General features: G+C 43.2%; 2 protein-coding genes across 2 annotated transcripts in view; one reads left to right on the plus strand and one right to left on the minus strand.

Annotated features, from left to right (window-relative positions):
- Positions 1–3,793: 3,793 nt before the first annotated feature.
- Positions 3,794–22,489, minus strand: LOC115416468 (cell division cycle protein 27 homolog). Its single transcript, XM_030130243.1, is given in 22 exon segments — positions 3,794–4,031; positions 4,566–4,695; positions 4,777–4,851; positions 5,904–6,032; positions 6,435–6,552; positions 6,637–6,764; positions 6,871–6,951; positions 8,748–8,900; positions 9,160–9,332; positions 9,706–9,883; positions 10,488–10,531; positions 10,534–10,557; positions 10,560–10,585; positions 14,040–14,149; positions 14,661–14,757; positions 15,531–15,751; positions 16,939–17,084; positions 17,176–17,273; positions 17,412–17,537; positions 17,981–18,128; positions 20,695–20,771; positions 22,482–22,489. Coding segments are annotated over 22 exon segments (2,379 nt in total). The 3' UTR covers positions 3,794–3,942.
- Positions 22,490–39,619: 17,130 nt separating this feature from the next.
- Positions 39,620–72,089, plus strand: part of LOC115416469 (sodium channel protein type 4 subunit alpha B-like) — an 88,115-nt gene continuing 55,645 nt past the window's right edge. The window contains 4 exon segments of the mRNA XM_030130244.1: positions 39,620–39,680; positions 66,723–66,882; positions 68,179–68,316; positions 68,732–68,850. Of these exon segments, the coding sequence (XP_029986104.1) occupies positions 66,751–66,882; positions 68,179–68,316; positions 68,732–68,850 (389 nt within the window). The 5' untranslated portion in view covers positions 39,620–39,680; positions 66,723–66,750.

Consider the following 72,089-nt stretch of genomic DNA (forward strand, 5'->3'; position numbering starts at 1 on the left):
AACATGTGAACCCGATTGGAGTGGATCTACTGGATCCTGTTGGATCGGTGTGGACCTACTGCTGGTGTTTAGGATCCCGTTGAACTGCTCGGGGCAGGGTCTGGACACCAGTTCTCCTGCGGCGCTTCGTGGCCAACAGGTTCCGATGCCGTCCACGGACAGGTCGCAGAACACGCCTACAAACGTCACAGACAGATCTGTCAGCGGACGGTGGAGCGGGCGGTTCGGTTTTCACCAGGTGGGTCCGGGTCGACGTTACGCACCTGAGGTGTTCCCCACGGTCAGCGTTTGGTTCAGGAAGGCCAATGTCCTCACTGGGAACAGGAAATCAGGAACACTGGTTACTTCACAATAAACAAACAGAACCCAGAACAAATGACAAAAAAAAAGAATAAAAAGTAAAGGTGAAAAAATATTTGGTTCAATGAAACAAAATGTGATAAAACACAGAAACAGTCCATAAAAGCACAAACGAACGCCGACAGAAAAGAACCAGTTTGGGTTCTGCGGTGTTCAGGGTTCATGAGGAACCAGAGCTGGTTCTGTTCTTAGCTGGTTTTACTCTTTCAGATGGTTCTCCTCTTTGACACTGACTGGCTTCCTGGGTTCCACAGGGGACTGTCCTGGCTCCACTTCTGTTCACGCTGTACCTGGGACCTCCAGTCCAGTCTGGGTCCTGCCACTTGTAGAAGTTCTCTGATGACTCTGCAGTGGGACCGGGTACCCAGATCTATCTGTACTCTATCTAACCCTACCCTGGACCAGTGGATGGAACAGTGGAGCGGGAGGAGTCTGATGGAAAAACGTTAGGGACAGGGACAGGGACAGGGTTCGGGTGAACTCAGATCCTCATACCTGTCAGGTTGGTCGAAAGCAAAATCAGCGTTTCACAGGTGAACTGGACTGAAGAAACTCTACTGAGGAACATCCACACCCACAGAACCTGAGAACAGAAGGAACCCATGAGGAACATCCACACCCACAGAACCTGAGAACAGAAGGAACCCATGAGGAACATCCACACCCACAGAACCTGAGAACCGCCCACACACACAGTCCACCCACACAAATGAACAGGTTCAGATTGATCAGCTGTTCAGTCTGTGACGATTCTGTTAATTATTCAGTAATGACTGAGTCATGTTTCACTGCTGTCATTCACACACACACACACACACACACACACACACACTCAGTTCTTTCCTGTTGTGAAACTGTTTCTATAATTAGACACAGCCCAGTGCACCACAGACTGAAACGGTCTAATTCCTGCTGGTGTGGTTTCTGTGTGTGGGTTCTACATCTGCATCCACAGGTGTTTCCTGTCAGACTGCAGTGAAGCTCTTCTCCTAAATGACTCCCATTAAATGCTCAAATCTGTTCAGTTGTTTTCATTTCATTGACTCCAAATGTGTTGGAACACGTTCATCTCTCAGACCAGTTGGTTCAGAATCAGTTTGATCCCAGATCAGTGGACTGGATGTTGTTCACTTCTCCTCCATTCCCGTGTCTGTGTTTGTTCATTCCATCTCTGCTCAGTGCATTTGTCCGTAGACGCTCAGCGTCCATGCACTTCAATGGGACTGAGTGGAACTGCTGGAAAAACCACTACAAACTGGACCAGCACTGGACACATGACACCTGTTGTCCCGCCCCCGGACGCTCGGCGTCTCTGGGGATGAACAGAGCTGTGGGCGGAGCTCGGCCGGGCCGGACGCCGAGCTTCCGCGCGCCGATCGGAGGACGGGTCCAAAGGCTGAATGTGGTTTGATTGACAGCTGTTTTCAGATCTGCTCCTTCACTGACACAGTTCAGTTTAATACGTCACACATTCTGCTGGGAAATCACAGAAACCAAATGAACTGTTCATTTACTGACCTGGAAGAAAACACAAGCACTGGACGAACTGGTACACTGGACTGGACTAACTGGTACGCTGGACTGGACTAACTTTTGCACTGGACTGGACTAACTGGTACACTGGACTGAAGGGACACGTTTACCTGTTTACTGTGGACGATAAGAACACTGAGCATTTACTGAAAAAGGAACAGAGGACGAGTTTATGTTAAAGAACTGGACTGGGTTTACGTACGAGACACTGAGCTTCAACTGTCTGAACCAGAACCAGAACCAGAACCAGAACAGATGACACTGGACTAGAACTGACAGAAACAAAACACCTACTGAACCCACAGGTTCTACTGGGGTTCCACCAGGTTCCATCAGGTCCACGTGGCCTGAAATGTTTCATTCAAACCAAATAAACCAGGTCCAGTATCTTGGACCCGTGTTCTCCGGCAGACCGGATCCACATGGTCTGGATGACGTCACACTTGAATGTGACATTTGAACCGGATCAGTACATGTGAACCGATCCGGTTCCATCTGATCCGGTTCCATCTGATCACATATGTACTGGTCTGGACCCGCCTACCTGACTCTGGACCCGCCTACCTGACTCAGTCGTTTCCGGTCCATCTCTGTCATTCATCCATTCACTCATGGGGACGCGCGCGCCCTCGCACGCGGCCGTTCGTCTTTTCACAGTCCGGTCCCGGTGCAGACTCTGGTCCGGTTCTAGTCCCGCGTAATGTCACTCCTCTGCAGATCCGATCCGTGCCGTGCCGTGCCGGCTAACATCCACCCGCAGCCGGTAAAAGAGAGCTCCGGGTCCGTGTCGGTCTGAGGAGGACTGACTGCGGGACCGAGATGATGACAAACCTGAGGAGCGCGCGCTGCCGGTGAGGGGGCTGTTGCAGAGCGCCAACCAATCACAGCAGAGAGAGGAGGGAAGGGGAGGGGCTAAAATATTCTGTTGATGTATTTTTAGAACCAATGGGATGAATGTGAACCTGATCAATAAGACAAGGATCAAACAGCCATATGTGATCAATGAACTTCTAAAAGGAAGGGTTTAAGCACATCATCAGTTAATAAACGAAAAGAAACATGTTTATTCATAAAATCCTCTGTAAAACGTCCTGATGTTGAACATAAACATCCTAGAAAAAAAAAGAATCAACTCAGATGAGAATCCAAAAGTTGAACGGATTGAATTTAATGTTGAAATTCAAAATGTGTACGTTCAATATGTTTGTATGTATGCATAAAATATAATATTGATATTTGTTCTCTTTCAGGATTTTCAGATGGCTGCACAGAAGGTCAAAGGTCATGTGATATGAACTATTCAGATTCACATTCAAACCTGATACTGATGTGTTTTTATTCTTCCAACATTGCAGTGTTCAGTGTCACAACAAAACAAGTCGTGTGTAAAAAAACAAAACAAAAAAAACCTCACATACTGAACCTGAAATGGTTTAGATGCAGCTTGTTTTCTGGACAGTCATTGAACACAGTCATTACAGCTCCATCTGTGGTCAAACACAGACCTTTGTTCACTTCACATGAGGTTTGAAAAGTTTGTTTAATGAATGTTTTAGATGAAATTCAACTACAGACTCAGTTCAACTATGGTTTTTTAAACTACAGACTCAGTTCAACTGTGGTTTTTAAACTACAGACTCAGTTCAACTGTGGTTTTTAAACTACAGACTCAGTTCAACTGTGGTTTTCGAACTACAGACCTGGTCCAAGTTCAGTTCATCCACTTTGCTCAATGATTTGTTCACATTCTCTGGATTTTTTTCGTTTTTCTTGGGCCACACCAACTTCTTATTAGACGTGATGATATCCTCAGTTATGGATCAATGACAGTTGGCAGTGGGTGGGTTTACATGTTTTATTGGTTGTTTGTAACGATGATAAAAAGAACATAAAAACAGTTGGAGGAAGAGGGCGGGGCTGTGACATCAGCAGCAGCAGTCTGGAAGGACAAGGACCTGTCTGTCACAATGTTGCCTAGCAACAGTACTCCTCTGGGAAATCAGGGCAGGGTCAAATAGAATGGGGGCGGGGCTTCAGATGGAGGCGTTGCTAGAGTACGTCATCGCTCTCAGCCGTGTGCAGTTGGGTGTCATCTGCGTCCGTCATGCTGCTCTCCTGACTGTCGTCCACCTCTGCACCTGCAACGGCCAATCACAGGTCAGAACCGGCCAATCAGGGAGACCCACCCCATGTGGCTCCGCCTCCTGGTCAGAATGAACCAATCAGGTTGACCCACCCTATGTGGCTCCGCCTCCTGACCCGAGTCAACAGCGCACTGGTCGTTAACGCAGACAAACGACAACCCAGACCACCAAGACCCAAACCCAGACCACCCAGACCCCCCAGACCCAAACCCAGACCACCCAAACCCAAACCCAGACAAAAAAGACCCAAACCCAGACCACCCAGACCCAAACCCAGACAAAAAGACCCAAACCCAGACCGGAAGTAGGAAACACAAAATCCAAGGCCCCGTCAGCAGGACCGTCCCATTGTTTGTAGGCGGTCCCGCCGACAGTTGGCCGACCGTCCGGTTGCCCATCTGCGGGACCGTCCGGTCACTGGTCCGGTCACCGGTCCAGTCACCCGTCTGCGGGACAGTCCGGTCACCCGTCCAGTGTCCGGTGGGAGTGGTCACCTGTGGGAGTGGTCACCTGTGGGGCGGTCCTCACCTTCGTCCTCTGGCAGGTATCTCTTGTCGATGGCTTCTTTGATCTGGTTGTTGGCTCCCTTAGGGTCCAGGTCCATGGCCCAGCTGAAGTTCATCAGAGCCAGGTGAGTCTGACCCAGCTTTTTATACACCTGCTCACACACAGGTCAAAGGTCAAACTGGGGTCAGCAGGTTAGGCATGAGGGAGGAAAGGTCAGAGGTCACACACTTACTTTTCCTATGAGGAAGTAAACCAGAGACTCTTTGGGAACGATTTGTTTCAACTCCTCCAACTCCTGAAGTGCAGCCTGGAGTAAACAACAGGTCAACAACAGGTAAACAACAGTTAACCAACAGGTCAACAACAGGTAAACAGGTCAACAACAGGTAAACAACAAGTAAACAACAGTTAACCAACAGGTCAACAACAGGTAAACAGGTCAACAACAGGTAAACAACAGGTAAACAACAGTTAACCAACAGGTCAACAACAGGTAAACAGGTCAACAACAGGTAAACAACAGGTAAACAACAGTTAACCAACAGGTAAACAGGTCAACAACAGGTAAACAACAGGTAAACAACAGGTCAACAACAGTTAACCAACAGTTAACCAACAGGTAAACAGGTCAACAACAGGTAAACAACAGGTAAACAGGTCAACAACAGGTAAACAACAGGTAAACAACAGTTAACCAACAGGTAAACAGGTCAACAACAGGTAAACAACAGGTCAACAACAGGTAAACAACAGTTAACCAACAGGTAAACAGGTCAACAACAGGTAAACAACAGTTAAACAACAGATCAACAACAGGTAAACAGGTCAACAACAGGTCAACAACAGGTCAACAACAGGTCAACAACAGTTAACCAACAGTTAACCAACAGGTAAACAACAATTAAACAACAGGTCAACAACAGGTAAACAGGTCAACAACAGGTAAACAACAGTTAAACAACAGGTAAACAAGTCAACAACAGGTAAACAGGTCAACAACAGGTCAAAAACAGATAAACAGGTAAACAACAGGTCAACAACAGGTAAACAGGTAAACAACAGGTCAACAACAGGTAAACGGGTTAAACAGGTAAACATGTTTAACAGGTTAAACATGAGCAGGACCAGTACTGTTAAAGATGTTTTGATCCAGACTGTGCTTACTTGAGATGTGTGAGAGTTCTGTCTATGGATCCATATAAATGTGTATTGATCATATTGTATTGACCAGTATTGTATTGATCGGTATTATACTGATTTGTATTGATGGATATTGTCTTGATGGGTACTGTATTGATCAGTATTGTATTGAACGGTACTGTATTGATCAGTACTGTATTGCCGAGTGTGTCCGTGTACCTTGTACTTGTCGTTGGCGAAAAGGATGGAGGCTCGGTGGAATTTGCACAGAGGGTTTTTGGGGTCGATGCCGATCGCTCGGTTCAGAGTCTCCAGCGCCGCATCAGACTTCTTCAACGCATGTTGGACCTGGACACGTGTGAATGTGCATTAATGCTAACAGGTAAGCGCTGAATAATGCTAACAGGTAAGCACTGAATAATGCTAACAGGTAAGTGTCGAATAATGCTAACAGGTAAGTGCCGAAAATTGCTAACAGGTAAGCGCCGAATAATGCTAACAGGTAAGTGCCAAATAATGCTAACACGTAAGTGTCAAATAGTGCTAAGAGGTAAGTGCCAAAAAATGCTAACAGGTAAGTGCCGAATAATGCTAACAGGTAAATGTCGAATAATGCTAACAGGTACGTGTCGAATAATGCTAATGCTAGCAGGTAAGTGTTGAATAATGTTAATGCTAGCAGGTAAGTGTTGAATAATGCTAATGCTAACAGGTCAGTGTCAGTTTTGGCACATGCTAATGCTAACATACCACTCCAATGTGACACAGCAGCACAGAGCTCTGGGGGTTGATGCTCAGAGCTTTCTTAAAGTGAATTTCTGCCAGGTTGAACTTTTCCTGTTTGTAGTAAATCATCCCCAGACCATACCTGGCACACACAGAAAGGGGAGTGGTTACCGTGGTGACAGGTCTGCATTACAACCAATACCAAATGTGCGGTTGCCATGGTTACCATGCATTGTAATGCCTGTTGTTGACTCTGATGGCGTTGCGGAAGCAGGCGAGCGCTCGGTCCAGCTCCTCGGTCAGAACAAACTCGTGTCCCAGCAGAGTGTAGGCGTAGGCGAAACCGGGGTCCACCTGAGGGAAAACACCGGGGTCAGCGCACCGCAAACAGGTCTCTATGGCAACCGGCTCTCTATGGCAACCGGCACCGGCCGTAACCACGGGAACAGCAGGTCTGTACCTGGATGGCTCTCTGGAAGAACTTGATTGCGATGTCGTGCTCCCTCTGCAGGCTGAAGCAGTTTCCTGCGACACACCACGCCTACGAGACCAAGAACAGCGCACCTTTAAGTGGACCAAGAATAAGTGCACCTTTAAGTGGACCACGAACAAGTGCACCTTTAAGTGGACCACGAACAAGCGCACCTTTAAGTGGACCTGGTGTGTTTATTGGGTTCATTTCTGTCATTTTGCATTTTGCATTTTATTTTATAATACTACTACTACTACTACTAATAATAATAATCTTTATTTATATAGCACTTTTCATACATTAAAACTGTAGCACAAAGTGCTTTACATATCAGTTTAAAAATCAGTGTGATGTGTATGAGTATCAGTGTATGAGTGTGGATGTTTCACTGTAACTTCAAGACAGGAGTTGAGTTCAACCAATGACAGTCAATAATATGATCACTAAGTACGAGAGGCTGTGTGGGACAGTATTCACACACACAATGAAATGCATTCACACATGTGAAAACGCACACACACTTATGTAATGCATTCACACACGTGAAAACGCACACACTTATGTAATGCATTCACACAAGTGAAAACGCACACACACATATGAAATGCATTCACACGTGAAAACGCACACACACTTATGTATGCATTCACACACAAATGAAATGCATTCACACCCGTGAAAACACACACATACACATATGAAATGCATTCACACCCGTGAAAACGCACACACACTTATGTAATGCATTCACACCCGTGAAAACGCACACACACATATGAAATGCATTCACACACGTGAAACGCACAAACACATATGAATGCATTCACACACGTGAAAATGCACACACACAAATGGAATGCATTCACACACGTGAAAACGCACACACACTTATGTAATGTATTCACACACGTGAAAACGCACACACACTTATGTAATGCATTCACACACGTGAAAACGCACACACACATATGAAATGCATTCACACACACGTGAAAACGCACACACACTTATGTAATGCATTCACACACGTGAAAACGCACACACACTTATGTAATGCATTCACACACGTGAAAACGCACACACACATATGAAATGCATTCACACAGTGAAAACGCACACACACTTATGTAATGCATTCACACGTGAAAATGCACACACACAATGAAATGCATTCACACACGTGAAAACACACACATACACATATGAAATGCATTCACAACGTGAAAACACAACACACATATGAAATGCCGCTTTCCTCTGACGAATAGAGGAGTAGATGACTGAAGTTGATACAATAAGTTGAATCTCAAATAATGAATACAGCTTAGTGTGCAAGCGTCAGTAGCTAACGTTAGCTACCGTAATAGTACTAGCTTATTGTTAGCTTATATAACGTTACCTGTCTGCGAGGGCTGTTCAATAAGTTCATGGCCTCACCCAGAAATACTGGTTGTTATAATACAGGATGTTACATTCTTTCGTGATGGGATAGTGATGCTTGAACATCGATGGACCAAGTGCATTGCTGTAAATGGAGATTATGTTAAAAATAAAATATAACTTATCAGTCTGTGTTGTTCTGTTCTGGGTGAGGCCATGAACTTATTGAACGGCCCTCGTATATGTAACTTTAAAGCAAAATTGTGTGTGGATGTGCGTGCATGTGTCTGTGTGTCTACATGTGTGTATGTGTGTGTGTGTCTCTGTGTGTGTATGTCTGTGCATGTGTGTGTATGTGTGTGTCTGCGTGCATGTATGTGTGCGTGTCTGTGTGTGTATCTGTGTGGGTGTGTGTATGCGTGTGTGTGTCTGTGCATGTATGTGTGTGTATGTGTGCGTGAATGCGTGTGTGTGTGTGTCCTCACCTCAGGGCAGTTCTTGTCCATGTCTGTCAGGTCTTTAGACAGAGCAGACAGAGCCACGTCCTTCTGTAGATGCCACAGTGTGGTGGAGTAGATCTCCATCCCCTCCACTCTGTACGACTCAATCCTCCGAACTTCACTGAACAGACGCTCCGCCTGCGAACCCCACGGATGAGAACACCACAAATGAGAACATTACGTATGAGACCACCACATGAGAACACCACATGAGAATACCATAAATGAGAACTTCATGTATGAGAACACCACGTATGAGAACCCCACATGAGAACACCATGAAAGAGAACACCACACGGGAACACCGCGTATGAAGACACCACGAATGAGAACATCACGTATGAGAACACAAAGCTCCGTAGTGCAGGTCAGCATGGGCGTGTCAGGTGTGCGTTACCTGGGCGTATTCTGCCAGCTCGAAGTAGGCCCGTCCGATGTGGGTCAGGACCCAGCCGGTGTTGTAGTGCTGAGGAGGGAGCGCCGTCAGGATGTGGATGGCCTCTCTGCAGTTATAGGAACACAGCGCCTGGTAGCCCCGCCCCAACTCCCGCAGCAGCGCCATCACACTGTCTGTAAACACACATGGATACACACACCAACACACAATGACACACAACCACCTGACCATGAGTCCAGGATGAATCCAACCATCAAACATGTCCCCTGGAAAACCTCTGGTACTAGTGGATGTGTATGTGGGTCAGGGTCTACCTGTGGTACTAGTGGATGTGTATGTGGGTCAGGGTCTACCTGTGGTACTAGTGGATGTGTATGTGCGTCAGGGTCTACCTGTGGTACTAGGATGTGTATGTGGGTCAGGGTCTACCTGTGGTACTAGTGGATGTGTATGTGGGTCAGGGTCTACCTGTGGTACTAGTGGATGCGTATGTGGGTCAGGGTCTACCTCTGGTACTAGTGGATGCGTATGTGGGTCAGGGTGTACCTGCTGCGGCCCTCTGGTACTGGCTCTTAGGGTCCGGCAGACCCAGTCCTGGTTCCAGTCTCAGGATGTCCAGACTCTCGTTCAGGTTGCTGCTGTTGGAAGTCTTTGCTGTTTTACATTTGGTTTTCCTGTTGGGAATCTTTGTAGGGAACTTCATTTTTAACTTCTTACTGTTCTCCTGCACAAGGGGAGGGGTCAAAGGTCAGAGGTCAGTCAGAGGTCTGGTACTGTACTGGTACTGTACTGATACTATACTGATACTGTACTGGTACTATACTAATACTACACTGATACTGTACTGGTTCTGTACTGATACTGTACTGACACTGTGCTGGTTCTTTACTGATACTGTACTGGTTCTGTACTGGTACTATACTAATACTACACTGATACTGTACTGGTTCTGTACTGATACTGTACTGATACTGTACTGGTACTATACTGATACTGTACTGATACTGCACTGATACTGTACTGATACTGCACTGATACTGTACTGGTACTGTACTGATACTGTACTGACACTAGACTGGTACTGTACTGGTTCTTTACTGGTTCTGTACTGGCACTATACTATACTGCACTGATACTGTACTGATACTGCACTGATACTGTACTGATACTGTACTGATACTGTACCGATACTGCACTGATACTGTACTGATACTGTACTGATACTGCACTGATACTGTACTGATACTGTACTTTCTTTACTGGTACCGTACTGGATCTGTACTGGTTCTATACTGGTTCTGCAGTAGTAGATGGTACCACACATGTACCTTGGCAGTAGAACTGGCACTAGTGAACAGTCTGGAGCTTCTTCTGGCTGAACATTTGGAGGACCAGACTACTGGGACTGAGGACCTGAGGAGAACCACTGACAGACAGACAGGCATATACAGACAGACAGGCAGGCAGATATAGACACACAGAGAGACAGACAGACAGGCAGATACAGACAGACAGGCAGGCAGGCAGATATAGACAGGCAGAAAGACAGGCAAGCAGGCAGATACAGACACACAGACAGACAGGCAGATACAGACACACAGACAGACAGACAGGGAGGCAGATACAGACACACAGACAGACAGGCAGATACAGACACACAGACAGACAGACACACAGACAGGCAGGCAGATACAGACACACAGAGAGACAGACAGGCAGGCAGATACAGACACACAGACAGACAGACAGGCAGGCAGATACAGACACACAGACAGACAGACAGGCAGGCAGATACAGACACACAGAGAGACAGACAGGCAGGCAGATACAGACACAGAGAGACAGGCAGATACGGACACACAGAGAGACAGACAAGCAGGCAGATACAGACACACAGACAGGCAGATACAGACACAGACGAACAGACAGGCAGGCAGATACAGACACACAGACAGGCAGATACAGACACACAGAGAGACAGACAGGCAGGCAGATACAGACACACAGACACATAGACAGGCAGGCAGGAAGACAGGCAGACAGACAGGAAGACAGACACACAGACAGACAGGTCAAGTGTCTGCATACAGGCTCTGACTTCAGTATACAGAGGAGTCAGGGTTACACTATGATCCTGTTCTTTTGGTTTTTTTAATAACCTTTATGATCCTGTTCTTTTGGTTTTTTTAATAACCTTTATGATCCTGTTTTTTTGGTTTTTTAATAACCTTTATGATCCTGTTCTTTTGGGTTTTTATAACCTTTATGATCCTGTTCTTTTGGGTTTTTTAATAACCTTTATGATCCTGTTCTTTTTTTTTTAATAACCTTTATGATCCTGTTCTTTTTTTTTAATAACCTTTATGATCCTGTTCTTTTAGTTTTTAAAATAACCTTTCTGATCCTGTTTTTTTTTTTTATAACCTTTCTGATCCTGTTCTTTTTTTTATAACCTTTATGATCTTGTTCTTTGTTTTTTAGTAACCTTTATGATCCTGTTCTTTGTTTTTTTCCCAATAACCTTTATGATCTGTTTTGTTGTTTTAGTAACCTTTATGATCCTATTCTTTTGTTTTTTTAATAACCTTTATTTTCCTATTCTTTTGTTTTTTTAATAACCTTTATTTTCCTGTTCTTTTGTTTTTTAAATAACCTTTATTTTCCTGTTCTTTAGTTTTTTTTAATAACCTTTCTGATCCTGTTCTTTTTTTTTTATAACCTTTCTGAACCTGTTCTTTTTTTTTTTATAACCTTTATGATCTTGTTGTTTTGTTTTTTAGTAACCTTTATGATCCTGTTCTTTGTTTTTTTTCCAATAACCGTTATGATCCTGTTTTTGTTGTTTTAGTAACCTTTATGATCCTATTCTTTTGTTTTTTAATAACCTTTATTTTCCTGTTCTTTTGTTTTTTAATAACCTTTATGATCCTGTTCTTTTGTTGTTTTAATAACCTTTATGATCCTGTTCTTTTGTTTTTTTATAACCTTTATTTTCCTGTTTTTGTTTTTTAATAACCTTTATGATCCTGTTCTTTTGTTTTAATAACCTTTATGATCCTGTTCTTTTGTTTTTTAAATAACCTTTATTTCTGTTCTTTTGTTTTTTTAATAACCTTTATGATCCTGTTCTTTTGTTGTTTTAATAACCTTTCTGATCCTGTTCTTTTTTTTTATAACCTTTCGATCCTGTTCTTTTTTTTTATAACCTTTATGATCTTGTTCTTTTGTTTTTTAGTAACCTTTATGATCCTGTTCTTTGTTTTTTTTCCAATAACCGTTATGATCCTGTTCTTTTGTTGTTTTAGTAACCTTTATGATATTCTTTTGTTTTTTTAATAACCTTTATTTTCCTGTTCTTTTGTTTTTTTAATAACCTTTATTTTCCTGTTCTTTTGTTTTTTTAATAACCTTTATTTTCCTGTTCTTTTGTTTTTTTAATAACCTTTATGATCCTGTTCTTTTGTTTTTTTAATAACTTTTATGATCCTGTTCTTTTGTTTTTTTAAAAACCTTTATGATCCTGCTCCACTCCATATCATCATCACTTGGCTCTGATAGCAGCTGATGATAGCATCACACTTAGGGATGGGAATCCAGAACCGGTTCTTTTTGAGAACCGGATCCCAGTAGCTCGATTCCTTGGGATCGTTTGCCTGCTTAAAGGTGCTGGAGGCTTTCGTTGACCAGTGTTTCCTTGTCTCTGTCCATCCTCAGTCATCTCCTCAGTTTCATTCGTCTGTTCGTCTATCTGTCATTACTCACCTGAATCTCTTGCATTATGGTGAACTGCATTGTGGGAAACGGAGGCTCCCGCTACGTGAACCTCCCTGCTGCCTGCAGCAGCAGCACGAGCCTCCGTTTCCCACATGCACGTCGTGACAAAAAATTCCGAAGATGCCCGAGGTCCCTCCTAGTCTGAATGTCAACACATGGGGTTTGTTTACGGTGGACTGAACTAAGGAACTGTTCACTGTAATGGAAGAGATTCAGCTGAGGAATGACAGACAGACAAACAGATGAATGAAACTGAGGATATGACTGAGGATGGACAGAACTGAGGAAAAACTGGTCAGCGAAAGTCTGCAGCACCTTTAACGATTCTGCTCATCAATTCCACCTTCGTTGCACATGCGTGATGATGCCACGCGTACGCTGCTTTGTTTGGTCAGAACATACAACATGGTGTTGAGGCAGAAATGATCTAAACAGACCACACCAGGTCCAAACAGACTGCAACAGGTCTAAACAGACCATATCAGGTCCAGTTGAACTCTGTCAAAGCTTCCATTTCCACTAAAGAGTGGAATCCCTCCAATCTGTTCAAACATTTGTCCACATGTGATTCATTTACAGGAGTATCACATATTTGATTCTCTACTTAGCGACGCTAGTGAATCTAGCGGCAGAGTGAATACCAGGCCGTCATCCGGGCCCAGTTCTGGTTCCGGTGAGGTCAACAAACGTTGTACCCCCTCAAATACAAGTTTCTGAAGGTAGGGGAAAGGAAATGAGGTGCACAACAACGGGAGACGAGCAGAGTCGAACTGGTTCCACGTAGTAGAAATGCAGCAATAGAGGAATTAGTAAAGAGTCTGTAGTTTCACTTCCACTGTTCGCCCCCCCCCCCCCCCCCCCCAAACCAGGCCCGGTGTCATCTGTTCTTATTATTTGTACCTACTGTATATGTTCTAAAAGACAGTTAATGCGAACACACCCGTTTGTACTCTTTATTCCCTCACCCAATGAGAATCGATAAGGAATCGGATTAATCAGCAAAATCGATAACGGAATCGCTAAATTCTTATCGATTCCCATCCCTAACCACACTGTTCAGGAATCACTGACTTTGTGAAGGAGCTGGTTGTCATGGTAACAGTTACCTGGTGTGAGGGGCGGAGCTCTGCGTCTGGTTGAATGGGATTGGTAGAACCTCTCGACTGTTTCCGCTCTGACTAAAGACAGATTTGGACTGACTGATTCTGGACACAGACTGAAACACAGAAACGGTGAGCAGTGTTCAAAGTGGACTACCCAGAAGCCTCAGTGGCGGTCACCAGGGTCAGGGTCAGGGTTAGGGTCAGGGTTAGAGTCAGTCAACACAACATCAAACGGGAATATTACAGCACTGTTGAAGGATCTAGTGGAGAAGAAACACTGTCACTTCAGCTTCAAACTTCTATCATGACTTCAAAAAACTGCATTAATACGTCATCTTCATCATCCTCATCCAGCAGAGTGACTTACTACTCCCTCTAGTGGTCACATGCATCCACTGGAACACTGTATCAGTTTGTGTCTGAATACTTTCACTACACATCGGTGTAAAACCATAAATCAACATCTTCAACATAATTTCCCATCTGTCTAATGACTCTAAATGAACTGTGGAGAACATCTGAGGTCATTTTGAATATTTCAAAGTACAAATACAACATATAGCTCCTTTAAACTGAGCTAGAGGATGTATTTGATAAAAAACATGTGACAGTGTGTCTTTGTACCTTCTTGTTGGATGCTGTGGACTGCGTCTCCATGGTAGCGGTGTAGTTCTGTAGATGTGGGGTCTCAGGGCTGGGATCCAAGGGCAGGATACCAAAACTACACACAAACATGGTCATTAAGGTCAACAAAAGTTAACAATTAGTCATGAAATGAGCTAATGAGTAGAAAAATCTGTGAGAAATGGTCAGAAACCCCCAAATGAAATGAAAATCCCGTTGAACGAACAGACAGTCCAACAGGAACACAGCTGCAGCTAAGGCTTTGCTTTCCTCCCTAACCCTAACCCTCACTCTAACCCTCCCATGTTTAAGCTCCATGTTGAACCAAAAGAAAACCTCTTTTCGCAACATGGCACTGTTCAAAAAACTAGGGTTTCCCAAGTTCTTCCATCAATCTGCACCTTAGTCTGATTTATGGAATAAGGGTCAATAGTCCACACTGGATCCTCTCAGTCTGTCTGCTTTCTGTGGAAATTCTAAGTGAAGATTGAAGCCCTGAAAGCAACCAGGCTCTAACCCCCCTAACCCTAACCCTCCTAACCAAACCCTAATCCCCTAACCAAACCCTGACCCCCCTAACCTAACCTGTAAAACGACCAGGCTTCACCAAAACACATCTATCCATAACCCCCCCCTTAACCCTCTAACCCCGCCCCTTAACTCTCTGACCCTAACCTTCTAACCCTCCAACCCTAACCCAAACACAGTAGTATTCACAGGGTCATTTCAGTACCATAACCCTAACCCTAACCCTCTAATCCCAACCTTCTAACTCTAACCCTAAACTAAAGGTTGTGGTCAATACTTTGTTGGCTGGAGGATACCTTTCCCTCACTCACCTGGGTTAGGGTTAGACTTTCCCTGACTCACCTGGGCGTCAGAGGACTGAGTGCAGACGGTCCTCCCAGTAAACTTCGGCCACTCTTGGGTTTATTCTGTTTGGCCAATAGGCTGCCGGCTGACGCCATGGAAACTGTACTGCCCAATAGGGAGCCGGTCTCTGGGGTGATGAGGGAGGAGTCAATATATGAAACTGACAAATCTGGCGTCAGTTTACCATTAGAAGATTCTAGATTCAAACGATTCAACTCCTGCAAAAAAACACAAAAAACAGACACATTTAATGCTGATCAATAATCAGAGCCAGTACTTCGAATCAATCAATCAAATTGTCCTTAGGTAGAAAAAAACAGAACCACAGTTATGCCATAACACTGGACATATAGAGCTGGTTAGGGATGCACTGTCCTTTCTATGTGATGTCCTTCTACAACAGTTTCAGATTCACTGTTGGTTCACTCATACATTCAAGTAGTGACTGGTTCTAAACAATGCTTTTGCACTGAATATAGAGTAATAACTTGTGTCTCTGTGTGTGCATGTGTGTCTGTGCTTTTATGTGTCTCTGTGTGTGTGTGTAACCCATCTAACCCTAACCCTAATATTCTACTATATCATTAAAAAAGCTAAACTCAGTGTTGTCTTGTATAAATGTGAGATGGGGGGTGGATTTATTCAGTTTTCTTCTTCCCACTCCTTTTTGAGCAGTACATATTGAATTTATTTCGTCATTATTAGTGTACATGGCAATTGTTATTTTGTCTTGATCATCTTTATTATTGTATTTGCTCTGATATTAATTCCTTGTATACAAAAAATGTTTAAATTTTTCTTCTGCTCAAAACAAATAAATGAATGTGTTATGCCCAGCTCGTATGACATCGTATCACAAATGAATGAAAAAAAGCCTGTTTTGTTAAAAATCATGGCTTCCTGGGGCTTTTCTAGGCTAAAAACTCAAAAAAGACTGTTCTAGGTAATTTGCAAATGCCCATGTTCCTGTGACTTTAATAAAAGAAGCCTCAAATCATCACAACTTTCAACGCAATTTTTTGGAAAAGCTGCCACAAAATCAGGCATTTTAGGCTGCAACAATAAAAAAAAAAATCCCGCGAAATCCTGGAGGGACTGTTAAACTGTAACTGACTGAAAAGACCCAGCCGTTACAGACTGACAGGGATCAGACTTTGTTGATCCCAGCACTGGAAAATTTCACACTTGACAGGGGCAAATAAAAAACCAAGTACAGGAGGACAGAAACTAGAGCCAAAACATACAGGTGTAGGTCTAACCCTAGAGTGGGGGAGGACAGAAACCACCAGTGTGTTTTCCACACCAGTGTGTTTTCCACACCAGTGTGTTTTCCACACCAGTGTGTTTTCAACACCAGTGTCTTTTCAACACCAGTGTCTTTTCAACACCAGTGTGCTTTCCATACCAGTGTGTCCTGTGGCGTCTCCATGAGGGCGGTGTCAAGGCGATGTGATGGATTCTGGGCGGGGCTAACAGACTGAGGGGGCAGGGCTATAGAGCAGTTCTGTAAAGAGGATAACCTGAAGACCTGATCTGGATCTGGTTTCTCTCCTGAAACAAACACATGTTTAAATATGTCAAATAAACCTTGGACTGAATTCAATACAAGTGTGTCATCCATCAGGGTCCAAAGGTGCGTTACCTAGGTGACAGAGGTTCTGGAAAGGCGACCACAGGAAGGGGTTGAGAGTTAAACTCCTCTGGAAACACTCAGCACCTTTGGCCACTCGATCTGTCTTACTGCTCAGAAACACAGACATGTGATCAGAAAACAGGCAAGAGCAGCAGACAGCCTGGTCCACTAGGGTCAGGGTCAGGGTACACTTCAAAATGGTTCCATGGGTTAAGGTCAGGGTTCAACTAATTTTTGTTTGTTACCAGTAAATGTGTCCCAGTAACGACAGTGTGAAAGAGGCGGAGTCTCCAAACTCTGTGATGATGTCATCCTGACTCTTCTGTTTGTTCAACACTCCACCAATCAGGACCTGTTCTCCTTCAGCCAACCTGAAGCACACAGACAGACAGACAGACAGATGGACAGAGACAGACAGACAGAGAGACAGATGGACAGACAGAGACAGACAGATGGACAGACAGACAGACGGACACACAGATGGACACACAGACACACAGATGGACAGACAGACAGACAGACGGACAGACAGATGGACAGACAGACAGACACACAGATGGACAGACAGACAGACGGACAGACAGACAGACAGACAGACAGATGGACACACAGATGGACAGACAGACAGATGGACGGATAGACAGACACAAACAGGCAGACACAGACAGACGGATGGACAGACAGACACAGACAGATGGACAGACAGACACAAACAGGCAGATACAGACAGATGGACGTACACAGACATGTTTTGTCAGGATGTGTTTTGCTGTGGGACCAAATGTTGTTGTAGACATCAGACTCCTGTTCTTACTTGCTCAGCTCCACGCAGCACTTGGCGAGCAGGAATCGAACCTGCGGAGTGGAGCAGCTGTGGGCCTTCAGCAGCCGATAGGCCTTATAGGGCTTCCCTGAACGGTAATAACATGTGGCCAACAGGTACAGAGCCTCCTCTGAACGCACTGTGAAAACAGGGAACAGACAGAAAGAACAGACAGAAAGAACAGGGATCAGACAGAAGGAACCAGGAGACGACAGACAGGGAACAGACAGAAAGAACAGACAGAAAGAACAAGGATCAGACAGAAGGAACCAGGAGACAACAGACAGGGAACAGACAGAAAGAACAGAGAAAGAACAGGGATCAGACAGAAGGAACAGGGATCAGACGAAGGAACCAGGAGACAACAGACAAGGAACAGACAGAAAGAACAGACAGAAAGAACAGGGATCAGACAGAAGGAACAGGGATCAGACAGAAGGAACCAGGAGACAACAGACAGGGAACAGACAGAAAGAACAGACAGAAAGAACAGGGATCAGACAGAAGGAACCAGGAGACAACAGACAGGGAACAGACAGAAAGAACAGACAGAAAGAACAGGGATCAGACAGAAGGAACAGGGATCAGACAGAAGGAACCAGGAGACAACAGACAGGGAACAGACAGAAAGAACAGACAGAAGGAACAGGGAACGGACAGAAGGAACCAGGAGACAACAGACAGGGAACAGACAGAAAGAACAGGGATCAGACAGAAGGAACAGGGATCAGACAGAAGGAACCAGGAGACAACAGACAGGGAACAGACAGAAGAAAGACAGACAGAAGGAACAGGGAACGGACAGAAGGAACCAGGAGACAACAGACAGGGAACAGACAGAAAGAACAGACAGAAAGAACAGGGATCAGACAGAAGGAACCGAGACAACAGACAGGGAACAGACAGAAAGAACAGACAGAAAGAACAGGGATCAGACAGAAGGAACAGGGATCAGACAGAAGGAACCATGAGACAAAGACCGGGAACAGACAGAAAGAACAGACAGAAAGACAGGGATCAGACAGAAGGAACCAGGAGACAACAGACAGGGAACAGACAGAAAGAACAGACAGAAGGAACAGGGAACGGACAGAAGGAACAGGGAACAGAAAGAAACGAACAGACAGAAGGAACAGGGAACAGACAGAAGGAACCAGGAGACAACAGACAGGGAACAGACAGAAGGAACAGACAGAAAGAACAGACCGAAGGAACAGACAGAAGGAACAGGGAAAAGAAAGAAGGACAGGGGAACAGACAGAAAGAACAGACAGAAGGAACAGGGAACAGACAGAAGAACAGACAGAAGGAACCAGGAGACAACAGACAGGGAACAGACAGAAGGAACAGGGAACAGACGAAGGAACCAGGAGAGAAGAGATAGGGAACAGAGAGAAGCAACAGGGAACAGACATGTTACCATGTGACCCCCATGGACAGTTCAGGTGGGAGGCTTCGATATGTTCTGGTTAAAGTGAGTGTGGTTCTGTTTACACATGTTCTACAAAGGCCGTGTCAGAGAAGCTGAAGGTGTTCAAGGTGAATGAATGAAAACCACCTGGTCATGCCTGAACTGACACTCAGCTGATTTCATGTGATGCATGTTAAATGTGACAGAAAGGTGTTGAAGGCTTTAGAGCCCAATTCCAGCCTCTGTGCCTTCAAACTGGTCTGAACCTGGATAAAGACTGACCTGTGACCTCCACCTTCTCACCATAGATTTGACATTTCACTACCACAGGATCAAGAACACCAATGTGAACCCATGTCCTCTATTAGTACAGGCCTTTTTAGGACAGCTGTGACCACGTTGGCCTAGTGCTGGGAACTACAGACTAGGGCTGCACCACTTTGGCCAAACACAAAATTCAGATTTTTTTTCCTCTAAAAACTCAATTTTTGATTTCAACTCAGGCTGGTAGTGGCATTTTAGTCAGCATGTCGTTTTTGTGTGCAGCCCACAATTCAACTCACAGCTCCTCCCACTCTGGTGTGTGATCAAGTTTGAGGAGCTGAAATATGGTAGCTACGGTAGCCCTGAGGAGGAGCCTAACGGTCCATCAAACCTGGTCCATGTCCAGTCTGTCCTGGTCCATGTCCAGTCTGTCCATCCATCAGTCCTGGTCCATGTCCAGTCTGTCCAGTCATGGTCCATGTCCAGTCCTGGTCCACGCCAGTCCTTGGTCCATAGTGGATCTGTCCTCCACTGTGCTTCTTCCTCTGGTTTCTCTTTTCCCATTGGGTTAAACAGAGACGGTGTTTTGGAGTTTTTCCTTGCCAAGAAGGCGGGTCTAAGGATGGGGGACATTACCCGTTTGTTTCATCTATCGTTTATTTGACAGTCGTTTATTTTCATATTCAACTAATTCTGTTTAACCCTGTGAGGACCCTTGGTGGCACTGGGCTGTACAGATCAAAGTGAATTGAAGTGATAATGATGAACACAGAATGGACGACAGGTCATGAGGTCAAATTCAAAATATTAACACGTGAAAGTATTTTTTTGTCCTCTGTGTAAAGACAGATGTATTTAAACAAAGAAAAATTTAAAATATTATAAATCTTCTTGATATCAAAAACATTTGCGGCCATTTGAGCACGTATTCTGACTGGATGAGATGTCCTTGAATGGCATCGTAGTCATGTTCAAGTGGGTCAAAGAACAGCAGAAAAACATCAGACATTCACTTCAAGGGAAAATCTACCTTCAGCATAAAGTCTCTCTGCCAGGAAGACGGCGTCCAGGTAGGCGTAGTGGTTCAGAGCCTGCCACACTGCCAGCCTGACGGACAGACGGACACAGGGGTCAAAGGTCACAAACAACCACCGGCAGGTCACAGGGGGTCAAACGTCACAAAACAACCACCGTCGGGTCACATAGGATCACTGTCTAAGGGCTTTGATACCACACGAAAAAGCCTGAGTGTTGCAGAATTAAAGAGTTAAAGGCAGGGTTTGGGACCTTCACAGTACGTTCAGGCATCAGGTCATCCTTCAATCCAATCCAACTTTATTATAAAGCACGTTTAAACAACTGCAGTGGACCACAGGGCTGTACAGACGAAGAATTCAAACCAAAATAATCCTTCACACAAAAACAACAACGAACTGCTTTATTTGCTGAGAGTCAGTGCTTTAGCAGCAGACAGCACCTGTTAGGGTTAGGTGAGTGTGAATGTGGATACAGGTGGAGTTTAACACCACCACACTGTGAATGTGGTTTCAGACAGCTGACCAGAACAACATCCAGGTGTTCCATGGGTTCTAGGTTTATGCGAACTTTTAGAACAGTACTTGGCAGTACTGATGACGTTCCATGAGAACGCAAAAATGGAAGAAGAGACAAGAATGCAGACTGAAAAACAGCCAGTAATCTGCTGGTCTGACCTTTGACCTCCCCGAGTCTGATTTACACTGAACAGCCCTTTAATAATAATTATCAGTAATAATCACCATCTTTTGGAAAACATGAACCTCGTTACCAGACAAATGTGCCAGCAAATAATCAGCAGGATAATTAACATTTACTGATCAAATATGGATTTATTTAAAGATCACATACTGATGTGTTCACTGATCAAATGTCACTATTTACTAGACAGCTATGGTTGTTTTTACTGATATTGATCCTCATATTGATCCTTTATTGACAACAGATTCATTGTTCAATTATCTAATAAACTTTCTGCTTCCATCATCAGTGAACTGAAGTTAAATTAACTGTTTACAGTGTGTATGTTCATGTGTGTACATGGAACAGTAAGTACACAGATATTGTGTAGCTGCTAACATGGCAGCTAACAGCTGATGCTAATGTTGTTCATGTTAGCAGTGTTAGCTCCCTGTGTTAGCCTGTTAGATAAAGTTCAGTCAGACTGGACCTGAGTGTAAACACCATAAACCACTGAATCAAAGTGAAACCACAGCTGGACAGAGGTCAGTGACGGCTTTTCGGCTTCAACTCTGGATCTTTACAGGCTAAACACTAGCCGGCTAGCGAAACCTGCTGTTAGCATCTGAGCTAATACCACTGAGCCCGCTCTAGACCCACCGGTACCGGGCCTGGTACCGGGCCTGTGGCTCACAACAAACACACACTGGAGGGCATGTCATGGGCCAGTCTGACTGAGCCGTCACATCTGGTTTACTTCTGTATTTTACAGGATGAATTAGCTGTTAGCATGGTGCTGCCGCCCAACACAACGCAGTTCACCTCCAACACTGTTAATATGACCAATAGGTGACATGAATCTGTTATTTTGAACAGAATTCAACACAATTTACCGTTTACATTTAAGCCGACTCTATTAAAGGGGCCTAATAAATCAGATATAATCTTTAAATATGAATAACATTTTTCAGTTTACCTGAAAACCACAAAAAAAAAACGTTAAACCAGGAGAGTTTCAAACCGAGTCCGGGGTGACCTGTCTCGGTTTACCTGGATGGGATTCCGGGTTTAAATCCTGACCCAACCCGAGCCCCGGCTCACAGCCGCATGTCCACCAGGATCACACCCGCTCTTGCCTTGAATCAGTCCACAAACACGCTCCGTGTCGGCGCAGCTAGCGGGAGGCAGTGGGGCCTGAGGCCGGGGCAGAGCGCTCACACCGCGGGCTGGAGTATCCGCTGCGGCCGGGAGGCGAACGACCTGCCCCGGCTTCTCAAACACCGCCGTCCCGCACATGACAACGACCTGTGGGGGTCCTTTTACCTGGACAGGTTCCTGCAGCACCGTCATTCCGCTTCCACGCTCCGGCTGTCGGTTCCCGTCGTCCGGTTTGTCTCCGCTCTTTCTTCAGTAGAAGGTTAGATTTGAACGAACCGACCGTTACAAAGACCGGCGTAGAGTGCGCCTCCTGCCGGTGAAAAGGAGCACTGCAGGCGGGGAGCAAAGTATAGAAAAAGAACAACATAGATATACAACACATGCCATCTAATGGAGGAATAGAAAGAATTCCACTTTTCTGAGTGGATTCACTGACTGGAGGAACCCTGTAGGTCTGAACCCCTGTAGGTCTGAACCCCTGTAGATCTGACCCCTGTAGATCTGAACCATGTAGATCCTCTGAACTTCAGTTGACTGAAGACCTCCTGATCCACAGAAGAACTGATTCTGTCCTGATGAGAAGACCTCAGCCTCTTCCTCCTCTTCCTCCTCCTGTCTGACCCTTAAAACCCTAAAACCTTAATCAACAAACATCATGTTACATGTAGAAAGAAAATGAAGAGAAAAAGATTGAAGAGAGAGAGAGGGATAGAGAGAGAGAGAGAGGGAGAGAGACAAGAGAGAGAGAGAGAGAGAGAGAGAGAGAGAGAGAGAGAGAGAGAGGGACAGAGAGAGAGAGACAGAAAGAGGGAGAGAGGAGAGAGACAAGAGAGAGAGAGGAGAGAAGAGAGAGAGGGATAGAAAGAGAGAGAGAAGAGAGAGAGAGGAGAGAGAGACGGAGAGGGATAGAGAGAGAGAGGAGAAAGAGAGAGAGAGAGAGGAGAGAGAGGGATAGAGAGAGAGAGAGAGAGAAGAGAGAGAGAGAGGAGAGAGAGAGACGGAGAGGGATAGAGAGAGAGAGAGGAGAGAGACAGAGAGAGAGACAGGAAGGCAGAGAGAGAGAGAGAGAGAGAGAGAGAAGGAGAGGGAGAGAGAGAGAGAGAGAGAGAGAGAGGAGAGAGAGAGGAGAGAGAAGACAGAGGGAGAGAGAGAGAAGAAAGAGGAAGGCAGAGAGAGACAGAGAGGGAGAGAGAGAGAGGGAGAGAGAGGAGAGAGAGAGAGGAAGGCAGAGAGAGGAGAGAGAGAAAGAGGAGAGAGAGAGAGAGGAGAGAGGTAGAGAGAGGAGAGAGAGAGAGAGAGAGAGAGAGAGAGAGAGAGAGAGAGAGGAAGGGGGGGCATAGAAAGAGAAAGAGGCAGACAGACACACAAACACAGACAGACAGTTGGACAGTCTTACAGTTGGATGTTTACTGGAATTATCTCTTTGAAATCAACACAAACAGGTAAGAACCAGAATGAGTTTATACGAGAGTCAAAGTAGAAACGGAGTACACTAACACTAACTCTAACTCTAACTCTGCTAACACTAAGGCAGTTCTACACTGGTTCTAAGGCAGTTCTAAGCCTGATCTAAGTTCTAAGTTGTTTCTAAGGTCATTCTAAGCTGGATTTGAGGAGGTTCTAAGGTAGTTCTAAGATGGTTCTGAGGTGTTTCTCTCTCAGCTGTGATGTGTTTATGTTCATGTTGACTGTTGTTTGATTAGTTTTGGTGGGTCTGTTTGACTTTGTCCATGTTGGAAAACATTTGTCCACTGGACAGTAGGACTGACTTGTTGGTGGACAGTAGGACTGATTCGTTGGTGGACAGTAGGACTGTCTCATTGTTGGTCAGTAGGACTGACTTGGTGGACAGTTGGACTGTCTCGTTGGTGGACATTAGTACTGACTCGTTGGTGGACAGTTGGGACGGTCTCGTTGGTGGACAGTAGGACTGATTCATTGGTGGACAGTTGGACTGTCTCGTTGGTGGAAAGTTGGACGGTCTCATTGGTGGACAGTTGGACTGTTTTGTTGGTGGACGGTTGGACTGACTCATAGGTGGACAGATGGACTTTGTCGTCAGTGGACAGTAGGACTGTCTCATTGGTGGACAGTTGGACTGTTTTGTTGGTGGACAGTTGGACTGTCTTGTTGGTGGACAATTGGACTGTCTTGTTGGTGGGCAATTGGACTGTCTCAGTGGTGGACAGTAGGAATGTCTTTTTGGTGGACAGAAGGACTGTCTCCTTGGTGGACAGTTGGACTGTCTTGTTGGTGGACAGTTGGACTGTCTCGTTGGTGGACAGTAGGACTGACTTGTTGGTGGACAGTTGGACTGACTCATTGGTGGACAGGTGGACTGACTCGTTGTTGGACAGTAGGACTGATTAGTTGGTGAACAATTGGACTGTCTTGTTGGTGGACAGTTGGACTGACTCGTTGGTGGACAGTTGGACTGACTGGTTAGATGGACAGTAGGACTGTGTCTTTGGTGGACAGTTGGCCTGACTGGTTGGTGGACAGTTGGACTGTCTCGTTGGTGGAAAGTAGGACTTTCTTGTTGGTGGACAATTGGACTGTCTCACTGGTGGACAATTGGACAGTCTTGTTGGTGGACAGTTGGACTGTCTCTTTGGTGGACAGTAGGACTGACTCATTGGTGGACAGTTGGACTGTCTTGTTGGTGGACAGTAGGATTGACTTGTTGGTGGACAGTTGGACCGACTGGTTGGGGGACAGTTGGACTGTCTCCTTGGTGGACAGTAGGACTGACTCATTGGTGGACAGTTGGACTGACTCGTTGGTGAACACTTGGACTGACTCGTTGGTGCTACAGCAGGACTTTCTTGTTGGTGGACAGGTGGACTGACTCGTTGGTGGACACTTGGACTGACTCATTGGACAGTAGGACTGATTAGTTGGTGGACAATTGGACTGTCTCATTGGTGGACAGTTGGACTGTGTCGTTGGTGGACAGTAGGACTGTCTCTTTGGTGGACAGTTGGACTGACTGGTTGGTGGACAGTTGGACTGACTCGTTGGTGGACAGTTGGACTGTCTCGTTGGTGGGAAGTAGGACTGTCTCGGTGGAAAGTAGGACTGTCTCGTTGGTGGACAGTTGGACTGACTTGTTGGTGGACAGTTGGACTGACTCGTTGGTGGACAGTTGGACTGACTGGTTGGTGGACAGTTGGACTTTCTTGTTGGTGGACAGTTGGACTGACTCGTTGGTGGACAGTTGGACTGACTGGTTGGTGGACAGTTGGACTGTCTCGTTGGTGGAAAGTAGGACATTCTTGTTGGTGGACAGTAGGACTGACTCGCTGGTGGACAATTGGACTGACTCGTTAGTGGACAATTGGACTGTCTCGTTGGCAGACAATGGGACAGTCTTGTTGGTGGACAATTGGACTGTCTCTTTGGTGGACAGTTGTACTGTCTCGTTGGTGGACATTTGGACTGTCTCGTTGGTGGACAGTAGGAATGACTTGTTGGTGGACAGTTGGACTGTCTTGTTGGTGGACAATTGGACTGTCTTGTTGGTGGGCAATTGGACAGTCTCATTGGTGGACAATTGGACTGTCTCATTGGTGGACTGTAGGACTGACTTGTTGGTGGACAGTTGGACTGTCTTGTTGGTGGACAATTGAACTGTCTTGTTGGTGGACAATTGGACTGTCTTGTTGGTGGACAATTGGACTGTCTCGTTGGTGGACAATTGGACTGTCTTGTTGGTGGACAGTTGGACTGTCTTGTTGGTGGACAATTGGACTGTCTTGTTGGTGGACAATTGGACTGTCTCGTTGGTGGACAGTAGGACTGACTTGTTGGTGGGCAATTGGACTGTCTTGTTGGTGGACAGTAGGACTGACTTGTTGGTGGGCAATTGGGCTATCTTGTTGGTGGACAGTTGGACTGTCTTGTTGGTGGGCAGTTGGACTGTCTCGTTGGTGGACAGAAGGACTGACTTGTTGGTGGACAGTTGGACTGTCTCGTTGGTGGACAGAAGGACTGACTTGTTGGTGGACAGTTGGACTGTCTTGTTGGTGGGCAATTGGACTGTCTCGTTGGTGGACAATTGGATTGTCTCGTTGGTGGACAATTGGACGGACTGGTTGGTGGACGTCCCCACACCGTGTTCTCGTTGCTGCTGCTGTTGGATGTGTGTGTGTAAGTGTGTGTGTTCCACCTGCTGTGCTGCTGTTAAACTGATACTGACAAACAGATCAGATGATCCACTGGAATTCATACAAGCTAAACCCTAACTCTAATATATAGAGTATATACACCCTAACCCTTATCCTTATATATAGAGTATATACACCCTAACCCTTATCCTTATATATAAGAGTACATAGACCTTATCTCTTATATATAGACTCTAACCCTTATATATAGAGTATATAGACCCTAACCCTTATATATAGAGTATAAAGACCCTAACCTAACCCTTATATATAGAGTATATGAACCCTTACCCTAACCCTTATATATAGAGTATATGGACCCTAACCTAACCCTTATACATAGAATATATAGACCCTAACCCTTATATATAGAGTATATAGATGCTAACCCTTATATATAGAGTATATAGACCCTAACCTAACCCTTATATATAGAGTATATAGACCCTAACCTAACCCTTTTATATAGAGTATATAGACCCTAACCTAACCCTTATATATAGAGTATATGGACCCTAACCTAACCCTTATATATAGAGTATATAGACCCTAACCTAACCCTTATATATAGAGTATATAGACCCTAACCTAACCCTTATATATAGAGTATATGGACCCTAACCTAACCCTTATATATAGAGTATATGGACCCTAATCTAACCCTTATATATAGAGTATATGGACCCTGACCTAACCCTTATATATAGAGTATATGGACCCTAACCTAACCCTTATATATAGAGTTTATGGACCCTAACCTAACCCTTATATATAGAGTACATGGACCCTAACCTAACCCTTATATATAGAGTATATAGACCCTGACCTAACCCTTATATATAGAGTATATAGACCCTGACCTAACCCTTATATATAGAGTATATAGACCCTAACCTAACCCTTATATATAGAGTATATGGACCCTGACCTAACCCTTATATATAGAGTATATGGACCCTGACCTAAGCCTTATATAGAGAGTATATGGACCCTAACCTAACCCTTATATATAGAGTATATGGACCCTAACCTAACCCTTATATATAGAGTATATAGACCCTGACCTAACCCTTATATAGAGAGTATATGGTCCCTGACCTAACCCTTATATAGAGAGTATATAGACCCTAACCTAACCCTTATGTTTAGAGTATATGGACCCTAACCTAACCCTTATATATAGAGTATATTGACCCTAACCTAACCCTTATATATAGAGCATATGGACCCTAACCTAACCCTTATATATAGAGTATATAGACCCTAACCTAACCCTTATATGTAGAGTATATGGACCCTAATCTAACCCTTATATATAGAGTATATAGACCCTAATCTAACCCTTATATATAGAGTATATGGACCCTAACCTAACCCAACCCTTATATATAGAATATATAGACCCTAACCTAACCCTTATATATAGAGTATATAGACCCTAACCTAACTCTTATATATAGAGTATATGGACCCTTACCTAACCCTTATATATAGAATATATAGACCCTAACCTAACCCTTATATATAGATTATATGGACCCTTACCTAACCCTTATATATAGAATATATAGACCCTAACCTAACCCTTATATATAGAGTATATAGACCCTAACCTAACCCTTATATATAGAGTATATGGACCCTAACCTAACCCTTACATATAGAGTATATGGACCCAAACCTAACCCTTATATATAGAGTATATGGACCCTAACCCTTATATAAAGAGTATATAGACCCTAATCTAACCATTATATATAGAGTATATAGACCCTAACCCTTATATATAGAGTATATGGACCCTAACCTAACCCTTATATATAGAGTATATGGACCCTTACCTAACCCTTATATATAGAATATATAGACCCTAACCTAACCCTTGTATATAGAGTATATAGACCCTAACCTTACCCTTATATATAGAGTATATGGACCCTAACCTAACCCTTATATATAGAGTATATGGACCCTAACCCTTATATATAGAGTATATAGACCCTAATCTAACCCTTATATATAGAGTATATAGATGCTAAGCCTTATATATAGAGTATATAGACCCTAACCTAACCCTTATATATAGAGTATATAGACCCTAACCTAACCCTTATATATAGAGTATATGGACCCTAGCCTAACCCTTATATATAGAGTATATGGACCCTAACCTAACCCTTATATATAGAGTATATAGACCCTAACCCTTATATATAGAGTATATAGACCCTAATCTAACCCTTATATATAGAGTATATGGACCCTAACCTAACCCTTATATATAGAGTATATAGACCCTAACCCTTATATATAGAGTATATAGACCCTAATCTAACCCTTATATATAGAGTATATGGACCCTAACCTAACCCTTATATATAGAGTATATGGACCCTAACCTAACCCTTATATATAGAGTATATGGACCCTAACCTAACCCTTATATATAGAGTATATGGACCCTAACCTAACCCTTATATATAGAGTATATAGACCCTAACCCTTATATATAGAGTATATAGACCTTAATCTAACCATTATATATCGAGTATATATAGATTTCCATCTAATGTGACACTTCTGTCCATTTATTTCTTCACCAAATGTAAAAACCTTGTATCTCCATTCCTCCAGCCATGTCATCCTTTGGTTGCCATGTAACAGATTACAGATGATGGGAATGTACACACAGTTCATCCATGTGTTCTTGTGTTTGTGTTGAATTCATAATCAACATGTCAGTTTTAATCTGAAGTGTGTTCATGTGAAGAGGAGTCTGAAGAAGTGAATGAAGGGTGGGTTAGGGTTAACAACAGGGTTAGGGTTCTGAGCAGGGTTAAGAACAGGGTTAGGGTTAGGAACAGGGTTAGGGTTCTGAGCAGGGTTAGGAACAGGGTTAGGGTTAAGAACAGGGTTAGGGTTCTGAGCAAGGTTAAGAACAGGGTTAGGGTCAGGAGCAGGGTTAGGGTTAGGAACAGGGTTAGGGTTAGGAACAGGGTTAGGGTTAGGAACAGGGTTAGGGTTAGGAGCAGGGTTAGGGTTAGGGTTAGGAACAGGGTTAGGGTTAGGAACAGGGTTAGGAACAGGGTTAGGAGCAGGGTTAGGGTTAGGAACAGGGTTAGGGTTAGGAGCAGGGTTAGGGTTAGGAACAGGGTTAGGGTTAGGAACAGGGTTAGGGTTAGGAGCAGGGTTAGGAGCAGGGTTAGGGTTAGGGTTAGGAACAGGGTTAGGAACAGGGTTAGGAGCAGGGTTAGGGTTAGGAACAGGGTTAGGGTTAGGAACAGGGTTAGGGTTAGGAGCAGGGTTAGGGTTAGGAACAGGGTTAGGGTTAGGAGCAGGGTTAGGGTTAGGGTTAGGAACAGGGTTAGGGTTAGGAGCAGGGTTAGGGTTAGGAGCAGGGTTAGGAACAGGGTTAGGGTTAGGAGCAGGGTTAGGGTTAGGAACAGGGTTAGGGTTAGGAACAGGGTTAGGAGCAGGGTTAGGGTGTAGGAACAGGGTTAGGGTTAGGAGCAGGGTTAGGGTTAGGGTTAGGAACAGGGTTAGGAGCAGGGTTAGGGTTAGGAGCAGGGTTAGGAACAGGGTTAGGGTTAGGAGCAGGGTTAGGGTTAGGAACAGGGTTCGGAGCAGGGTTAGGGTTAGGAGCAGGGTTAGGGTTAGGAACAGGGTTAGGGTTAGGAGCAGGGTTAGGGTTAGGGTTAGGAGCAGGGTTAGGGTTAGGGTTAGGAGCAGGGTTAGGGTTAGGAGCAGGGTTAGGGTTAGGTCAGAGCTGAACATCAGCGGACTGTGTCAGTATTTCTAGATTATTTCTAGATTATTTATAGGCTGACTGATCTGGCATCAGATCTGAACGGCTGCTGTCGTCTGGATTAGCTCCGGAAGGAGGTGGCTAACCGCTAACAGAGCAGGGCATGCTCCAAGGTTAACGGTGTGTCAAAGGAAACAGCAGGAAGGGGATTAGCACTGTTAGCTGTTAGCTAGCATTCACACACATGATCACAGAGGTGTGGTGACTGATGTTAGCTGAACTAACCCTAACCCCAACACTGGTTAGTCCAACTATAACTAACCCTAACCCCAACACTTGTTAGTCCAACTATAACTAACCCTAACCCCAACACTGGTTAGTCCAACTATAACTAACCCTAACCCCAACACTGGTTAGTCCAACTATAACTAACCCTAACCCCAACACTGGTTAGTCCAACTATAACTAACCCTAACCCCAACCCCAACACTGGTTAGTCCAACTATAACTAACCCTAACCCCAACACTGGTTAGTCCAACTATAACTAACCCTAACCCCAACACTTGTTAGTCCAACTATAACTAACCCTAACCCTAACCCCAACACTGGTTTGTCCAACTATAACTAACCCTAACCCCAACACTTGTTAGTCCAACTATAACTAACCCTAACCCTAACCCCAACACTGGTTTGTCCAACTATAACTAACCCTAACCCTAACCCTAACCGCAATACTGGTTAGTCCAACTAACCCTAACCCTAACTCTTACCCTAACACTGGTTAGTCCAACTATCAACTATAACTAACAGCTTAACTAGCACACTGACCTTTGAACTGCTGGGACCTGCTTCTATAGAATCTATAAATAAATGCTGACATTGGATAAAAGACACATCCACGTCTAATGACCTGGGAACAAATGGACCTGTGTCAATGAGAAGTCCATAAATAAACAAATAAACAAAAAATACCTAAATAATACATAGCTAATAAATGAATAAATAAATAAATATATAAATAAATAATATATAACTAATAAATGAACATATAAATAAAACATGACTATTAAATAAACAACTAAATAATATGTAAATAATAAATAAATAAAATGTACACAATAAATACATGAATAATAGATTAATCTGTAATCCACATCCTTGTTGTGTGTTCATCTCTTTGTCTATGTTCTCCAGATCTATGTTCTGTGATGGTTCCTTTCAGATGAACAGATGTGTCGGGTTAGGGTTAGGGTTAGGAACAGGATTAGGGTTAGTGGATCATCAGGAGGGTGTGTGTGTGTGTGTGTGTGTGTGTGTGACTTGGTGGTTAGTGTGAATTTACCAGGATGATCAAACTGATCTGATTCCAGACAGACCCTCACAGACCCATGACCTCTGACCTGTGGACCAGCTGACCTCTGACCTGTGGACCAGCTGACCTCTGACCTAACACCTCCAATGACCCGACTTTTTAGAGGCTGGACTTGAACCTTTCATTCATATATTTGGGTCCTTTCAACATTTCCTCCCTCAGTTGTCATACTGGGGGCTGCAGCGCCCCCTACCTGTGGTGACAGCTGGGGGCTGCAGCGCCCCCTACCTGTGGTGATGCTGACAGCTGGGGGCTGTCAATCACACACAGTGGGTTTTATTTTGGCGTGTAGAGCTGACAGAGACAGGAAATAGCAGACATCTGTGAGCGAGTCCAACAACATTCTGCGGTTCGACAGTTCTACAGCAACACACACACACACACACACACACACACACACACACACACACACACACAGACACACAAACACACACACACACACAAACACACACACAGATGAGTGTGTTGGTGCCTTCAGCTCTATCACTGCGACACTGACACTGAAAACAGACGTCTGTATTAAACCTTAAACCCTATGTCCACGTCTTTGTCGACTGTTTTTCGTATTATATTGTATCAAATATTTTTCAGTTACTGCAGGTGTGTGTGTTTTATATTTTTCAGTTACTGCAGGTGTGTGTGTTTTCTATTTTTCAGTAAAAGCCCCTTTAAGCTGAAACAGCTTCTATTGACTGAAACACTGCAGGGCTTTCTTTTGGAACTGTACAGGAAGTGGATTTGTAGGCCTAACCCTAACCTTAACCCTAAAGCCAGCTTTTATAGGAACCCTTATGTGACTGGATTATGAAAAATATAGGTTTGAAATCAAACTTTGTTTTTCTTCATTAAAAAAAAAATGTGACGAAAGTCAAAAATTAACTGGACGAAACAAGATTAAAACTGGACAGACTGTGTGTTTGACTATGATCATAAAAACTGCAACTCCCATAATCCTCCACTGCTGTTGTAATACAGAGGGTTAGGGTTGGGGTTGGGGTTGGGGTTAGGGTTGGGGTTAGGGTTAGGGTTTGGGTTAGGGGTTAGGGGTACAGGATCACACTGAATGGAAAGTCGTGTTTGACATCCTTGTGTGATTTGATGGAATAAATCACATCATACAAGTAATAACATCATACATTTATTTAAAATATGTCATTAGTTTTCAATATTTTCTACATGAGATTTTTCTGCATGTGTTGATCTGTGATAATAATAATAATAATAATAATAATGATGATAATAATAATAATAATAATAATAATAATAATAATAATAATAATAACAAACAGAAAACACAGCAGTGAGATAGGGTTTGGGTTAGGGTTCATCTGCTGTAAATCTGCTCTGGTCTTAGTACAGCTCATTTGAGCTGAGAACATTTGTGTATAAATATTTGATTCTTACAGCCGTCTGACACCAGAGACGCTGTCTGCGCTGTTTTTAGCTGCACTGTAGCCTAATATTTGTGGGAACCAGCGGAGTCACTGAGGAGACACATGATCCACCAGACACACACCTCTAACCCTAACCCTAACCCAGTACAAACACCCCTAACCCTAACCCTAACCCTAACCCTAACCCAGTACAAACACCTCTAACCCTAACCCAGTACAAACACCTCTAACCCTAACCCTAACCCTAACCCAGTACAAACACCCCTAACCCTAACCCTAACCCTAACCCAGTACAAACACCTCTAACCCTAACCCAGTACAAACACCCCTAACCCTAACCCTAACCCAGTCCAAACACAACTAATGCTAACCCTAACCCAGTACAAACACCTCTAACCCTAACCCAGTACAAACACCTCTAACCCTAACCCTAACCCTAACCCAGTACAAACACAACTAACACTAACCCTAACCCAGTACAAACACCTCTAACCCTAACCCAGTACAAACACAACTAACCCTAACCCTAACCCAGTATAAACACAACTAACCCTAACCCTAACCCAGTATAAACACAACTAACCCTAACCCTAACCCATATTTGTCAAACTCAAGGCCCGCGGTCCACATCTGGTCTGGTGTTCCATTATATCCGGGCCGTGAGATCATTTTATACAGATGTATTATTATTGTTCTTAACGGCCCAGCAGTATGAAGCGCTGATAACACACAAACTACAGATCCCATAATGCAGTGCTTCAGCTGCCTTGCCGAACACAAGGCTACCTGGGAACAGTCCCGCGTCAATTGAGTTGAGCTTCTGTTGCTTTTTTCCACCCTATTGTAAAGTTGTTGCGAAGCTAGCCCCTCATAAAGGTGAAGAGAAAAGCTGATGCAGAAAAATTAGCCTTTCAAAAGCCATGGGAGGATGAGGATATGTTTGAGGATATGTATATGTTTGAGTGTATGTATATGTTTATGTTTGAGTATATGTTTGAGTATATATATATATGTTTGAGTATATGTTTGAGTATATGTATATGTTTAAGGATATGTTTGAGTACATGTATATGTTTAAGGATATGTTTGAGTACATGTATATGTTTGAGTATATGTTTGTGTATATGTATATGTTTAAGGATATGTTTGAGTATATGTATATGTTTGAGTGTATGTTTGAGTATATGTATATGTTTGAGTACATTTTTGAGTATATGTATATGTTTGAGTATATGTTTGAGTATATGTACATGTTTGAGTACATGTTTGAGTATATGCACATGTTTGAGTACATGTTTGAGTATATGTATATGTTTGAGTATATGTACATGTTTGAGTATATGTATGAGTATATGTTTGAGTATATGTATATGTTTGAGTACATGTTTGAGTGTATGTATATGTTTGAGTATATGTATATGTTTGAGTATATGTTTGAGTATATGTATATGTTTGAGTACATGTTTGAGTATATGTATATGTTTGAGTATATGTTTGAGTATATGTATATGTTTGAGTATATGTACATGTTTGAGTACATGTTTGAGTATATGTATATGTTTGAGTATATGTATATGTTTGAGTATATGTTTGAGTATATGTACATGTTTGAGTACATGTTTGAGTATATGTACATGTTTGAGTATATGTTTGAGTATATGTACATGTTTGAGTATATGTTTGAGTATATGTTTGAGTATATGTACATGTTTGAGTATATGTTTGAGTATATGTACATGTTTGAGTACATGTTTGAGTATATGTATATGTTTGAGTATATGTACATGTTTGAGTACATGTTTGAGTATATGTACATTTTTGAGTATATGTACATGTTTGAGTACATGTTTGAGTATATGTACATGTTTGAGTACATGTTTGAGTATATGTACATGTTTGAGTACATGTTTGAGTATATGTACATGTTTAAGGATATGTTTGAGTACATGTATATGTTTAAGGATATGTTTGAGTACATGTATATGTTTGAGTATATGTATATGTTTGAGTATATGTTTGTGTATATGTATATGTTTAAGGATATGTTTGAGTATATGTATGTGTTTGAGTGTATGTTTGAGTATATGTATATGTTTGAGTACATTTTTGAGTATATGTATATGTTTGAGTATATGTTTGAGTATATGTACATGTTTGAGTACATGTTTGAGTATATGTACATGTTTGAGTACATGTTTGAGTATATGTATATGTTTGAGTATATGTTTGAGTATATGTACATGTTTGAGTATATGTATGAGTATATGTTTGAGTATATGTATATGTTTGAGTACATGTTTGAGTGTATGTATATGTATGAGTATATGTTTGAGTATATGTATATGTTTGAGTACATGTTTGAGTATATGTATATGTTTGAGTATATGTTTGAGTATATGTATATGTTTGAGTACATGTTTGAGTATATGTATATGTTTGAGTATATGTACATGTTTGAGTACATTTTGAGTATATGTATGTCTTTGAGTATATGTTTGAGTATATGTATATGTTTGAGTATATGTTTGAGTATATGTACATGTTTGAGTATATGTACATGTTTGAGTATATGTTTGAGTATATGTACATGTTTGAGTATATGTTTGAGTATATGTACATGTTTGAGTACATGTTTGAGTATATGTACATTTTTGAGTATATGTTTGAGTATATGTACATGTTTGAGTACATGTTTGAGTACATGTTTGAGTATATGTACATGTTTGAGTACATGTTTGAGGATATGTACATGTTTGAGTACATGTTTGAGTATATGTACATGTTTGAGTACATGTTTGAGTATATGTTTGAGTATATGTATATCTTTGAGTATTCCTACATGTTTGAGTACATGTTTGAGTATATGTACATGTTTGAGTATATGTACATGTTTGAGTACATGTTTGAGTATATGTACATGTTTGAGTATATGTTTGAGTACATGTATATGTTTGAGTATATGTACATGTTTGAGTACATGTTTGAGTATATGTACATGTTTGAGTACATGTTTGAGTATATGTACATGTTTGAGTATATGTATATGTTTGAGTATATGTACATGTCTGAGTACATGTTTGAGTATATGTTTGAGTACATGTATATGTTTGAGTACATGTTTGAGTATATGTATATGTTTGAGTACATGTTTGAGTATATGTACATGTTTGAGTACATGTTTGAGTATATGTACATGTTTGAGTACATGTTTGAGTATATGTACATGTTTGAGTATATGTGTGCTGACGTTGCTGGTAAAGCCGTGTGTCTTATTTGTGGAGCTAACGTGGCTGTACTTAAGGAATGTAATCCAAGACGGCACTACGAGTCCAAACATCAGGAGAACCTGACAGACCTGAATATAGAGCAAAAGATCCAGAAAGTACCAGAGTTCAAGAAGAATGGGACATTTCAGCAGACGTTTTTCACCAGAGCAAAATCCCAAAGTGAAGCTACTGTGAGAGCAAGTTCTACTATGGCAGAGGATACAGATGAGGAATCAGCCATTTACCCAAGGAGAGTTAGTGAAGAAATGCATGATGGAGGTGTCCAGACACAAAGCAGATGTCGGCAGATCTAAGCCTGAGTAGAAGTACGGCTGCAGAGCGGGTTTGGGACGTGTCCACTTATTTAAGAACACAGCTGAGTGAAAGAAGCAAAGACTTGACTGCATATTCTCCTGCTGTGGATGGAAGTACTGACAGGACTGAGCCTGCACAGCTGGCATCTGCATCCATGGACTGGACTCCAGTTTATGTGTTACAGAGGAAATACTGGACATGAAATGGATGCACGGGACAACAACAGGAGAAGACATTTTTGAAAATGTATGTCAAAGTGTCACCGACATGAAACTGCCCTGGACTGACAACAGATGGAGCACCGGCCATGTGCGGTAAAAAAAGTGCACTAGTGGGAAGGATGTGAGTACAGACTGTACTGGTCCTGTACCAGCATGTGCCTGCATCACCCACCAGGAAACACTGGGAGGGAAAGTCCGAACAATGGAGCATGGAATGAGCACTGGAACGCAAACCCCAAACTTTATCCAAGCTAAAGGTTTAAATCACCAGCAATTTCAGTCTTTTATGCAGGAAACAGATTCAGAGTGTGCCGACATTCCTTATCATACAGAGGTGCGTTGGCTCAGTCAGGAGAAAGTTCTTAACTGAGTTTTTGAGCTCTGAAAGGAAATCTGTGACTTCATGGATCGTAAAGGGAAAGACGGCACAGCTTTAACCCTTCAGCTCCAGGGACGTGAGCGCACGATCACTGGCATGTATGATGATGTCACTGACATGTATGATGATGTCACTGACATGTATGATGATATCACTGACATGTATGATGATGTCACTGACATGTATGATGATGTCACTGACATGTATGATGATGTGAAGGCATTTCAAGTGAAGCTGTGTTTATGGGACACAAATGCACCAGTGACACTGGCCTCTCTTTCCCTCATGCAGTCATGTTCAACCAAGTCAGTGTAAGGGTGTTCCCAAACGTACACTTTGCTGATAAACTGAGCGCACTGCGCACTGAGTTCGCATGGCGCTTTGGTGACTTTGAAGCTCAAAAAAGAATTTCAATCTGCTTCGCAACCCATTTACTGTTGACGTGGAAACTGCGTCTGCACAGATTCAGATAGAGCTGATCGAGTTGCAGCGGAATGGGACTGAAAATGCAAATATGACACTGTACGAACAGTTTATTCAAAGTTCGACACTGTACGAACAGTTTATTCAAAGTTCGACACTGTACGAACAGTTTATTCAAAGTTTGACACTGTAGGCCCACAGTTTTTTGGCTCCACTCCTGAAGCGATGCTCCAGCTCCGTCTACTTGCGGCTCAAACCTTGTGCAGATCTGTGTGAGCAGCTGTTCTCAGTGATGCAGAAGAACAGAAGTGCACACAGAAGTGTTGAACACTGTCAGTCCACAGGAACCAACACCAAACCCAAACCATCAGGCTCTGACAAAATGGCATAAGAGCAAAGAAAACTGAATTTTTTTTATTTGTTGTCATTTTAACTTTTGCTGAAAAGCACAAATTTTATTTATATTTCCAGTGTTTTGTTATTTGTTCTTTTTTTTTTTTAATTTTTTTTATTTATTTATTTTTTTTATTTATTTATTTTTTTTTTTGCAGCATGCTCATATTTTGAATTTGTTTAATTTTGACTGGATATATTTTTATGGAGAGCAAATTTTTTCTAGATATTTAAAGTTTAAGTTTATTTTTATAAAATGGCATAAGAGCAAAGAAATTTCAGTGTTTTGATTCATTGTTATTTTAACATTTACTTAAAAGCACAATTTTTTTTTTCCAGGATTTTTTGCAGCATGTTCATATTTCTAACTTGTATAATTTTTACAGGATATATTTTATGGAGAACAAAGTATTTTAAGTTATTTAAGGTTAAAGTTTATTTATTCTGGAATATTATTCCTTTCTGTTTTTACTCATATTTATGTAAAAAAAAAAAAAAAAAAAAAAAAAAAATCATTTTTGTGTGTTCAATAAATCTTTATCTTGTTCGGCCCGCAATCTGAAGTGTACTTTGAGTTTTGGCCTTCTGTGCAATTGAGTTTGACCCCCGTAACCCTGTTCCTAACCCTGTTCCTAACCCTAACCCTAACCCTAACCCAGGGTTATCCATGGTACTAACTGGTTTTATGACCCCCCCTGGACCCCCCAGTTCAGTCAAAGTGCAGATTTTAGACTGGTCTTTTATTGTGTCCATCCTAAGGCCCAGCTCTGCGTTAATCCTGTTGTCTACTCAACATGTGGATCAGCTGTGAACTGAATCAGATGTGAACTGGATCAGCTGGGTCAGCTGTGAACTGGATCAGCTGGGTCAGCTGTGAACTGGATCAGCTGTGAACTGGATCAGCTGGTTGGCTGATCAGTGCTCAAACACACATTTCCACACATGAACCAGATTAGACAGAAATCGGCCTTTTGTGAATGTAGAAAAACAGTCGTAGATCTTTGAGTTGCATTTATATATTTGTTCAGTGTAAACAGACAGTTAGTAGATGGATAATTATTAAATGGATCATTATTAAATGGATCATTATTAAATGGATAATTATTAAATGGATCATTATTAAATGGATCATTATTAAATGGATAATTATTAAATGGATCATTATTAAATGAATTGTTGTTAACTGTCCATCACTCTGAGCACAAACCTCTGGTTCTGACTTTGATGACTTCGACTCCATGGACGACCACAGGGATCAGAGGACTGCAGATTCAGTCTGGGAGCAGCACCAGGATTAAGGTTCTAGGGTTAGGGTTCTAGGGTTAGGGTGAGGGGTCAGACACACACACATCTCCTCCTCATGTTTGACTTCTGTTTTCCTTCTGTGTCGTTCTTCTTAGAAACTCTTCAAAGACAGAAATTATGGTCTGAAGAAGTCCTGTTCCTCCAGTCCTGGTTTTGACACAGGTTGGTATCCTTCCACTCGTCCTGGTTTTGACACAGGTTCGTAGGGTTAGGGTTAGGGTCTTATGTAATCCCAGTTTGTCCTAGGCCTCAGTTCTTTGAACCACTTGCTGAAGAATCTCTTTTCTCTTTGCGTTTGGTCTCCACAGACCACCCCTATCCTTGTGAAGTGGGTTAGGGTTAGTCCCATATAAACAGACTTTTTGTCGGGCTCTCACTCACTTCAAGCTGCTCTATTTTTTCTAGAATTTCTTCTTGAGTTTGCAGGAAGTTGAGGCGACTGTGGAAGTGATTGTGTGGTGTGACCCTAACCCTAACCCTGGGTTCTGTCACAACGGGGGGAAAAGAGAGGACTCAAATGCTCGGTACTGAAGGGAAAAAATAACAAGTTTATTTAACAAAAAATGAAAACAACACAATGAAAACCTAACACAAAAGCTAAATCAGAGCCCATAGAAAAAAAACAACATACAAAACCTGAAACTAAGTCCGTAGATGAATATGGAAAAAATGTCCGGCCATGGAAAGGAATGAGGAGAAATGGACCAGCGCTGCATGGCTGCAAACCTAATCCTTAAATAGGCTGAAGGTAATTGGCTGCAGCCACGCAGCGCCAGCAGGTGAATCTGATGATGATAATGATGATTATGAGAAGGAGGAGCTGAGGGTCACACAGGCACAGATCCTGACAGGTTCACCATGAACACCAGCCAGTCTTTCTTCAGGTCTGGTAACTAGGGTGTCCCATTTTTGGGACTTCTTTTCTGATCAAGCTCTTAATTTGACCAGTTAATCTCTTAAATTTCAGCCCAATCCGTACAGTTTTAGACCCCCCCCCCCCCCCCCCACACACACACACACACACACACACACACCACCACCACCATCTTTAGGGTGCCCGTCAGCTGAGTGCAGAAAACCCATTTTTTAATGGAAAATCCTGCATTTGTGGGTTAGTTCTGCCATATTTACTCATTCAAATGTCATGTTAGAGGTTTTGGGGGCTGCTACTATTGTTTATGAAGGTCTCAAATCATGTACAGGTCAAAGGTCACATGATTTTAGCTTGTCTAAAATCATGTCAAGGTCATTTGACACTGAAAAATGGGTCAAATCACAGGTTTTTGTTTATTTCTTCCTTGCCTAGTCTTATGGGTTAGGGTTAGGGTTAGGGTGACAGGTCTGCACTCAGGGCTTTCACTGGAGAACATTTGATCCTAGATTACCCATCTGGTACCCTCCCTTTTCTGCAGTTCACCAGGTACCAGATTTCTTTTTCCAGAAAAGGGTGGGCGGCTGTGGCTCAGTTGGTAGAGCGGGTCATCCAATGACCAAAGGGTCGGTGGTTTGAATCCTGGCTCCGACTGCCCACATGTCAAAGTGTCCTTGGGCAAGACACTGAACCCTAAATTGCTCCCAGTAGGCAGAAGTCCCAAAAATGGGACGCCCTACTGGTTGCTGGCTTTCTGTGGACTTGATGACCAGAGGATCCTTGAGGGCTCCTGTATTTGGAAGCTCTAACCCTAACCCTCTGTCAGGTCATTCAGGGCCATCTCTACAGTTTGGATCAAGTCAATTCCTTTTCTTGGCTAGTTTGACTTCAAAGCTGAAGTTTCTCCAAGTCCTCAGTTCTCTGCAGGGCAGTGGTAAACCTGTTACCACTCTGAAAATGTCTTCAGCAGGACTGTTGGGCACATGCAGAAGCACGCAGCCATGTGGCATTAAAGCCAAAGCCGTCACTAAGGGCCTGAGTTACTTAGATCACAAATGCGCTTGCTCGCGCTAAAAAAATGCGCATGGTATTGATTTGCATGTCACGGCTGATCAACTAAGATTGCCTGCGCAAAAGACAACAGGCGCAAAGTCTTGGAGACCGCCCGAATTAAATGAGGATTTAGCGTGTGCTCCTGGTTGTCATCATGGAGACAGTACGCTGTATAACCTGCTGTGGTCGTCGTCATGGAGACAGTACACTGTATAACCTGCTGTGGTCGTCGTCATGGAGACAGTACGCTGTATAACCTGCTGTGGTCGTCGTCATGGAGACAGTACGCTGTATAACCTGCTGTGGTCGTCGTCATGGAGACAGTACGCTGTATAACCTGCTGTGGTCGTCGTCATGGAGACAGTATGCTGTATAAATTGCTGTGGTCGTCGTCATGGAGACAGTACGCTGTATAAATTGCTGTGTAAATCAGTAAATCCGGCTCTATGTCTGTAAATCAAATCTACCCACAGGTCTAAATCAAGTCCCCTGGAACCTGGAACTGTATGTGGACCAACGCAGGTCTGTGCTGTCCAGGAGCTGAATGTGTGCCGGGTTAGGGTTAGGGTCAGTTTATAGGGTTAGGGTCAGTTTATAGGGTTAGGGTCCGTTTATAGGGTTAGCGTCCGTTTATAGGGTTAGGGTCCGTTTATAGGGTTAGCGTCCGTTTATAGGGTTAGGGTCCGTTTATAGGGTTAGGGTCCGTTTATAGGGTTAGGGTCCGTTTATAGGGTTAGGGTCAGTTTATAGGGTTAGGGTCAGTTTATAGGGTTAGGGTCCGTTTATAGGGTTAGGGTCCGTTTACAGGGTTAGGGTCAGTTTATAGGGTTAGGGTCCGTTTATAGGGTTAGGGTCAGTTTATAGGGTTAGGGTCCGTTTATAGGGTTAGCGTCCGTTTATAGGGTTAGGGTCCGTTTATAGGGTTAGCGTCCGTTTATAGGGTTAGCGTCCGTTTATAGGGTTAGGGTCAGTTTATTGGGTTAGGGTCAGTTTATAGGGTTAGGGTCCGTTTATAGGGTTAGGGTCAGTTTATTGGGTTAGGGTCAGTTTATAGGGTTAGGGTCCGTTTATAGGGTTAGGGTCAGTTTATTGGGTTAGGGTCAGTTTATTGGGTTAGGGTCCGTTTATAGGGTTAGGGTCAGTTTATAGGGTTAGGGTCAGTTTATAGGGTTAGGGTCAGTTTATAGGGTTAGGGTCCGTTTATAGGGTTAGGGTCCGTTTACAGGGTTAGGGTCAGTTTATAGGGTTAGGGTCCGTTTATAGGGTTAGCGTCCGTTTATAGGGTTAGGGTCAGTTTATAGGGTTAGGGTCCGTTTATAGGGTTAGGGTCAGTTTATTGGGTTAGGGTCAGTTTATAGGGTTAGGGTCCGTTTATAGGGTTAGGGTCAGTTTATAGGGTTAGGGTCAGTTTATAGGAGGTTTCTTCCAGTCGAATGTACTGAGTGTGTGATGCTGCCGGAGGTCAACGTTTATCAGGAGGAGGTGAAGAGGATCTGAAAGAAAAGCATGTGTGAACACTGTGTGTGTGTATGTGTGTGCGTCTGTGTATATGTGTATGTGTGTGTATGTGTCTGTGTATATGTGTGTATGTGTGTCTGTGTGTATATGTGTGTGTATGTGTGTCTGTGTGTGTATGTGTGTCTGTGTGTATATGTGTGTGTATGTGTGTCTGTGTGTATATGTGTGTGTATGTGTCTGTGTGTATGTGTGTGTGTATGTGTGTATGTGTGTGTGTGTGTATGTGTGTATGTGTGTCTGTGTGTGTGTATGTGTGTGTGTCTGTGTATATGTGTGTATATGTGTATGTGTGTGTGTATGTGTCTGTGTGTATGTGTGTGTGTATGTGTGTGTGTCTGTGTATATGTGTGTATAGGTGTATGTGTGTGTGTATGTGTCTGTGTGTATGTGTGTGTGTATGTGTGTCTGTGTGTGTTTGTGTGTGTATATGTGTGTGTATGTGTATGTGTGTGTGTGTATACACATACACACACATCTGTGTGTGTGTGTCTGTGTGTGTGTCTGTGTGTGTGTGTGTGTGTGTATGTGTATGTGTGTATGTGTGTGTGTCTATGTGTCTGTGTATATGTGTGTGTGTATGTGTGTGTGTGTATACGTGTGTGTGTGTGTGTGTGTGTGTGTTGGAATGAGCTCGCTCATCCTTCTCTGTGTAACTCGACACTCTAGAGGTCAAGCTGATGACTCGCAGCAGCTGTGGCTGCCATAGCAACGTGAGGGCGGGGTCAACCCTGGCACCAGCGACGACACCAGATCCAACACAAGTGTGTTCAAGTGTTCAACACAACGATTGACTGCACAGGAAGAAGATTCAGCTGTACTCTGTTAGGTTGGGAATACAATTTACTATAGAATTATAATTTGCCTTATAATAATAATAATAATAATAATAATAATAATAATAATAATAATAATAATAATAATAATAATAATAATAATAATAATAATAATAATGTAATGATAATGACAACAACAACAACAACAACAACAATAATATAGTAATGATAATGACAACAACAACAAAACAACAAAACAACAACAACAACAACAAAACAACAAAACAACAACAACAACAACAACAACAATAATAATAATAATAATAATAATAATAATAATAATATAGTAATGACAACAACAACAACAACAAAACAATAATAATAATAATAATAATAATAATAATAATAATAATAATAATATAGTAATGATAATGACAACAACAACAACAACAACAATAATAATAATAATAATAACTAGAAGCACTCGGAGAGCGCAGACCTCCGCCAAGGCTGATCAGTGCCCCCCCCCCCCCCCCCCCCCGTGGGCCCCCCCACCCCCGATCACCGCCAAAATTTAATAATTTCTTCCTTATCCCATTTCCAACAAACCCTGAAAATTTCATCCAAATCTGTCCATAACTTTTTGAGTTACGTTGCACACTAACGGACAGACAAACAAACAAACAAACAGACAGACAAACAAACCCTGGCAAAAACATAACCTCCTTGGCGAAGGTAATAATAATAATAATAATAATAATAATAATAATAATATAGTAATGAGAACAACAACAACAACGACAATAATAATAATAATAATAATAATAATAATAATAATAATAATAATAATAATATAGTAATGATAATGACAACAACAACAAAACAACAACAACAACAACAACAATAATAATAATAATAATAATAATTAAAGCTGCAAGCAGCATTGGTCGGGACCTCGCGCTCTAGCCGTGTTCGCCCTCCCATGCTACCAACCGTTACCCATCACGCCTCCCTCCAACCATTCTTACTTTTTTTTTGGCAGATTTATGGGTTTTTTCCCCATTTACAATAAGGCTTTTATTTTGAAAAACCCTACTGTGTGTGTGTGTGTGTGTGTGTGTTTCTGTGTGTTTAAGAGAGAGAGAGAGAGAGAATCAGTTATAATCAGTTTTTTATATAATCCAGGTTGGCTCAGTAATAGCAGTAGCAGTAGTCTCTCTCTCACTCACTCACTCACTCCGTTGCTATGGACTCTCCATGGTTGCTATGGGAGCATAAACATGGCAGGTGCACCTGATCAACACTAATGACTTAGAGGAGACACTGGAGTTTCAGAGAAATGAACTAAAAACCACCTGTCAGACAAACTGACGTCAATCCACAACAGTAGCTCCTATCTGAAAAATTCTGTCATGTCAGACTTCTGGAAGGTTGGAGCAACATTTGAATGTATAATGTGATGAAACAAAGTCAGAAGTGAATCAGCAGTGAGTGTACGAAGGTGGAGTTAGTCAAACATGTGACTGAGACAAATGGAACACAGGAGGGAAGGAGGGAAAAAGCAGCAGTTGTTGTGTTTGGAGGCCCACAGATCAAAAACTAAACACTTTAACATTCAAATGTCAACAGTCTGGGAAAGAAAAGACATTTTCCTACGTTTTGATGTAGAATTTGTTCCTGTAACCCCAGAAATATGAGTTGTTTCTAGACTTTAAAACCAAAACAGGCTCTCCAGTCTGTTTGAGCAGCAAGATTTCAGCCAATCAGCTGTCAGCATGTGTGTGCATGCGCACGTTCATCTCACATGGCTCCTATAGATCACACATGTGAGTTAATAGAGTAAAGGCTGTAGTACACTCAGTGACCATTTCTCGGATAAATTGCTGTAATTCAAAAACCGTACATCGTATCTTAAAATTTTTTTCACAGGAGTCTTCTGCTGTCTTTTGTGATCGCTTCAATATATAATATGTTGAGGAAATGTCCAAATTGAATTTTCAGTTTCAGACTTCGCGGCTTTCAGGGCTTCTAAAAAAAAAACTAAGATAGTTATAAAAAAAGTGCGAGATCACTTTTTTGAGAAGGGTTCACTCCATCTTCTGGCACTATTTAGAAGACGATACGACAAACGGTGTGATAGGAGTTAAATTTAGAAATTTTATTTTGAAAGGCATATTGCGAACTTCCTGTTTGAGCTAGCTCATAGGTGTCAGCGCATGATTTGTTGGGCTCGATTAAACGAAAGTTTTGGCGTTGGTTTTGTGTGTCTACGACATTCGTAGTGGAAGTTTGCAATTTGTGCATTTTAGTTTGAACAGCATATTGCGAACTTCCTGTTGGAGTTAGGTCATGAGTGTCAGCATGTGATTTTTCGGGCTCGATGAGACAAAAATTTTGGCGTTTGTTTCATGTTTCTACGACATTCCTACTGGCAGCTAGGGCCGTTTTTGTGTTTCTAGGGAGCGCTAGAGAGCTCATTTTGGCACCTAGGGGGTTAATTTTTACATTTTATCAAATTTTTCGCCAGACCTGACATGTGTGCCAAATTTGGTGAGTTTTCGAGCATGTTTAGGGGGTCAAATTCCAGTTTAAAGTGACGGAGGGAGAATAATAATAATTAAAGCTGCAAGCAGCATTGGTCGGGACCTCGCGCTCTAGCCGTGTTCGCCCTCCCATGCTACCAACCGTTACCCATCACGCCTCCCTCCAACCATTCTTACTTTTTTTTGGCAGATTTATGGGTTTTTTCCCCATTTACAATAAGGCTTTTATTTTGAAAAACACTACACTGTGTGTGTGTGTGTGTGTGTGTGTATGTATGTGTGTGTGTGTAAGAGAGAGAGAGAGAGAGAGAGAGAGAGAGAGAGAGAGAGAGAGAGAGAGAGAGAATCAGTTATAATCATTTTTTTTAATTAAGTGAGTTGGATCACTAATACTAGTAGTAGTAATAGCAGTAGTAGTAGAGGTATAATAGCAGTAGTTGTAGTAGTAGTAGTAGTAGTAGTAGTAATAGAAGTAGTAGTTTTCGTAATAGCAGTAGTAGTATTAGTATAAATAGCAGTAGTAGTAGCAATGTCAGACACATGGTTGCTGTGGACTCTACAGTGTGTGTGTGTGTGTGTGTGTGTGTGTGTGTTTGTGTTTGTGTTTGTGAGAATGAGAGAGAATCAGTTATAATCAGTTTTTTATATAATCCAGGTTGGATCAGTAATAGATGTAGCAGTAGTCTCTGTCTCTCACTCACTCACTCACTCACTCACTCACTCAGTTGCTATGGACTCTCCATGGTTGCTATGGGAGCATAAACATGGCAGGTGCACCTGATCAACACTAATGACTTAGAGGAGACACTGGAGTTTCAGAGAAATGAACTAAAAACCACCTGTCAGACAAACTGACGTCAGTCCAGAACAGTAGCTCCTATCTGAAAAATTCTGTCATGTCAGACTTCTGGAAGGTTGGAGCAACATTTGAATGTATAATGTGATGAAACAAAGTCAGAAGTGAATCAGCAGTGAGTGTACGAAGGTGGAGTTAGTCAAACATGTGAGTGAGACAAATGGAACACAGGAGGGAAGGAGGGAAAAAGCAGCAGTTGTTGTGTTTGGAGGCCCACAGATCAAAAACTAAACACTTTAACATGACATACTTGGCAAATTTTGATGACTTTTGGAGCATGTTGAGGGGGTCTCATGGCAGTTTAAAGTGAAAAAAGTATGAAAATAAACAAATTGTAATAAATCCATAACCGTACATCCTATCTCAAAAATTTTTGCATGTGAGAGTTGTGGTGAATCACCTGAACGTGTAGATATAGAACATGTGGGGATAAAGTCTGAAGTGAAAAATGACTTCCAAACATCACAACTTTCCGGGCCTATAAAAAAAAAAAACTAAGGCAGTTCTGACAAAGTTGCGAGATCACTTTTTTTTTTTTTTTTTTTTTAATTCCCACAAGTCTGAAGAATAAATAAGTGAAAGGATTTTTGTGATAGGACCTTTGGTTATGGAATAATCACAATTTTTTGAAGCGTACTTTTAGTTTCACTTTTCACTTTGAAACAAATCCCTATGAAAGTCTTACTGGTGCACTCCTGCTGGTGTCTGGGGATGGAGTAGTGGTGAGACCTGCTGCCTATTGTACAGGAGGCCCCTGGTTTGAATCCCAGAGAACCCAATGAATTTATTTATTAATTTTTCCCCCCCACACATTTTAAAACAGGTTTTGCCGCATTGCATTGTGGATATTTGACATTTTGCACACATTACAGAGTACACGGAGTACATTTTTTCAAAATAAAAGCCTTATTAAAAATACTACATAATGACTATTAAATAACTTCTCCATTTTTATGCCAAACGCTCAAGTGTTTCTAAAGTTTCAGTTCATTAAAAATTATTCTCTCACAGACACACACACACACACACACACACACAATAGGGGTTTCCAAAATAAAAGCCTTAAATGTAGTAAATCATGACTTTTATGCTCAACTGTTTGTATAATTTCAATTCATTCAGACTGATTCTGTCTCTCTAACACACACACACACACACATACACAGACATACACACAGTAAGGTTTTTCCAAAATAAAAGCCTCATTTAAAAGTGATGGTGGTTTCAGCAGAGGGTTGTTATTATTATAATAATTATTACTATAATAATAATAATAATAATAATAATAATAATAATAATAGTGCTGGCAGCGATTAAAATTTTTAATCGCGATTAATCGCGTGGATTTCTGTGATTAATCGCGATTAATCTCATAGTTATGGGGGGGGGGGGTTGCCGGCATCAACAGCGTGTATTTCCTTTCAGTGATATTTCAGACTGCAGTACTCCACTGATAAAAATAATTGCACATGTCAGTGCTTTCAAACACCTGTGTCCTTCTCCCCCCCACCATCTGAAGACATTTAAAATGAAAATGTACATGGAACAGACTGGTACTTTTCTCCATGTCTATGTCCACACCAGTTTATTTCCACTTGTGAGTGATTGACAGGAGTCTTAGTCCCACTAATCAGTACTAATACTAATAAGCCCAATAATATGTGATGTTCAGTTGTTCAAAGTAAACAAAGGGGGCCCTCTAGTGGTCAGAATAAGTGTCACTAACGTATGTTTTGTCCTTGCGGTGTTCCCGTAGTCAGTTCAGACATAAGAAGGAACTACCAGACACGTTTCTTTCACTCTGTTTGTATGGCCCCAAAAACGTTTGCCTGTGAGTATTTTCTGTTCAGTTGTTGTCAGAATGAATAGTATCAAATATCTCTGATGTGAACCTTTGTTGTTGGATAAAAAGACTTTGTAAATCTTAAATTAATCTGTAAATGCTAATCGTTAGCGTGTCTATGGATTTTCCCATTCAAATTAGCATCAAGCTAGCAATCTTTTTCCCATTCATTTAAATATATAATGCCATGTAAATGTACTAAGGCAGTGAACAGAACTCAAACATTTTGTTTGTATGTGTCAGTTTTACAGGAACAGATTTGGACAGAAGTTTTGGGCGTCCGTCTTTTCTTGGTAAACCTGTTGTCTATCTGCAGCTAATCGCTACACGCACACAAGCAGAAGAATAGGAGTTAGAATTGTACTGTCCTCGCTAAGACGTCTGTACTTAGTCTGAACTAGACAGTGAGCTAAACTGAACTGACGATGCCAGATCTGTGCTCTGAAGTCTGCAGCTTTAATGTCCATACTTGACATCCTGCAGACTGACAGAGTGAAACTATAAAATAAAGACAAAATAATTCAATTAGTTATGTCTATTAATGATATGCATATTCATGGAGAATGCATGGATGTAATTATTATCAAGTTCCAGTTCAAGTTCAAGTTGACTTTATTTGTACCCGTAGGTAGATTTGTTTGCAGTAAGCATTCACTCACTGCCGGTTGCTACATGCGCAAGCGCGCAACACAAATCCTTCGGAAATTACAGTGAAGAACAGAAGATAATGCAAAGCACAAATATAAGACACCATACAGTTTCACACATTGCACGTGGACACGTGCTGGAATTTTTTCATGGATTTGTAGGGAAATTGGGGGACAGCGTGAACATAAAGGCCGACAGCAGACGTGAATGGGACAATGTGGGTACGGGGGGTGGATGAACTGTGTAATAATTGTGAAATGTGTGTGCGAAGATAACAGACTCCAGTGGGGTCACTCTGTTCCAGTTCAGTTAGTTCTTATCAAGTTCTTATCAGTCCAGCCCCCACTGTTGTCCTGGCCATGGAAGATGTTTTCACTGCAGAGGGAGTCGATTGAGAAGAATCTGCTGCTTCCTCAGCTCTCAGGGGAATACAGTTTAGTCCGTGGGGGAAACTTGATTACTGCATAAATTTAGTATAACTTTTTTTTTTTTATTGGTGATAGTTAACAAGACAATGTGGACAGAAAAACAACAACACATAAACAAAAGGAAACTCAAACAAATAAACAAACAAACAACAACAACAATGACAGAGTATTGACAAACAACGTCATATTACAATGAAAAAGATCAGAAATGTAAATAGCAATATGATAATAATAATGAAAACATGATGATAATGATAACAATAAAAATATTACTTTCTAATCCAAAAAAAAAAGAAAAGGAAAAAAAAAAAAAGCAAGGGGGGGGCTTGGTTGAAGAGAGAAAGAGGGGAGGGGAGAGAAAGGGGGAGAAAGAAGTGTAGGTGAGAATGAAGGGGAGCAGGGATCCTGGTTTGTCTGTATGTGGAGGTAGAGAGAAAGAATGAAGTGAATGTGGATGTGGATGATGTAAATTAAAAAATGTTTGTTATGGGTTGGATGTGGTCTGATATGTAGTCCTGTACATGGTCCTGGTTCTGGGTTGGATGTGGTCTGATATGTGGTCCTGTACATGGTCCTGGTTCTGGGTTGGATGTGGTCTGATATGTGGTCCTGTACATGGCTGTGGTTTTGGTTACTGCTTTGGTACGAGTTCTGGGTGGACTTTAGATAGTTTGTGAATGGGTTTCATGTTTCCTCAAAGGCTGATAGATTGTTTGTTTTGTCGGCTGTTATTTTTTCTATTGATATGTGTTCTGAGAGTAAATTTGTCCAGTGGCTGATATGACAGGAGTGTTTGGGTTTCCAGTTTTGAAAAATGATTTTCTTGGCGATGGTCAGAGACATTAGTAATGGGTTCTTGTGTTTAGTTGGAATTGTAATGTGTGTCCAGTCCCCTGTAAACAGAGCGTTGGGGATGCTGGGATTGTGCAGCCCCAGATCCACCAGAGTGTTCCTGTGACTGTTCTCCAAAATGACAGAACATGCTGGTGGGACCAGGTGGTGTGAAGAGAACCATCTGTGACCCAGGGTGCACTGGGAGCAGATGTCTGTGCTGGTCAGCCCCATTTTAAACATTTTCTCCTGAGTGATGTGTATTCTGTGAATGGTTTTATATTGTAGGAGTTGGACATTTGTGTTGGTGGTCATGGAAAAGATGTTTTTATTGATCTGTATCCAGAAATCAGGGTTGGGAGGTAAAGCCAAGTCCTTTTCCCATTTGGTGGTTGGGAGTGTTCTGGAGGTTTGTGACAATGAAAAAAGTTTATAAATTTTTGAAATGATTTTTTTGGGGGTTGTAATTTTAAAGATTTCTTCACTTAAATAAGAAGACTGTAATATGTTGTTAGATATGTTGATTTTAGATTTAATGATGGATTTTAATTGTTGGTATTGGAGGAACTGGTCTCTTCCAAGCCCGTACCTCTGGATAAGTGGATGAAATGATATGAACTGGTTCTTTTCAAATCAGTGCTGGAGGTGAGTGATGCCTTTGTGTTTCCATGATGGAAAGTGAACAGGGCTGTTGTACAGCTGGAAGTCTGGGTTGTGCCAAATTGGGCTGAGCCTACATGGTGCCAGTGGTGATTCAGTGATTTAGTGGGCTTTCCACCAGGCTGTCAGAGCTGAGGAGACTGTGATGTTGTTGGAGTCATCCTGCTTCTGGATTGACTGTGGTAGAAATGGGAGGTCTGAGAGCGAGGTAGTTTTACAATGATTCTGTTCTATCTGTAACCATGGTGGACTGGACTGATCTGTATGGATCCATTTGAGTAAATATTGTAACTGATTTGACAGGAAGTCATAAAGAAAGTTTGGTGCTTCAAGGCCGCCCTGTGGTTTTGAGTTCTGGAATGTTGAAAGTGAGATCCTTGATTTTTTATTTTTCCAGTAGAACTGACTTGTTAAAGAGTTTAATGTTTGAAACCAGTTGTCCGTGGGGGTAATGGGGAGTAATGAAAATAGGTCATTAATTTGTGGGAGGGTTTTCATTTTAACAGTTGCAACGCGTCCAATGAGAGTAAGTGGTAACTTGGTCCATCGTTTAAAATCATCTTCTATGGTTTTCAGCAGAGGGGTGTAGTTAAGGTTAAACAACTCTGACAGCCTGGAGGGAATATTAATGCCTAAATACTGAATATTACCAATGTGGAGTGGGAGTGAGGGATGTTGGGCTGCACAATCCCAGGCATCCCCAGTCAGAGGTAGAAGAGTGGATTTGTTCCAGTTTATTTTATAGTGTGAGAGTTTACAGAAGTTCTTGATTATTTTGAATGTTTCTTGTAATGATGTGTAAGGGTTTTGGAGATGTAAGAATAAATCGTCCGCATATAAGCTAAGTTTATGTTCTGAATTTGTGTATTGTATTCCTTTGATTTTATCGTTCTGTTGTATGGCTATGGCAAGTGGTTGGATGAAAACTGCAAATAAAGATGGAGAGAGTGGACGTCCTTGCCTGGTGCCCTGGTGGAGTGTGAAGCTTGGTGAGGTGATCCCGTTTGTGCTAACTGTGGCCCTGGGTGAAGTGTCCAGTGTTTTTATCCAGTGGATGAATGACTGTCCAAAACCAAACCTATGGAGGTGGAGAATAAAAAGGTCCAGTTTACTTTATCAAAGGCTTTTTCTGCGTCCAGTGATACAATAATGGTTTTGTTGTGTTTTTGCTGTGATGTGTTGATCAAATTAAAAAGTCTGTGAATGTTTTCTGAGGCGTGCCTATTTTTAATGAAGCCTGTCTGGTCGGGATGGATTATGACTGGAATGACTGTTTCCATTCTAGCTGTTAATGTTTTTGTGATAATTTTGAGATCTGTATTGATTAGTGAGAGAGGACGACAGCTGGAGGGGTGTGTTGGGTCCTTATTGGGTTTGAACTGTAACGTTATTATGGCAGTGTTCATGTGGGGGGGGGGGGGTGTAATGGAGGTAGTTTTTATTTCTGTAGTTATGCTGAAGAGTAGTGGTGATAATATGTTCCAGAAAAAATGTTTGTAGAATTCTGCGGGAAATCCGTCTGGTCCAGGTGATTTATTGTTCGGCATTTTGAGCAAAGCTTTATGTAGTTCTTGGAGGCTGAGTGGTGAATCTAAACAGTGGGCTAAATCAGATGGTATTGTTGGTAGGTTGAGATGATTTAAAAATGTGTCTATTTCTGTTTGACTGGGTTTGTTATTTGAAGAGTAGAGGTTGCTGTAAAATTTGTGAAATATATTATTGATTTCTTGTGGGTTATGTGTGACTGTACCTGCAGAATTTAGTATAGACGGGATTATTGCTTTTTCTCTTTTGTGTTGTAATAGATTCGCCAGATATTTACTTGATTTATTACTGTACTGAAAGTTTTCATATTTGAGTTGTTGAATGATGAATTGTGTTTTCTTGTGTATGATGCTTTCCAGTTGAGTTTTAAGTTGAGCTAGTTCATTTTGTTTTGCTTCACAGGGATTACTGGTTAGTTGGTGTGTAAGGTGTTTGATTTTTGTTTCTAAACTAGTTTCTAGTTCCTGTTGCTGTCGTTTCTTATATGATGAATATGAAATGATTATTCCTCTAATGACTGTCTTTCCTGTTTCCCATAAAAGTTATGGTGAGATCTCTGGAGAGTCATTCATCTTTAGAAAGGATGTCCACTCTCTCTGGATTAATGTGGTAAATTCTGGATCCTCTAAAAGTGACGTATTGAATCGCCACCTTGTGGGGGACTTGATGTGTGTTTGAGTTTTTATTGATAAGAAGACTGGAGCGTGATCACTGATTATGATGGGATGGATTGTGTTTTCTTGGATATGCTGGGTAATTGAGTTACTTACAAGAAATAAGTCAATTCTAGATGAAGACTGATGGTGGGAGGAAAAATATGAATATTGTCTAGATGATGGGTTTTTTACTCTCCAACTATCGCCAAGTCCAAGTTCCTTCATGTGTTTGATTGTTTCCGTTGAGTGCCAGTGTCTTGTGTTACCTGGTGTGCTAGAGCGGTCAGTTGAGGGATCGATGATGGTGTTGAAATCTCCAGCTATGATGATGTTTGCTGAATTATATAGTAAGGAGAAAAAGTTATGGAAAAAGGATGGGTCGTCATTGTTAGGGCCGTAAATGTTTGCAAATGTGAATGTTGTATGATTAACAGATGCATTAACAATGATAAACCTTCCTTGTGGGTCAATGATGGATGAGTTATGGATGAATGGGATATTTTTATTGACCAGGATAGAAACACCTCTTTGTTTTGTGTTTAGTGTGGATGAGAATATTTTATCGAATTGTTTGAGTTTAATATATTGTAGTTCTGAGTTTGTAAGGTGGGTTTCTTGTATAAAACATATATCAGCCTTTAATTTTATGAGATGATCGATGATTTGGATTCTTTTAGTTTGTGTACGGAAGCCACGTACACTCCACGTAACCAGATTAAGTGTCGGCATTATTCTGTGTTTGGTATAAGTTGTTTTGAATAAGATGCAGAGAAGAAGCCAATGGGCAATGGGGGGGGGGGGGGGGGGGGGGGTGGGGGGGGGCTGGTTGCTGTAACTGCCTCAGATTTTTGGTACATTAAACATAGATGACTAAACACATAATTACACATAACGGTGAGTCGTGACATCAACATAACATGTAAGCAACATAAACACACATAAGAAGAGAGAGAATAAATAAAAGAGAGAGAGAGAGAGAGAGAGAGAGAGAGAGAGAGAGAAAACAACAACAGTGAGGTAGATGTATAAGTCCTCTATAGGGCAAGCAGGCGGTTACTTTTTTTTTTTTTTTTTTTTCTAGGAGCGATGTCGGGGGTGAGTCTTACAGTTCGAAATGCAAGGTTGTTACAGTTATATGTATGAGTCTATTGCAAATTGTTCAGAAGAGCCATGGCATGATTTTGGAGTTGCGAAATAATTGTCCGTCGATATAAAGTTTGTCCACTATGATCGATGCGTTTGTTGTTTCATCTGTTTTCTTTGAGGATGGGATACAGTGCTTTCCGACATTCGTTTATTTCATGTGGATACTGTTCGTTGAGTCCAAATGATGTTCCTTTGAGTTCCTTTCCTCTGCTTCTGACCAGTTCTTTTTGTTTGAAGTGTTCGAACTTTGTGATGATGGGTCGGGGTCCTTTGGATGACGGTTTACCTAAGCGGTGTACTCTGGGAAACGTAATGTTTTCAACAGTGTCAGGGGGGATTTTGAGTTGAGTTGTCATGAAGTTTTTAATGAGGCTTTCGGGGTTGTCGGAGGTTTGTTCGGAGATACCAGAGAAGATGAGGTTGTCACGCATGGAGCGGGTCTGTAAATCCAACATAGTTTCTTTCAGAGTCTTGTTTTCTTTGGAGATGGCGTGTATTTGTTCGTCGAGTGTTTTGACTGTTGTTTGTAAGCCCTGGTTTGATTTTTGTAGTGTAACGATGCTGTGGTGGGCGAACTCCAGGCTATTGCATATATCTTTAATCTCTTCGTGTAGTGACACTAATAAATCCAGTTTTTTGTTTATGCTTGCAAGTACACTGACCTCAATTTCAGTAGTTTGTAAATCGTCTGTGTCCGTAGAAGAGTCTGTCTTGCGCCTTTTGGAGCTGGGTTTGGCTGAGTCTGGGTCCATGTTGATCTGCCGGTTGTAGTAGTGGTCGATGAATGCTTCCAGGTCTGTTATGTCCTCCACTGTAGAGATGTTATGGTCCAGATAGGTGATGACAAATGATCGGAGAATCAAGTTTAATACGGGAACAGTGTAAATCCTTAGTATATCCTTTTAAAGTTCGCGCGTTTACTTTGTTTACTCAAACACTTGGCGCCGCCATGTTAGGTCTCGTTGATTCTTGCCTCCGACTCTCGCGATGCTTGCGCTCACTCTGCCATCCGCTCCCCACCGCCCATAAATTTAGTATAACTTAATTTTGTTCTACCCGGCCTCAGCATTCCTTAGCATCTTCGACCGGTTAAGTCTCTACACAGTCCCTCGATCTTCTCTTTCAGTCCGGCAGATTGACGGAGCCCCTCCATGGTTGCCCTCAATCCCTCTGCAGACTGACCCGTGATGTAATCCAACTTCTTTTACGAGTCCGCAGCCCATCCGGCCAGGTCTCGCACACTCTCCTTCGTCTACATCACCGCCCATTGTAATTCCTTCACATTGTCACTCACCGCTCCGAAGTGCTTCTCAATTTCCACTGACAACAGCGGGGTCTCTTTGCATGCTGCTGTCTTGCTGATTTTGCGATAGATCAGGACCATTCCCAGACCACTCAGAAGGTGTCCCTCTATCATAAGTCCAAATAGGTAGATATCTTCGATATCTTCCACCAACAAGTCAGACAGACAGACCACCCTCCGCTTGTCCCAAGCGTCCCGGGTGTATCCGGCTGTAGCTGTCCCGTCAGGGCAGGCGGGCTCCCCAGGGCCATTCTTCCTTGATGAAAAAAATCGTGTCCATTGCGCTGAGTGACCAGTTGATCAATTCCATGTTTGCTGTTCGAGAGCTCAACAAGCAGGGGATTTAAAAGTAAAGTGATTCAGACGAGACACTGCAAGGGCAAAGCAGAGTGGAGGAGGCAGGGAAAAAAAAGCAGCAGATAGCAGAGCTCAGAAAAACACGTCCTCTCTCTTCGAAGGACAGGAAGGAAAACCAATTTATAAACAACAGTCAATTCATAAACTTAAATTGACTGTTAAGACAACAATCACATCGTCAATAAGTACAGGTTAGTTCAAAGGCTGGCATATTAAACACAACCAGTGAATTTACATAAACTTAACATGAGCCTGCATAAAGAATTAGCAACCCATCTGTGACAGCTAGCATAAACAAATTAGCTTAAACATGTTAATAACACATTGTAAGAAACACATCCAAAATAACGTTATAAACATGTTTCTAATGACACGTTTGCATGTGAAATTATTTATCAAACAGCAGAATGACTGATACATACAGGCGTTGAACTGCAGGAGTTACACAAAGTTTGATTCAGCATTACTCAGAAAGTTCGCTCACTTTTCTCCTCTCAGCTACACTGGCACCGGCACTTGGTGTGTGTGGAGTGCCAAATTAAAAGCATGAGTTTCAAAATAAGAGTCCGTATGTATAAATGAACTAAGACTATCTTGAAAGGCAGAACGGCATTAACGGGAGATTAAAAAAAAATGTTGGCGTTATTTAATGAATGCGTTAATGCAGTAATAACATGTTAACTTGCCCAGCCCTAAATAATAATAATAATAATTACTATTATTATTATTATTATTATTATTATTATTGTCATTATTATTATTATTATTATTATTATTATTATTATGTTGATCTCAAATCCTTGACATGAGGCCTGCAGAAAAAGCCCTAACATATGTTGCCAGTTTCATAAAGATCACTGCAAAGTGAACCCAGATCTGATCCATGGGCTTGTTTCTGCACTAGCTCCTTAAATTGTTAAGCCCAGCACAAAGCAAAATGAATCCATATAACGCATTTTGTGTTATCCCGTTTCTGGGCTCGCTCTTTGTTCATTAACAACCAGTGCAATGCAAAATGCATTAGCACGTCAGTTCCTTAATCCCAACGCAACGCAAAATGTGCTCTCCCGTTTCTGGGTTAGTTGGTTAAAGGGTGCGCTCGCCCAGTTCCGCGGTACCGAAATGATTTTAACACGGACCTCAGAGGTCGGTGTAAGGAGGAGGATGTATTCTGTAGCTTCATTTCACTTCTGTCATGTATTTCCTTTGAAATATTATTTACATTTGAAAAAAAAGATTTTTAACACAAGTTTGACAATATCTGTAATAATATTAGATTTTTTCCATGGACATTTTGCACTGATAAGAACAAATTTCCAGAGTGTGTGTGTGTGTGTGTGCTTATGTGTGTTTGTCCGTGTGTGTGCGCGTGTGCTTGTGTGTGTGCGCGTAGGTGTGCATGCATATGTGTGCATGTGTGCGCGTATGTGTGTATGCTTGTGTGTGTGAGTGTGTGTGTGTGTGCAGGCATGTGTGTGTGTGCATGCGTATGTGTGTGTGTGTGAGCATGTGTGTGTGTGCGTGTGTGTGACCATTTCCAGTTGTGCTCATAAAGTCATCAGTGCAGAAGAACTGGGCTCATCCTTAGATGTCCAGATGCACTGTTTATATGGCGGGGCGGGGGGGGTGGCACATGCAGACAGCTGAGGGGGTCCGTTGAGTGTGAGGAGCTCCATCCAGATATGTAATAATAATAATAATAATAATAATAATAATAATAATAATAATGGATTTTATTTATGGGCGCCTTTCTTGGAACTCAAGGACACTGCACAGTAAAACAGGACAGTATAAAACAAGCATTAAAACAGTAAAGAATAAAAGGGAGGTTAAAAAATTGGACAATGCAACTGTGTTCACAAAGAGAAAGCAGTTCTAAACAGATGGGTTTGAAAAGAGGGAGAGAAGTGATGTTCGTGAGGTCCAGAGTTATGCTGCGTTTCCACTTCGTGGAACCAGCTCGACTCGGCTTGACTCAGTATTCCTGGAGAGCGTTTCCATTACAAGATACTACCGACTTTACAGTACCTGGATGTGGCGCGTTACTTCCGTGTCGTCTGTTCAGAGTTGCTCATAAACTCGCTCGTTGCGTGTTGTCTCATCTGAATTTTTACGTCGGCCACCAAAGACTGAATCTCCTGGACTGACCCTGGTGTAGTTTTGGGCTGTTCTCATGTGAATTAATGTACCCACAGATTTACTGTCCACTAACGCATCTGTTTTTTGTAAAACGGCGGGCCACAGAGAAAACTGTCTGACCAATCAGTGGTCTGCAGTGTTTACACGTCACGTTTTAGTATCTGGTCCCCAGTCCTGGAACCTCAGCGGAGGAGATACCAAAAAAGTACTACCGGGTACCAGATTCCAGGTCATTTTTCGTAATGGAAACGCAAAAAAGGCCGAGTTGAGTCAAGTCGAGTCGAGCTGATACCATGTAGTGGAAATGGGGCATTAGAGAGCAGAGCAAATTAATGCTCTGGTCCAGATGGAGGTGGGAGGGGAAGAGGGAACAAAGAGGGGAGGGCAGAGGGAAAAGTGAGGTGGATGGAGGAGGAAGATCTGAGGGTATGAGAGGGAGGGGGCATATGAAGGAGATCAGACAGATATGGAGGAGCCAGGTTATGGAGGGGCGGAGTTATGGAAGGGTGGAGTTATGGAGGGGCGAGGTTATGGATGGCCTTGAATGTCAGTAGAAGTATTTTAAATTCAATTTGGACCTGAACTGGGAGCCAGTGGAACTGTGAGTGGAGGGGGTCCTGGAGAGTGGAGGGGGTCCTGGTGAGTGGAGGGGGTCCTGGTGAGTGGAGGGGGTCCTGGAGAGTGGAGGGGGTCCTGGAGAGTGGAGGGGGTCCTGGTGAGTGGAGGGGGTCCTGGAGAGTGGAGGGGGTCCTGGTGAGGGGAGGGGGTCCTGGTGAGAGGAGGGGGTCCTGGTGAGTGGAGGGGGTCCTGGTGATGATGGGAGCAGCAGAGTTCTGAACTAATTGAAGTTTATGGAGGGATTTGTGTGTGAGACCAAAAAGGAGAGCGTTCCAGTAATCCAGACGAGAGGTGACAAGGCTGTGAACGAGGATAGCAGTGGTATAGGTGGGGGGTCGGGGGTGGAGGGGGTTAATGTTACGTAGGTGGAAGTAAGCAGGCTAAGTGATGTTATTGATGTGGGATTGAAGAGATAGAGTACTGTGGAGGATGACCCCCAGACTCTTAACCTGTGGGGAAGGGGAGACCGTGGAGTGGTCAATGGTGAGGGAAAAACTGTTGGTTTTGGATAAAGTGGATTTTGAACCAATGAGGAGAACCTCAGTTTTGTCACTGTTTAGTTTGAGAAAAGTGGAAGTGAACCAGGATTTTATGTCTGCCAAGCAGTCAGTGAGGGAGGAGGGTGGGAGGGTAGAGGTGGGTTTGCTGGTGAGGTAGAGCTGGGTGTCATCTGCGTAACAGTGAAAGTTGATATTGTGTTTCCGGAAAATATTGCTGAAGAGAAGGAGGTAGATGATAAAGAGGAGGGGCCCCAGTACAGATCCCTGGGGCACACCTGAAGTGATGGGGAAGTGGTGGGATGTGACGGATTTGATCTGAATAAAGTGAGTGCGGCCAGAGAGGTCTGATTTAAAGCAGTCTAATGAAATGTGGGTGATGGAGATGGAAGATAATCTACTGAGAAGGGTGTTGTGACAGATGGAGTCAAAGGCCGAGCTCAGGTCAAGGAGGAGGAGGAGGAGGAGGATGGAGAGTAAACCAGAATCTGCTGTCATGTGTAGGTCAGTGATGATTTTTATGAGAGCTGCTTCTGTGAGGGGGGCGGAGACCAGACTGGAACTGTTCATACAGATTTTTGTGAGATAAATGGGAATGAAGTGGAATAGTTACTGTTTTCTCCAGAATTTTGGAGATGAAGGGTAGATTGGAAATAGGGCGGAAATTATTGAAGTTGGTTGGATCTGCACCAGGTTTTTTCAGAATTGGGGATATTGCAGCGGTTTTGAAGGATGCAGGAACAGTTCCAGTGGTGAAGGGGGCCAGAGGAGGAACGTTTAGGGTTAGGGTTAGGGGTCCAGCTGACAGGTGGACGGCTTGGACTTATGAATAAGTTCCTATATTTCTTTGAGGGAGGGGAGGTCAAAGGAGGATAATGTGTGTGGGTGGATGAGGGTCAGGTGTGATGGTGGAGGAGTTTGAACCAAGGTGGAGATGGATCTTCTGGATTTTGCTGATAAAAAAGGAGATGAGTGAATGACAGAATGTGGTTGAGTGCAGGTGAGAGGGTAGAGAGTCCGGAGGTTCAGTGATATTGTTGAGCAGTGAGAACAGTGACTTAGTGTTCCCTTCATTTGAACAGATTATGTTGGTGTAATAGCTGGATTTGGATTTGACATTGCAGTCCTTGTAATGCTTAATATGGTTAGCATACATTTATGAACAGACAGTCCAGTTTTTCTGAAGAGCCGTCAACCTTCAGCTTTCATGTGCTGAAGTTCAGGTGTAAACCAGGGAGCAGAGACAGAAAAGGAGACAGATCTGGTTTTCAGAGGGGGCGGCCATGGCTCAGATGGTAGAGCGGGTCATCCAATAACCAAAGGGTTGGCGGTTCAAATCCCGCTCTGTCCATGTGCTGTTGTATCCTTGGCAGCCTATACCTCTGCCTTGCTCTTCCCCATTCCTGTTATTTCCAGGTCACGTATGGGGTTTCACTCTGCTAAAAGGCATCTTAGATGGTTGAGACCAATTCCATTACACACAGCGGTCATGAACACCATGACGCCACCACCACCTATTCAGTTTGGGTTACTAAATGCACGTTCCATTACTAATAAATCCTTCTCCCTAAAAGAGCTTTTCACTAACAGGAACTTGGATGCATTATTCCTGATGTAGACGTGGCAGAGGGATGGGGAGTTCCTTCATTTAAACGAGCTGTGCCCTCCTGGCTGCTCTGCTGTTGGTCAGCCCCGCCCCTGTCGCCGGGGCGGTGGCCTTGCTGTAGTGCACCAGGACAAATACATATGCAGAGGGATGAGCACCGATGACTTTCACTCATTTGAGTCACAAATGATCCAGATTGGCTCCTTCAGTGTGTTTTCCTGTTTCTTAATCTCCCGTCCCCCTGGCCCTGCTGGTGCCTTCTGAAACCATTTGACTGATTTCCTAACATCAAAAATAAAACTGGAGAAGGTTTGAATTCTTGGGGATTTCAATCTGCACATCAACAACGACTCATCCAGCCCAGCAATGGAACTTTTAGCCATGACTGACACTTTTAACCTCAAACAACATGTATGTGGCCCCACCCACAGGAAAGGACACACCCTGGACCTGGTTTTCTCACTGGGCTTACACGTCACAAATGTGTGTGTTGAGGATGTCCACTTGAGTGATCATTGTGGTGTGTTCTTTGACTTATGTGTGCCTCTGGAGCCCAAGCCTGCACCTAGAAGGGCCAAGAGGAGGATTATTACAGAGTCCACAGCCCAGGTTCTCCGTGCCCTGTTTAACCCTAGTCTTCTTAATGAGTGTTCTGATGTTGATGAGTTTATCCAGTGCTTCTCCACACACTGCAGCTCTATTCTGGACCAGGTGGCTCCCCTGAAAACCAATGTCACTGGTAAGTGGTCTTGTCCCTGGATAAATGAAAACATCTTAAACCTAAGGAGAACATGTCGCAAAACTGAGCGTCTTTGGAAATCAACCCAGTTGGAAGTACACAGGTTACATCTGAAAGATCTCATAACCTCATTAAATAAAATGATTAAGGAGGCAAGATCCAGCTACTTCCACAAACTTATAGCCACAAACAAGAAAAACTCCAAAGTAATCTGTGACACAATCCAGTCCAGTGTGTCCCCTGCTGCTGCCCCCCCCCCCCCCCCCCGTGCTCTGTAAAGCTGACATCAGTGACTTCCTAAACTTCTTCACAGACAAGATCAGGGATATTAAACACAATATCCCACCACCCTCTGGCCGTCTGACCCGAGCTGATCCCCCTCTTCAAACCTGGTCCTCTTTCGACCCTGTGACACTGGAGGACATCTCAGCACTTTTATCCAAAACGAAACCCTCCTCCAACTCTGCAGACCTCCTCCCCCATAAGCTCCTTGTCGGTGTCTTTGACACTATTGGACCATGGGTCACAAAGTTTTTTAACCTGTCGCTCACAACTGGTTTGTTTCCCAGCTCCTTCAAACAGGCCATCATAGAACCTAAACTAAAGAAAACCACACTGGACCCCACAGACTTCAAAAGCTCCAGGCCCATTTCAAAGCTCCCCCTATTGGCCAAAATCCTTGAGAAGGCAGTGTCTAAACAACTGACAGCTTTTCTGGAGACACACCAGATCTATGACACTTTTCAGTCTGGGTTTAGACAACGCCACTCAACACAAACCGCACAATTAAAAGTGTCTAGTGACATCCTGATGGAGGCCGACTCCGGGAAATCCACGGTCTTGGTCCTGCTAGATCTGTCCTCGGCCTTTGACAAAGTGGACCATCCCATAATGACTGAGAGACTGAGGGACCTGGTAGGGATGTCAGGTCCTGTGCTAGACTGGTTCTCCTCTTAAATGAACGGCAGAAGCTTCACCGTGTCAATCAATAACATCCAATCCAATAGTGATGTCTCCTATCATCTATTCTCAGATGACATCCACATATACTGCTCCTTTAACTCCTCTGAGCCCCACAAACTGAGTTCCTTAATCATCTGCTTGTCAGAGCTGAAGCAGTGGCTAAATGAGAACAGCCTCCAGCTGAACTCCAGTCAAACACAGACCCTCATCACTGACCCGGATAGTGCAATCCCAGGGATCAAACATCACCTTGGAGACCTGAGTTCTTCGGTAAAGACCAAACTGAGGAATCTGGGTGTCACCTTTGACCAGGACATGTCTTTACAATTCTACTCCAAACACCTGGAGAAAAACTGTTTCTTCCAACTCCGCAACATCTCCAAACTCAGATCTATGGTGTCCATCAATGAACTTCAGATGATCGTTCACGTTTTTGTGTCTTCTGGCTCAGACTACTGGAACAGCCTGTTCACATGTTTAAACAGAAGGAGCTGGCCCGTCTACAGTTTGTCCAGAACTCTGCTGAAGCCTTCTGACCCGCACAAACAGGAGAACCCACATCACTCCCATTCTTAAAGCTCTCCACTGGCTCCTGTTTTATGTCGTTTTCATTTTAAATTCTGGTGCCAACTTTCTGGGCTCCCCATGGCCAGGCCCCTGCAGACACTACTGCTCTGATCCAGCCCTACAGCTGGGCTCGTGGCCTGAGGTCTGAAGAACAGCACCTGCTGATGGTTCCACACACCTGCTGATGGTTCCACACACCTGCTGATGGTTCCACCTGCTGATGGTTCCACGCACCTGCTGATGGTTCCACACACCTGCTGATGGTTCCACACACCTGCTGATGGTTCCACACACCTGCTGACGGTTCCACACACCTGCTGATGGTTCCACACACCTGCTGATGGTTCCACACACCTGTTTCAGCACACGGGCTGACAGGTCCTTTAAAGCTGTATCATCACGTCTGTGGAATGAGCTGCCTCTACACCTACGGTCCATGGACTCTGTAGAGAGTTTGAAAAACACCTCCAAACCCTCCTGTTCAAACAAGCTTTTTAGTTTCCCAGCTGACTCAGGGCCACCACAGACTGATGACACTTCATGTATTCATCATATTTAAACTTTTTTAATGGTACTTTATTGTGTTTCACGGGCATTCTAACTGTATTTTACTTGAACTGTTTTATTCATTTTTTGCAGTGTAAAGTTGCTACTTTACAGTGTTACATGTACTCCATGTGTCTCCCCCTACCTCCCCCCTCTCCCCTTCTCCCCCAGTCTCTCTCTGTCTCTATCGCTCTCTCTTTTCTCCTCCTTTACTCTCGTTCTTTAACCCCAACTGGTCCTGTCACTCGTCCATCCTCCTCAGTCTGGCTCTGCTCCAGGTTTCTGCTGTTAAAGGTACTTTTTCCTTCCACTGTCACCAGTCACTAGTGTTTGCTCCTGGAGGATTCTGTTGGTTTCTGTAAATTTGTTTTGATTTTGATTTGATAAAGCACTTTGTGACTCTGTCTGTGAAAAGTGCTCTATAAATAAAATGCACTTACTTACTTGGGCAAGACACTTCACTCTCCTTGCCTCCAGTGCTGCCACTCACACTGGTGTATGAATGTGTATGAATGTTTGGTGGTGGGAGGGGCCGTAGGCGCAGATTGTCAGCCACACTTCTGTCAGTCTGCCCCAGGACAGCTGTGGATACAGATGTAGTTCACCACCACCAGAGGGAGAATGTGAGAGCAAATGAATAATGGATCCTCTGTACACGCTTTGAGTATGCATTCATAGAAAAGCACTATAGAAATCTAATCCATTATTATTATTAGAGGAGCGAGGGAGTCCAGGATGCTGTGGAGACTTGTGTTGTAATATGAAACCAGGTCTTCAGGGTTGGACAGATGGACAGTGTTCATGAGGGAGTCCATGTTAATGTCCTTGATTTTACAGAATGTGATGATACGGGGAAGCTTTGCAAGGGAGAGTGTTAGTTTTACATTGAATGAGAGGAGAAAGTGGTCAGAGATGGAAGTTCATCTGCTGCACAGTCCAGAGGGGTGACACCAAAAAGGAAAAAAAAAAAAGAAAAAAAAAAGAGGGGTGACACCATAGCAACAGATGAAGTCTAAGATGCGTCCTTTAGAGTTAGGGTTAGGGTTGGGGTAGTGTGTGGGAACGTGGGTATGCTGCTGGAATCAAAAGGATCAAGACAGGATGGGTGTAACGATCTGAGTACGGTGACTGAACCCAAATGCAAGACCCGGAAGCAGACGTAAAAGTTTACAGTGTTTATTAAACACAGGTTTAACTGACAAGTCTTGGATAGTGATTGTATACAGATTCTTGAGGTCACAGAGTTCAGGGCTTTGTGTCTCATGGGGTTTGTGAAGTGGACCAGAGACAGACCCTCACAGCCCGGACCGAAAAAACACGTCGGGTATCCGACTAGGGGAAAGCAGAGGGATGTCAGTAAACAGACCAGGTCATACACGGTAAGGCAGACGGACAGGCAACAGGACATGGAGGACAGACAAGCTCACGTACCAGGAAAACAGGCAGAAAGGTTGAACACATGCAGAATCAACAGTTGCAGAGGCACAGACAGGGGTCGGGCAAAAGGCAGAGGTCTTGAAAAACAATCCGGGTCAAAAACAGGCAGACAGACAAACAGGATCCAAAAAAACGCTGGTAAGTAACACACGAGGCGATACAAACTGGCACAGGACAGGGGAAAACACAGGGCTTAAATACACAAGAGGGAGGGAAGACAATGAGACACAGGTGGAGCAAATCAGGGCGGGGACAGGTAATCACACACAGGTGGAGAAGATTAGGGAAAGGAAGCAAAGACACCAGACATGACACATGAGGAGAAGTGAACAAAATAAAACAGGAAGTGACAGACAACACACACAAGACAGACAAAACCAGACTAATGTCCGGTGGCAGATGTGACAATGATAAGTTTCTGGTGAGAAGGTTCTTGGTATTGTCCATGTGTGTGTTGAAGTCTCCCAGTAATATTGGGTTTGGTGAGAGAGTGGACAGATGAGTGAGAACAGCAGCAAAGTCATTGAAGAAATTATTGTTTGGTTTAGAGGGGGGGCGGTAAACAGCTGCAAGTGTGGTGGGAGCTGGACCAGACAGATGACATGTGATGTATTCAAAGGAGCTGGAGGCAGGAACAGGTGAGGGTGGGGGAGCAGGTCCATCCAGACAGGTGAGGGTAAGGGAGGAGGTCCATCCAGACAGGTGAGGGTAAGGGAGGAGGTCCGGGGTCACAGATATCCCATAATAATTCTTTATTCTAACCATAATGCTGTCACATGACTGGAAACAGCTGGAGCAGAGGCATTCGTTCTGGGTTCAATAGTGAATGCACCTGTTTAGTGCACCCTTCAGCGGTAATAGTGAGCTAATGATGGTTTAGTGAACACACCTGTTTAACCTTAACTTTACTTATCCTAACTCTAACTATACCTAACCTAACCTAACCCTAACTATACTTAACGGAACCTCACCTAAGCAAGGCATCCTCCACCTGGTCTGACCATGTGAAAATGGAAATGTGAATATCAGAGTGTGTGATTGGCGTCTGTCTCTGCCAACAGCAGGAGGGCCTTCGGACAGAATGCTAACATGGCGCCTCTGCTGCCCCCTGTTGGTGCAGAGGTCTTCAGACCATTCACTGCAGCTTCGCTGGAGGAGATTGAACGACGACACCAAGAAGAGGAGAAACAGCAACAGAGGAGGAAGGAAAAGAACATAGAGGTACACCCTGTTCCTAACCCTGTTCCTAATCCTAACCCTGTTCCTAACCCTAACCCCTCATCTGTCAATAATCAATCCAAAGTAACTCAAGCTCCTCTTTTCAACATCACAAAGATGAGATGAATTTTTACCTCCTCAAAGAAGGTGATGTTTTTGCCAGTATTGCTTTTTATGTCTGTCTGTCTGTCTTTTTGTCTGTCTGTCTGTCTGATTGTCTGTGTATCTGTCTGTCTGTCTGTCTGTCTGTTTGTCTGTCTGTGTATCTGTCTGTTTGTCTGTCTGTTTGTCTGTCTGTGTATCTGTCTGTGTATCTGTCTGTCTGTCTGTGTATCTGTCTGTTTGTCTGTCTATCTGTCTGTTTGTCTGTCTGTTTGTCTGTCTGTGTATCTGTCTGTTTGTCTGTCTGTTTGTCTGTCTGTGTATCTGTCTGTTTGTCTGTCTGTTTGTCTGTCTGTGTATCTGTCTGTTTGTCTGTCTGTTTGTCTGTCTGTGTATCTGTCTGTCTGTGTATCTGTCTGTCTGTCTGTTTGTCTGTCTGTGTATCTGTCTGTTTGTCTGTCTGTGTATCTGTCTGTTTGTCTGTCTGTTTGTCTGTCTGTGTATCTGTCTGTCTGTGTATCTGTCTGTCTGTCTGTTTGTCTGTCTGTGTATCTGTCTGTTTGTCTGTCTGTTTGTCTGTCTGTGTATCTGTCTGTCTGTGTATCTGTCTGTTTGTCTGTCTGTTTGTCTGTCTGTGTATCTGTCTGTTTGTCTGTCTGTTTGTCTGTGTATCTGTCTGTCTGTCTGTCTGTCTGTTTGTCTGTCTGTGTATCTGTCTGTCTGTCTGTCTGTTTGTCTGTCTGTGTATCTGTCTGTTTGTCTGTCTGTTTGTCTGTGTATCTGTCTGTCTGTCTGTCTGTCTGTCTGTTTGTCTGTCTGTGTATCTGTCTGTTTGTCTGTCTGTTTGTCTGTCTGTGTATCTGTCTGTCTGTCTGTGTATCTGTCTGTTTGTCTGTCTGTTTGTCTGTCTGTGTATCTGTCTGTCTGTGTATCTGTCTGTCTGTCTGTCTGTGTATCTGTCTGTCTGTTCGTCTGTCTGTCTGTTTGTCAGGATAACTCATAAAGTTATGGATGGATTTGATATAAATTTTCAGTATATGTTGATTCTGACACAAAGAAACAAATGACAGTTTTGGTGGTGATGGGGAGGGGGGGGGGGGGCACTGATCTGTCTTGGCAGAGGTCTGCGCTGTACGAGTGCTTTTCTAGTTTTAAAAGGTTTTTTGCTCTCTGATTGGCTGTCTCTCTGATTGACAGCTGGCAGAGGAGGATCTTCCAAAACCAGCTAGTGACTTGGAGGCTGGTAAACCCCTCCCATTTATCTATGGGGACCCCCCACCTGAGCTCCTCAACACCCCATTGGAGGAGCTGGATCCCTTCTACCAATCACAGAAGGTCTCTTTGTTTACTGATCAATATCTGACCAATGACTTTGATCATTTAGTGATGATACTGAGGCTCATGGGTATTGTAGTGTTTGGAAAACATTATTTTCCTGGAGTTGAAGTGGAAGTTAGCATCAAGTTTATGATCAGAGCTGTGTCAGGTTTAACTGGATAAGATTTAACTGGGTTTAGTCCAGGTTTAGTCCCAGATTAATTCTGGTTTTACCAGAGTTCTAATGAGTCAGTTTTAACTGTTCAGTCTGGGTTTAGTCCCAGTTTAGTTCTGGTTTTACTGGGGCATAAGCAGTTCCTTCTCAGATCTTGGAGGTGTGTTTGATAACAGCTGTGTTCAACTCCTGTTGCTGTAACCCTTGACCTCTGCCCTCTGACCTGTGACCTCTGCCCTGTGACCTCTGACCCTGCAGACATTCATCGTCCTGGGTAAAGGAAACGTCCTGTACCGGTTCAACGCAGAACCAGCCTGTTTCCTGCTCAGTCCATTCAGCCCACTGCGAACATTTGCCATCAGGATCCTCATCCACTCATATCCTTTATGTCACATGACACAGCACTGCTCTCTGATTGATCCAATCTGTTTGTTGATTACTGACCACGTGTTTTATAACTATTTAATGTCTGAGGTGGAATGTCAGTACTTTACAGCACTTACTGGACACCAACCAGGGTAAATCCAAAAATAGGAATGTGAAGAAAGCCAAGAGTTTGATTTCTGCAAAATGTGTGTTTTTTTCCTCTGAGAATAGAATGGAAGGGGTTTGGTTTATTTTTTAATTTAAGTAATTCAAACTAAAAATGCATGAAATATGTTGTTTTTCTGTGACGGCCACACCTGCGGTACAGTCTAATGAAGTTTGAGGACCATGGATAAGGGCTAATCACACCAACATGGGACAGAATTTATGGCCAACGGACAACTCAGACTGAAAACACACAAAAAACTGAATCCATTAAGATATTGTTGAACATGTACAGTTGCGGCTGCAGACGTTCGTCCGTACGAGTGATGAGCGGGTCAGTGGTTAGGGTTAGTGATGAGCGGGTCAGTGGTTAGGGTTAGTGATGAGCGGGTCAGTGGTTAGGGTTAGTAATGAGCAGGTCAGTGGTTAGGGTTAGGGTCAGTGGTTAGGGTTAGTGATGAGCGGGTCAGTGATTAGGGTTAGGGTTAGTGATGAGCGGGTCAGTGATTAGGGTTAGGGTTAGTGATGAGCGGGTCAGTGGTTAGGGTTAGTGATGAGCAGGTCAGTGGTTAGGGTTAGGGTTAGTGATGAGCGGGTCAGTGGTTAGGGTTAGTGATGAGCGGGTCAGTGGTTAGGGTTAGTAATGAGCAGGTCAGTGGTTAGGGTTAGGGTCAGTAGTTAGGGTTAGTGATGAGCGGGTCAGTGATTAGGGTTAGGGTTAGTGATGAGCGGGTCAGTGGTTAGGGTTAGTGATGAGCAGGTCAGTGGTTAGGGTTAGGGTTAGTGATGAGCGGGTCAGTGGTTAGGGTTAGTGATGAGCAGGTCAGTGGTCAGTGGTTAGGGTTAGTGATGAGCGGGTCAGTGGTTAGGGTTAGTGATGAGCGGGTCAGTGGTTAGGGTTAGTGATGAGCAGGTCAGTGGTTAGGGTTAGTAATGAGCAGGTCAGTGGTTAGGGTTAGTGATGAGCGGGTCAGTGATTAGGGTTAGTGATGAGCGGGTCAGTGGTTAGGGTTAGTGATGAGCGGGTCAGTGGTTAGGGTTAGTGATGAGCGGGTCAGTGGTTAGGGTTAGTGATGAGCAGGTCAGTGGTTAGGGTTAGGGTCAGTGGTTAGGGTTAGTGATGAGCGGGTCAGTGGTTAGGGTTAGTGATGAGCGGGTCAGTGGTTAGGGTTAGTGATGAGCGGGTCAGTGGTTAGGGTTAGTAATGAGCAGGTCAGTGGTTAGGGTTAGGGTCAGTGGTTAGGGTTAGTGATGAGCGGGTCAGTGATTAGGGTTAGGGTTAGTGATGAGCGGGTCAGTGGTTAGGGTTAGTGATGAGCGGGTCAGTGGTTAGGGTTAGTGATGAGCAGGTCAGTGGTTAGGGTTAGGGTTAGTGATGAGCGGGTCAGTGGTTAGGGTTAGTGATGAGCGGGTCAGTGGTTAGGGTTAGTGATGAGCGGGTCAGTGGTTAGTGATGAGCGGGTCAGTGGTTAGGGTTAGTGATGAGCGGGTCAGTGGTTAGGGTTAGTGATGAGCAGGTCAGTGGTTAGGGTTAGTAATGAGCAGGTCAGTGGTTAGGGTTAGTGATGAGCGGGTCAGTGATTAGGGTTAGTGATGAGCGGGTCAGTGGTTAGGGTTAGTGATGAGCGGGTCAGTGGTTAGGGTTAGTGATGAGCAGGTCAGTGGTTAGGGTTAGGGTTAGTGATGAGCAGGTCAGTGGTTAGGGTTAGTGATGAGCAGGTCAGTGGTTAGGGTTAGGGTTAGTGATGAGCAGGTCAGTGGTTAGGGTTAGTGATGAGCAGGTCAGTGGTTAGGGTTAGGGTTAGTGATGAGCAGGTCAGTGGTTAGGGTTAGTGATGAGCAGGTCAGTGGTTAGGGTTAGTGATGAGCGGGTCAGTGGCTAGGGTTCGTGATGAGCGGGGTCAGTGGCTAGGGTTAGTGATGAGCAGGTCAGTGGTGAGCGGTTAGGGTTAGTGATGAGCGGGTCAGTGGTTAGGGTTAGTGATGAGCAGGTCAGTGGTTAGGGTTAGTAATGAGCGGGTCAGTGATTAGGGTTAGGGTTAGTGATGAGCGGGTCAGTGGTTAGGGTTAGTGATGAGCGGGTCAGTGGTTAGGGTTAGTGATGAGCGGGTCAGTGGCTAGGGTTAGTGATGAGCAGGACAGTGGTTAGGGTTAGTGATGAGCAGGTCAGTGGTTAGGGTTAGTGATGAGCGGGTCAGTGGCTAGGGTTAGTGATGAGCGGGTCAGTGGCTAGGGTTAGTGATGAGCAGGACAGTGGTTAGGGTTAGTGATGAGCAGGTCAGTGGTTAGGGTTAGTGATGAGCGGGTCAGTGGCTAGGGTTAGTGATGAGCAGGTCAGTGGTTAGGGTTAGTGATGAGCAGGTCAGTGGTTAGGGTTAGTAATGAGCGGGTCAGTGATTAGGGTTAGGGTTAGTGATGAGCGGGTCAGTGGTTAGGGTTAGTGATGAGCGGGTCAGTGGCTAGGGTTAGTGATGAGCAGGTCAGTGGTTAGGGTTAGGGTTAGTGATGAGCGGGTCAGTGGCTAGGGTTAGTGATGAGCAGGTCAGTGGTTAGGGTTAGGGTTAGTGATGAGCGGGTCAGTGGTTAGGGTTAGTGATGAGCAGGTCAGTGGTTAGGGTTAGGGTTAGTGATGAGCGGGTCAGTGGTTAGGGTTAGTGATGAGCAGGTCAGTGGTTAGGGTTAGTGATGAGCAGGTCAGTGGTTAGGGTTAGGGTTAGTGATGAGCGGGTCAGTGGTTAGGGTTAGTGATGAGCAGGTCAGTGGTTAGGGTTAGTAATGAGCGGGTCAGTGATTAGGGTTAGGGTTAGTGATGAGCGGGTCAGTGGTTAGGGTTAGTGATGAGCGTCCTAACCCTAACCCTTAAACTGTGGGTCGGGTGGGGGTGGGTCAAAAAAATGTCACTTTCAGACAGTGAGAGAGAGAGAGAGAGAGACTGATATATACAGAGAATAGCACCAACCGAATAGGGCCTGCAGTCCTCTCGTTCCATATCCAACCAGCTAGCAAGCAATAATAGCGTGTGAAATCTGGGAGGGCCAGCCCACCAATTTCTTTATGTTTACTGTCTGGGTTCTTACAACGCACT

The sequence above is a fragment of the Sphaeramia orbicularis genome, unplaced genomic scaffold (assembly GCF_902148855.1).
Source record: "Sphaeramia orbicularis unplaced genomic scaffold, fSphaOr1.1, whole genome shotgun sequence".
NCBI classification, from domain to species: domain Eukaryota; kingdom Metazoa; phylum Chordata; class Actinopteri; order Kurtiformes; family Apogonidae; genus Sphaeramia; species Sphaeramia orbicularis.